Source organism: Rhamphochromis longiceps, linkage group LG7 (genome assembly GCF_057381845.1).
Source record: "Rhamphochromis longiceps isolate RC_006_pf linkage group LG7, R_longiceps_female_GT1.1, whole genome shotgun sequence".
Taxonomy (NCBI): Eukaryota; Metazoa; Chordata; class Actinopteri; order Cichliformes; family Cichlidae; genus Rhamphochromis; species Rhamphochromis longiceps.
Window position 1 is genome coordinate 53,947,180 of NC_140563.1, and position 66,552 is coordinate 54,013,731.

Consider the following 66,552-nt stretch of genomic DNA (forward strand, 5'->3'; position numbering starts at 1 on the left):
CGGGGTGGTGATGAGGTGGCCATTAGCAGAAGAAAACTGAGCAAATAAACACAAAAACATACTAAAAGATGAGAAGGAGCTGGCATTAGACATATGAATATTGTTCAGACATATTTTAAATCCAAGGCTAATTAACCTTTTTTGCCTTTGACTGTCAAAAGACAGGGGATCGATCCAAACTTTGTATCTATACAATCAAGGATTTTGGTATTGGATCGATATTAGCGTGATAGGATACTTTGTTTCTATCCTCTAAGTTCTGTATGTAGTCACCTGAATTGTGTTAAATTCATTATTTTTTTGTAAATAAAAAAATGTACCTCAGATATATATCCCAAACTTTGATTTTTATCATGTTATTACTGCCTCAGGCACAAATCCTGTAATTGGTAATCAGTTCAGGCATGAGACAAGTAAGAGTCGCAGTCAGAGTCATCTCATGAATTAAATCCAGAAGAAATTTGATCTTCTGTCCTACAGGTAGCTTAGGATTTCACTGGAAACAAAGCTTAATAATTATTGCATATTTTGTGGGTCATTCCACCTCTGAGTATACTTATTCCCCCCAGAAGCTGCGGTTTGCTCCATCTATGATTCATAACAGCAGCCATGAGTCATCTCTAAACCCACTTACTTGGTCAACTTCTCTGGTATTTCATTTCACAAACACAGTTTTCTCAGAAGAGTCAAAATTAAAGACGATGTCCACCCAACAGCTTTTATTTATTATTTTGTAAAAGGAAACAGAATAAACTATAACTGAAACAAAACTATAAAGTCCTTTTATATTTGAATTTATAAGCGACAGATACATACAACCCCTCATCTCCAGTGAGCTCTGACTGCGTGTACCAGTGTGGGGAGTCAGCAGGGATCTGTTGGTTCACTGCTGGCTCCACATGAGTGCTTTTGCCATCTACTTTTGGGAGATGAGTTTTCTGTGGTACTGCTGCGTGGAGTCAGAGATAGCCAAATGGTCTGGATGGTTGCCACAGCTGCAGTCATGGCGGGGAGAAAAAGACCTTATGAAATTGTCCAAAGATTACAAAGAGTGGCTGGAGCAACAGACGTTCCTTTGTCCTGCGGTGAAGGCATTCCTTACACTCATGCACTGCGGTATTCATTGTGCATGCTCACTAAAGTTTGTTTCCAAATGTCATTTTCCATAGTGGTGTGTGTGCATGATTATGAGTGTGTGTATGTGTGTGATTTAATGTGGGATCTAAAAGAGGACGATGACACTGGGAGAAGCTCCACAGTAACATTCCCTACAGTAAAAATGTCACCCTGCAGTCCAGCCGTGAGTGGCTCCGAGCCACTGTTGAGACCAAATTACAAGTCAAGGTGAGGAGGTCAGCGGAGGAATTTTGTTGTTGACCAGTTTTTTTGTTTTGATGTTTCTCTTTTTTTTTCTTACAGGTGGAAGGGATGTCTTTAAAGGCTGCTGTTGTCTCCGAAGCAAATCCACACAAAAAAAAAAAAAACACTTTTAGCAATGAGTGGAAATACTGAGCTCACAGGGAGAATAAGCTTTTCTACAGTCTACCAAAACCAGAAAAATCACAGCACATGAGCCTGTTTTTAATGCCTACATCAAAGTCTTGGTGTCTCTTTTAGTTTCCCTTCTGCTAGTATGATGCTTGCCATACCTTCCAAAGAACAAGCTTCTGTTAGCACAGTGCATTTCAGCAAAACACTTAAAATTTCAAGTCAAAGCAAATGCAGCAGTCCTGAGCTTGCTCATCTGGGCTGTTTTTGCTCAAGTTTTCCCACTTAGTGGCAGCATATTTTCCACCACTGCACCAAAGAATAAACGGGATCTGTTTTAATTTTGCCAGTGCCTGGAGCAAAAAGAAGAAGGAGGGGGGAAAAAAGAAATGAAATGAGGAGAAGGCTTCCATAGCAAGAGATTTTCTGCTCGATTGCGAGGTGTTTTATAGCGTTTGACCCACGCTTGCACGCCTTCGTCTCTAATTAGCAGCAGGTAATTGAAGAGCAGAGATGAGTGGGTAGTAGCAGTCAGGCTCGTTGCAGAAAGTGAAAAGTATCTGCTGACAACCTCCAACCCCACCCGCACCCCTCCAGGCTCAATGTAAACATATAGCTCACATCTGCTTTTACAAGTCTGGGTGTGATTGGGGAAAGTAGTGCATGCTGTGAATCAGTTGAAGAGGACGTTCACACCCAGCCTGCAGCTCTGAATGCTCTCTCTGTAAGATGTGCTCGGTGATGTTTGTCTGTTTGTCCATTTGTCAGCAGGATTATACATAATCTACCAGTTTCATCAACATTCATGGAGAGCAGTATCAAGGCCTGTGTGTTGGCAGGGGATTCACTCTCCGAATGCCATTTAAGGTTTTATGCTTTTTAAGACAGACCAGTAGAGTGCCCGTGGCTTCCAGCACAAAGTTGAGCCACCTTGAGCCAAGATTCAGCTCCAGTGATTCAGCAACTTTGGTTTTGGACAATTGAGATCAATAATACCAATATGAACGTTATATAATATAGGCTAATATTTATTTATTTTTAAATAGCTGATTTAAGAAATACACTAACCAGCCACTTCATTATAAGTACCTGTTCAACCGATCGTTAATGCAAATATCTAATCAGCCAATCACATGGTGTCATGGTCGGACGGTCCTTCCCGGGGCGACCTGCCTGTGTGTGTGTATGTGTGTTTCTCTCTCTCTCCTCCTCCACCCAATGGCTGACACACCTGCACCTAATTTGCCACCCAGCACTGATCATCCTTCGTTGTGGGCTGAGGTATTTAACTGTGTGTCCAGATGGCAGTTGATGCTGGATTGTACTTGCAGCTTGGTAGTGAAGAGTGTTTTGTGACTTGCAGCTTAGCTTTAGTTGGCTAGCCTCCTCACCTGTTGTTTTTGCTTGTTTGTAGGAGGAAGAGATACAGAGCTGGAGGTTGGAGAGAAGGAGCCTGCGGGATTAAGCTATTGGAGGAGAACACACACTTGGATAATCACTTTGGAAACTCACCTGTGCACCACTGGGAGTTTGGAGAAGATCACTGTTGGACTTTGCACTTCACTTTGTGTTTTGAAACTGTTTTTGGGCACTGTAAATAAACGCACTGTGTACTTTGCATCCAGAGCTCCGCGACTGAGTCCGTATTTTCCCACTACCTGTGACACATGGTAGCAACTCATTGCATTTAAGCATGTAGACATAGTCAAGGTGGCCTGATGAAGTTTAACGTGAGTATCAGGATGATGGAGAAAAGTGATGAAACACTAAAGGACTGATTGCGGCGTGGTTGTTGGTGCCAGGCTGGTCTGAGTGTTACAGAAACTGATGATCTACTGGGATTTCCCCACAAAACCATCTCTAGGTTTTTAACAGAGAATGGTCAGAGAAAGGGAAATTATGACCATGACTCCTTCAAGATGATACAAAGGCAACGGTAATCCAGATAACTAATTATTAAAACCAAGGTATGCAGAAGAGCATCTCTGAGCTCTTGAAGCTGATGCACTACAGCAGCAGAAGACCACACCACCTGCCATTACTGTCAGATGAAACGGGAAAGGTGTGGCTAGTTTTAATTAACACAAGCTCACTAAAACAGAAAAACATTTTCTGGTCTGCTGTGAAATTTGGTGAGCAGGTTTAGGATTGAACATTTAAAAAAACAAAACATGGATCCATCCTACCTCGTATCAAAGGTTCAGGCTGATGGTGGCGGTGTAATGATGTGAGGATATTTAATTGGCACACATTGGGCATCTTAGTACCAACTGATCATTATTGAAATGCTACAGCCTACCTGAGTATTATTACTGTTTACGTCCGTCATTTTATCATCATCAGTTTACCAATTACATCCATTGCACAATGCTTAATCATCTCAAACTGGTTTCCTGAACCTGACAATGAGATCAGGAAGCTCAAATTGTCTCCAGTCACTTATGAGTTTAACATGCCAAACCGTTCCAGTCGTTGCCTTGCTGCCCCCGTTGACACCATCGTAAACCTGTGATCAAAACACAGGTTACACATTGTGAATGTGTAGTCATAGGTAGTTCAGTTGAACAAAAAAAGGTTCTGAGAGAGTTTGTCATGTTTTCATAAGAAACAGTAAGCATGGAAGCTAGTTGTACTGTTTAGCGATTTAAAAAAAAAAACTTTTAGTGTGAAGCACTTTAGTTTAAATGTGCTATAGCAAAAAATGTACTTACTGATATGAAAGATTTTTTAAAGACTAACTTTCTTTTGCTGGAAAGTAAAAAAAGAAAGTCCAGGAGATTTCCACGGTGAAGTTGTGCCTCTACGTCGACACGACTTTGATTTTGAAACTATCTTTCAACCTTGACTAGATGTCCTGAAAAGACGGCCACCGACTATTCAACGCTGAAATACTTGCTGGGAAGCTGCTGATAAACAAAGGATGCTAACTGAGGCAGCCACTGCTAAACAGTCAAGCAGAAACATGACTTTTATTGGTTGCTTGCTTTGACATGGCCACTGCGGGGATGAAACAGAGTGCATCTAAAACATACAACTCAAGTTTCTGCATAGTTTGAGTTTAGAAGGAGCAGTCGGTAAATGTGCCTATTAGCGCGCGCGCGCACACACACACACACACACACACACACACACACACACACACACACACACACATATAAACACACAACACAGCCCATTGCATTGCTCTGGGGAGTTTGTCACTCACAAACAAGCATGCCTTGGACTGTAGTTGGAATCATGAGCACCTGGAGATAACGCCATGCAGGCACTGACGCTGGACCGCTCCATCAAACAGCAATACACCTGCCAGGTGGATAGGAGGAGGGCCCCTTCAGGGAGGTTTCCAACTGGAATGTCATTGCATTCATCCGCCGCGTGAATGTTGTAGCCACAGCAGCTCCCACACTCAGTCAGCTCCTTGAGTGCCCCCAGTTGCCTGTCTTACCTAACAGGAAACGGCTTCTGGCCAAAAGAGGACAGCTCAGCCAAATGACTGCACTTGAGTCCAAATGACAGACAAGCATAAATCAGAGATCTTTGCTCCGTAGTTAGATGTTTGTAAGCCATGTTGAGTGCTTATTGCCAAATGGCAGTGGCAAGAGGTTGTATTGTACAATGCTGACTTGACAGTCTTGGCTGTAATGTGCAAGATATTAAAAATACAGAAACCAAGCGCCACACTCCAAGTATTAGCTCAGCTCAGGACCCAGTCTGCTGACAGCATAGCTATTCCAGATGGAGGAACTAGCTTTCCTCTTTGTTACACTGGAGAAACATCTGCACTTTAATTTAGAGAAATGCCACTGCTGACGTCATTTTGTTTGTTTTTAAATTTTGAAGCACTGGCTATTAATGGCCTTTGTGTCTGCAAAGCTTGATATCCACCAAGTGGTCTGAGGTGGCCAAGCTTCTTTTGTTGACTGGTGGTTTGTGTCTTCCTTTCCCACATTTGTCATACCTTTGGGAAGGATTCAGCATATTTTGGCTTTGAGAAATTTGCCAAAGCTGAAGATGGTCCCAGTGAAAAAGACGGAGCAGCGGCAGGCCAGGAGCTGAGCGCTGTTCACAAATGAAAGCTGTTTACTCGTTTCAGGATTAATTTGATGTTGCTATTGCAAAACCTGTGAAAAGCCTTCCTCGTTGTGTGGACCTGCGCTGTATTAACGCTCAGCGTCATCAGAAGGACAGGAGAAAGAGGTCCACGAGGCCCGCAGGGCCTTTCGGCTGGCATCGCTTAAAGGACATGAAGAACATGTAGTAACATTAAATATTTTTTTGATCATATGTAGCAATCATAATTGTTCAGGAAGTTGAAATAGGTTGTGGTGACTTAACACATGAAAAATGCTCAAACAGCACTAAAATGAAAGGACCTTTTGAACTACAATGCCAAATTCGAAGTAAAAAAATACATGAATAAATGAATGAAACAAGCTGCAAAGGTAGCTTATGAGGTGACAGCCTTGATTCATTTCACAGATGGATGCCAGCCCCCACTGGCTGTTAATGATGGGACAGACTGGGCTGATCTCCAGAGGTGTGTTTTCCCCATCAGGCGGCTTGCTCTCACTCCAGGCAAGACAGGAACATAGCAGTAATGGAACAGAGCGAAAGCAGCAGGTAAAGCAGACTGTGGTAAGTGGCAAAAAGTCTCTTACAAACCTCCAAACAAGCTGCTGAATTTATACACCAGGTTTATTGATTCGCTGGAAAAAGCCTGACAGTGCAACAGTAGCATAGAGTGTTCAAGTCGACACCCTTTTTAAATTTGTGACGTATGAAGAGTTGGCCAGTTTGGGATTTTCAAGGATTTTGAATCTTTGAAGTCATCATGCCAAAGTCCAAGTCATGAGACCATCTTTTTCTGGAGGGGTTTTGTGGAGATCACTCTAAAATCATCAAATATATGGTTTTACTTAAGTTCATACTTCTGGCTACATAAGTAAAATTACAGAGGAGGTCTGAGTAAAGAATAACAGGGTCATTTAGATGTAAAATTATACTAAATCTAAATCTACACCTTTCAGAAAATAAAAACCAGCTACTGTAAGCATGCTATGCTTTTTGCTAAATGTTAATGTCAGCATGCTAACAAGCCAACAAAGATAAAAGAAAGAGATAACATGCTGATGTTCAGCAGGCGTTATCTTTTGCAAACAAAATAGATCTGAAAGTTGACGGGAATACTCTTAGTTGATGCTCCAACTTGTCACAATGCGTATTAACTTGGATATGACCTCTAGCAGATTTCATGGCAATTATTAACTAAAGAAAGCAAATGCCAACTTCTTTGTGCCATTACAGTAAAAGTATTATTCCCAGCTTCTGTGCCCCATTTATATTTGTACAGTGTTGTAAAGCCTGGAACAAACTAGTGGTCTGACAGACCCTTGAGCCATAGCATCAGCATCCACATTCAGTCCAATTTTTAGGACTGAATAGTCAGTTGATTGTGCAGAACAGAATCTTCTCCTGCCTTACTTTCATCCTGCTGCACTGCTGTGTTTCTTATTAGAGGGTGTTGGAACACTGAAGCAACTAACAGTTGTACTGTATGAACAAAGCCATGGAGTATTATAGGAGAGCACTGCATAGACAGTATAAATCTCAAAATGCCACATGCTCATTATCTAACATCCTTGGTCAATCACAAGTGAGCATAGCCTGAATAATCCTTATTTTCGACACTGAAAATGGCCAAAATTCATAAAACTGACTTTATTCATTTTATTCAATAAAACTCACCAAGAAAGTGTTTACTGAGGTCAGAGCCAAGGGTTGTTTTCCCATTGACAATCTAAAGAATTCAAAGTATTTTTGTTACTATGGGTATCGCCCCCTAGTGGAAGCTAGAAATAATGTGTAACGTAAATAACAACAATAAAAATGCCTCTTTAGAACCAGCCTTATAGAGTAAACACATATGTTATAAATGGTAAATGGATACCCAGAGTCATCAAAGCAAAAGCAACGTATCAGTTTGTGTGTAGCTAACAGCAAACCATTTTCACTTGTTGTTGGTTACAATAAAACGTACATGACTTCCTACAAAGGTGTGAGGATCCATCAGCGAGTGAGTGATACTAGCCCATAAATCTGTAAAGACTGTTCCCTGACTTATTTGGGCTCCAAGACAGATGGAAGATTAGTCTGAGGCAGCTTTAATCATCAATCCTTAAAGCTAGAAGCAGTGGCCCTATTTTAATGGTGTGATCATCTCCACAGAAAGCAAATGAAGTAAACCTGCCAACCAGGCGAATGAAAGAAATGAACATGTAACGCTTTGCTGCCATCTACTTATTTTCACCTTTAATGTAATAATTCAAAAGCTAGCTATTTTTGAATGACTTATGTGAGCTTAGCTGGTTACAGTTATGTCTTGTAATTCAATTTTCGTCTGTTCTCTTGTCATCTGTTTCACATGTACTGTGTGATGTTGCACTTTGAGGATGACACATGGCTGCAACATGCCTTCCTTCCTGCACTTGACTACAGATGAAAATGTTGCTATTGCAGGGCACCTCCTGCATGTGATATAAACTCGCTCCTGAATAAACCAATTAAAAAAAAAAAGCAAAGTGGAAGAAGCTCTGAATCGTGTTGACGACACAAACTTCCTTGCCTTGTAGGATCCACTGAAGCAATTAATTTTCTTTAGCCCTTTCAGGCTACTGGGGAGTTCTAGGGAGCAAAAGCCAATGAGGCTTTTTGAAAGTGTGGTGAAGTGTGGTGGAGGAAGTGAGTGCTGCATCTGCTACACAGCATGCACCTGCATACAGTGGGGCAGCTGGGATTTATCAGGCTGCAGCTTAGTGGTCCAGAATCAATATATGTGACTACTGCCAGTGTCTGACTGCCAGATGCAATCCAATAACAGTACAGTTAGTACGAACACCTTTTTAAAAAAGTACACTGGACATAAAATGCTACGAGACAGAGAGAGAGAGAGTTAAGTAAACACAACATGATCCAAACTGAGGTCTGTCCAGTGAGCACTAAACATAATTCAAGAACCATCTGCGTTTTATTTTTCAGCTCCATCCCTGAAAAATACTTCCTTTTTTTCCAGCACTGTTGCTGAAAAATAAGGCAATAAAAAGTGTAACACTCCCAACCATTCAAGTGACATTACCATAGCTGAGAATGGAGCACGACTACCCTCTGCTGGACGAGATGTGGGACTGCATCTGGAGCTAAAAAGGAAAGTTTTTGATATACAAAGCTTTGTGTAACCACAGTGCAGGGGGGCTTAGCAATGCAAGTGTGCTCAGGCTATGTTGCAGTTGTACATATTAGCACACAGATTCCAAACCGGGCTACACGTTGCCCAGTGGACCACTGCACAGTGGGGTCGGATATAGGGCCAAATGCTGAATGTTAAAGCCATGTATGAGTTGTAAAAACTGCTGTTACCACTACAGGTAAGCAAATCTGTGTTAGCATTAAAATTGCTTGCGAAGCTAAACAAATAAGCAGCAAAAATATTTGAAATTATGAATAGAAATATGGAATATTTTACCAAAGACGTGAATGACATGGCTATAGCCGTCTTGAAATATTAGCTTTATGTGAAGTGTGGATTACCATCAGTAATCACGGGTAAACAGCTGTCGTCAATAAACATAAAGAACTGTTTGAGCGCAACTAAAGTCACAAATTAATGGCAGCTTGCTAACCAGCAATGTCTGACTGTAGTAAATGGTAAACTGAAAGCAGTCCAGAGACCAGACTGAAAAATGAGTTCAGCGTTTGTTGAACACATGTGAACATGAGAGGAGGGGTGGATGAAAGGGTTTAAAGCTGACAGACCTCTGGGGGGCATGAGTAGCTTTGGGTACACCACTGCTGTAAAAGAGACTTGTAAAAGGTAGTGTTGCCTTTTCTGATAGTAGATGACTAAATCCAAATGTTGTGCCTTTAATCATAGGAATGGTTGATGTATTCATTAAAATGACTAATAATATAATAAATTATCCACATTTGTATGGTGAACAGCAGAGTAAGAAAAAGTCAGTTAACTGGTTTCACATTTGGATTGTTGTTCCAACAAAGAAGAAATATGAGCAAGTCATTCTTTGCCCTCACAACTTGTAATGCTTTTGTCATTTTTTATCCTTGCATCATTTTAATGGGCTAAATTATTAAAACATGAGTATAAAAATGACAAAAAGAATCTTTAGTTATAAAACAAAGTGTGTTACAAGTGGTCTGTGTTAAGAGTAATTAAATCATAAAGCCCTGCCATCACACTTTATCTGTCTCCATTCACATTGTGTTTTATGGTTCAAGTTGCTGATGCAGTTAATGGTGATTGATGTGACTTTTGTGGCTCATCGAGAGAAGAAAAACAAGCAGACAATACACCGTTTACTCTCCAGGCATATTTAATTGGCACAGTAAACACAATACAAAGTATTCAGTGCTCCAAAACACAAGCATGGCCTACCGAATGGAACACAAACGAAAAAGTGCAAAAACACACCATCTGGTAGACCTTACAAAGGAAAAGAAGTCTTACTTTGCAAAGCAGATAAAGTAATGGTAAGACTCTCCATAGTTAAAATAGATGTTTTCCTTTTTAAACTTTATTTATATACTCATATATATTTTCTCTAATTCCATCACGCCATTTCCACTGTACACGCAGGTTATTCTGGGGCATCGACAGAAAAGGTTTGTGGTGGTTTCGTGTCAGAGCAAAGCCTGCCCTAAAGCTACTGCTGCCTCATCGGATTTAATCATATCATTTGCCAGACATTGTTTGATCACCGTGATGTGTGAAGCGATGAGAGGGGCGAAAGCAAACGTGGTATTTGATTCAGCAGGGATTTGATCATTCCTTACATCGGCAGTCCAAATGATCAGTACGTCCATCATTCCTCCACACGGGGAGTGTTCATAAAATTCTGCATTAGACAAATATACGATGGCTTCATCCAAAACATAAAAACAATGTAACGGTTACTCATGTTTGCAGTTAAGGGATTTTAGTCCCATTCAGGTACAATAAGCAACAACATATCATTCCAGCTTTAAAAAAAGAAGAGAGGAAAAAAAAGGAAGAAAAAGAGAATCTTCACTCGTCATATATGAAACAAAAATGTTAAAAAATCACGTGCATTATGTGCCATTGAGCAGGGGGAATCAGTGGACATCATTTCTCTACCCTGACAGTTTCATGATTAGAAATTTGCCCCCTCGAGATAATCACATCTTCGTCTCCTCACCATACCACAGCGAACGTCAGCATCGTTCCTCCTCTCAGTGAAACCTGGTTAAGGCCCAAAACGGGTGATGATCGGCGTGTTGTCACATTTCAGTCAAAAACTCACAGGAAAACGATCACAGTATATTTTCATATACAGTAGACAGTAGGTGGAGCTTGTTACAAACATCGGGTGTAACTCATATCTTCATAGGTTTCATTTTTGGGTGCTGCTTGGACCAAGTGGAGCCACTTCCACAAGGTGATTAACTTTAAACTAACAACTTGCATTAGACGCTCTGATCAAAACATAGCAAACTAACACTTCTCATACGTACTGTACTTACAAAAAAACAAAACAACCTTGACCTATCTATGCATGAGATCATTCAGGAAAAAAGAAAAAAACAAAAAACATAATGACACTTTGGGTTCCTATCGTCCTTTTTTGTGATTAAACTACACAAATTTGAGATCACTTACTTTCTGTTAAAAACAGGGAAACATGCTTTCTGAACAGATGACTGAAAAAACATGTACGTAATTAAAAAAAAGAAGAAAAAAAAAGACCCACAGGCACCAAACCCAAACAATAGCATTCAGGTTAATTCAAACAGTATGACTAGGCAATGAGGGTTAACTGAACTTAAAGGCTGGAGGGAAGGGGCGTAAGCAGGCTTAACACCCCCACCGCCTCTTCCAACCCGCCAGCACAGGGGCGAGGAGGAAGACAGGGCAAGCATGCAGCACACCACAATGCTGAGGGACCCCCGCCCTGTTGCAAAAGAAAAGAAAAAACAAAAAAAGGCTTAAAGCAGCCAAGGGAGCTAGCCTGAGCCGCCATAGCCTGACGGAGGGGGGAAGGGCTGTGGAGGTGAGGAAGGGGGTGGGGTGTGGTCAGAGAGAGGAACAGGCACCAGTGACAGAACAAGAAATGGCTGGATGGTATGGATGGTGGATGACACCATCATCTAGAGTTCTGCCCCTTCAGCTGGTCCTGGATATGTGGAAGTGATCTTGGTGAGGAGGAAAGTGGAAACTGTGACACAAAAGACCAACGACCACTGAGATCAAACGAACGTACATGAGAAGCACAGGAGACAAAGACAGATGATTAGCACCTTCAGTTCTTCTGATTCCAGTTAAGTGAAACCTGCAAATACAGAGCTGATTTAAGTGGAAGGCGTGAGTATGAGCATCTTGTGGCGTCAGATGAAGCTGGGATGATTCTGTCTCGAGTCAGTGAGCGAGCGAGCGTTTCATCCACCTGCTTCTTCTGTCCGTCCGCTCCTGTCGGTCTCCGTCCTGTCTCTGACCACACCCTCCTTCATGTATGTGTGTGTGTTTGTGTGTCACAGGGCAAAGGGAAGGAAAAAAGAGAAGTGGCAGAGCCAGGGAAGCCAGCAGCCTCAGTCATGACCGCACATGGTGCGAGCAGTTAGTTTCATTAAAAAGCAAAGCGTTGCTGCAAACAACATAAAGCCGTTTGTGTACTGCGGCTGTGACTGCTGAATGGGGGTTAAAAATGGAGAAGTTATGAGCACTAAATTTTCGATGCGTTCTGTCTAAACTTTTTCTTTTTGTTTGTTTGTTTGGAAAATTCAGATGCGTTCTAATCGGCCGTCTCTCTTTCTTTTAGACTCAGGTCATCTTTCTCTCTGACTCTGTGAGCATGTGAGGAACGTGGTGGTTTCTCCGAGGCTGCTTGCCCTGCCATTCCTCAGCCAGCCTCACACTTTTAGGAATCTGTAATTCAAAAAGGAAAATACAAACAACAAAAAATAACAAAAAGAAGAGTTAGCTTTAAAAAGAAGTGAAGACCAACCCATATATTCAGATATGGAGAGGAGGTCATTGCATTAAATATGAGACTACATTAAACTGGTACTACTACTGTATCTCCAAGAAAGACGTGTGTTGTACGACCTGAATTAACACAAACATGCATCTGTTTAACTAAAACCACTGGGCTTGAATGCATGTTAGAATGAAATGGCTGTACTATCACAACACGCTGTAATCCTGTTACGATAAAACTCCCACAAACGCCACAGCACACACCAAATTTCACAATTTCTGTGTGTTAAACCTGATGTAGAGTTACACCTCGCACATACGGCCATGCTATGGCTGTAACAAATCTTCAAAACTGATACAAGGGACCCTCCAACTCCCAAAATCATACTATATCTGGCCTGTAGTACTATTTTTAGATCTGTGGTGTCAAACATAAGACCAAGGGTCCAGAATCGGCCTGGCAAAGACTCCTAACCAGGCCCACTGGACAGCTTTGGAAATTTCTTTATAAGTTTTCCAGCTTAATCTTTAATGATAAAAAACAGCCTATAACTATTCACACTACACTAAAGTAATTCGGTTATAGAAAAAAAAAATGAAATGACAGAAACGTTTTGTTTTGTTTTTTTTAAATGTGTATACAGTAAAAAAAAAAAAAAAAAAAAGGTATTTTCTGTGAATTAACAAAAGAAAAATGCTATTAATTACAGGGCAGCCAATGTGCTACACCTAAAACTTTTTCTGTAATTTGTTTCTTACCATTTAAGCCCAAAGAGTCATTCTAACAGATTTCTGTCATTTACTACAGCAGCTTTTCTTTATTATGTACAAAAAACTGAGATGTCCCGTTGAAATTGCACCTTATTTTAAAAAATTATATTAAGATATCTCAAAGTTTAAATGTTTAATTTGACTTTTTTTACACTTACAGAAAGAGGAGTAGAATGGGTATGCAGCTATATGTGGTCCACAGTGTGAAATGCTTTTGTCATCCCTGATCTAGACTGTTTTGGTGCGAGCAGATTTATGTAAAACCCGTTTACCTAAACTGTCTCACTGGGCATTCATAGCAGAGTGACAGCATGTACGATCGTGGCTCAGGAGTTAGTAGTTCGTCTTGTAATCGGAAGGTTGCCGGTTCGAGCTCGGACAGTCTCGGTCGTTGTGTTCTTAGGCAAGACACTTCACCCTACTGGTGGTGGTCAGAGGGCACGGTGGCGCCAGTGACTGGCAGCCTCGCCTCTGTCAGTGCAGCTGTGGCTGTAGCTACAATGTAGCTTGCCATCACCAGTGTGTGAATGGGTGGATGACTGAATGTGGGGTAAAGCGCTATACAAATACAGGCCATTTACCATTTACATCAATGGTGCCCCCCTCTGCTAATGTTAGCTAGCTGCATGGTTTTTACAGTTAGTGGATGTAGTTGCACAGTAAGAAAATAGCACTAGAGGCCAGAGGAAAAATGTGTAAATTCTATTTTGAGGTGAGTTGTGTCTTTAAAAGAGTGAGAGTGATTTTTGAGAGAGCCCTGATCTTGGAAAAGAGTAACAGAGCACTGAAACGACCTAGAGGCTACACACACACCATGCTTTTAGTGTAAACACTTCAGAGACCGATGCAAACAAACCACAAAGCTTTAGAGTCATGACCAGCTCCATATCCCAGCTCAGCCTCACCATACATAGTTTACTTCAGCTAATACTTCAGTCCTTTATTCTTTTACCACTGGCCTGCAAAAAAGGACCAGAACAGCCCAACACTGTCATTATCAAAAGGTGAATTTAGAAAAAGGAAACATTATAAGGCGGCTATTAATGTTATTAAACTGGACAATATTTTAAAAAATGACCCCTTACAGGGGAAAATAACTTGTTCTTGTTGTAACAACACTGTAATTTATCTAGAGCATGCAACACTTGAGAGGCAGCAGCATGATTTTTAATCTAGTTTAACCTACAAAAATATCTCTTGATATGTCTTCATACTGTACAGCTGATTTAAATTACATTTGCTTGATTGCACATTGAGCATTCTTTCTTTTTAGGTACGTCAAGTGACCAAAACACAATAACGTCTAAAAATGTAACTTTGAGTTGATGGTCACTGCCTCTTCACATGGTGCTTACATTCACTCAGCTGATTTATCACCACACAGATTCAGCTTTGGCCACAGTTCTGGCTCAAAGTCTTAATTAACAGTGTTTTTATTTGGGTAGAATATTGTTATTCAACATTTTAAAACCTAAAAGAAAATCAAATACTGAATGTCTCAAATATACAGGTGATCACTGTTAGGTGCTGATTTGCGCCATCATGAGCTTTGAGTGTGCCATGTTTTATTTTCAATGACCACTAGGTGGCACTGCCGTGAATAAGAGAGGCTTCACCTCAAACACTTCTTAGACATGATATCTGATTGGCACAGCTCACGCTACCAGAAACAACTTTTCCAACTGTTATGAGGCACAATGGACAAATCCGATTGCTCCTTCTTTGTGGAGCGGCGTGAAGTGTCTGTGTGTGTGTGTGTGTCTGAACTAGCATCTATAATCTCTGTAACTTGCCCCATTCGTTCAGCACGTGAATGGAATACAGAGTAACAAAAACTGTCATAGCAAGAACTTGCTGAGTTAAATGTATGTCATAGCACCTTTGGCATTCGTTTCCAAAAACACTTCAACGTAGGATGTGGGCACGTATCCTTCCTCATCCTCGTTCCTCCGCACGCGTGTCCAGCCATCTCCTTTGTCTTCTTCTATGACGTACAACAGCTCACCCTCAGCCACGGAGATGGTGCCCTCATTGTGACCTGCAGGAGAGAACAGCCGCAAACCAACAGAAGATAAGAACGCTGGCTTTGTATATTAATAGGAACCATGTTGATTAGTAGCGCACTTTGAAAATCAGAGATGCAAGAAAAGAGGAAGCAAAACCAGATGCTGTACAGCAGGGATATAGTCAGAGACTACTTGTAGAAACTCCACAGGCACTTTAACATGTCCTGAGTCAACATATATGAATAAGCACAGGTAGTTTTAACAATTAGTAGTGCTTCATGTGATCCACCCATTTTAACAGAAATTCTAAATTTAATCTATTTCTGAAAAGTAAACATTTATGGATACATTAGTTAGGAAAGTGTTACTCAGTGTAAGCCCCTCTTATTCAGTTTTGGAGCTGGGGGGCTGGGGTTGGGGAGCCAAGATGTTTGAGGCCCTACAAAAAACCATAACCAGATAATTAAGGGAATACAACTCCAAGATGAACGTTATTGTGTTACAGTTTATTTGTTTTTTGTGATGTCGTTATGTGGTTAAACTTTGCTGCTTTGTTAAATGTTGTGCTTTGCTCAAGTAGATCTCAATAGACCAGATTCCAGTAAGTTTAATCTTTTACGCTGTACTTGCGTAACACAATTATGTGGAAACCTTATCTGTAATCAAATTGCTTTTTTGAGAGTACACTCCTTTTTTACTTTTGAACAAATGTTTGAGTATGAAGGTTTTATGCCAAAACACAAGGTATACAGGGCGGTGAGCTCTCTGGAAATATGTGTAACTGTAATTCATTTACGTGACTGTAATCTGCAACAGTAGGGACTGGGGTTATTCCTGGGACTTTTCTCTCATTTCTTGTTGCCAGTAGGGCGGGTAGCATTTGGTTATGTAGCCTTGCTGAAAGAAAAACCCTCCAGAATGACTGAATGACTGCAGTATTACAGAATTACTTTATTACTGCTATTCTAATATTCATGATTATGACTCATCAAAGGTCTGAAAAACTGAAAAACAACTGAAAAACTAGTTTAACCTATACAATGAACCACAATTTCACCGTTAACCCAGCAATCGCTACAGCTAAAGTAAGATAGATCTTTACCGCCTCTTTATATGCACTGAGCTTTATGTTTAGCAGCTTTGAATAATTTTCCAAATTTGATTTTGAAATAGTGCAACTGAGAAATGAGTGTATTTTTATTCATACTCCTCCACACATTTGAACACAAAGATCGCATCCCTACTCCTCCTCCTCATTCAGAGGAAACAAACTCCTCCACCCGTTTTCCATCAGACTCAGGTTCAGCTTATTTCCAGAAATAACGGGACCTCAGCAGCAGCCACCAGCCAACGAGCAGGCTTCATACTTACATTGACCGTTTTTATTTTAAACCAATGTGGCTGCAGTTACCTTCGAAGGGATACAAGGCTTTGCAGGTGCCGATGGTAGGCAAGACCTCCTCATCATCAAACTCGTCATCGAACTCCGTCGTGGTGGTTGGGGTGGGGATGGGTTGGGCTTTGACCTGAACCTCTGAATTCTGCTCCTCTGTGTAGCTGCCATCCGGGCTGCTCAGGGGCCAACACACACACAGTAAATATACTGTGAAAACACACATCGATTTCTTCCCAAAAAGTCATGTGTGTTACAAACTCTGGGTTCTGTGGCTGCTTTTTGCCAAAGTATACCATACCTCTCTCTGTCCTGTGCACAGTTGTTGCTCACTGTTGTGCTATTCTGGGTCTCATAGAGTCCGCTTTTCCGGTGTGAATCACTCTTAGACGGCATCCTCTCCTCCACCTCTGCTAACCAGCCCTGAAACACACGCAATCATTATTTGCCTCTAGCTTTTCATTTTTATTACATGACAACTTGGACGAATGACAACTTGAGGAATTCTTTTTATCTGTGATAACTTTACATTCGGCAAGGACCTAGCACAGAACGAACACCTCATCCTTGCATTCCCCCATTTATTTACACGGTTAAACCAGGCCATTGTTCTGGGACTTCTCTCTCTGCACAGAGAACATGGAACATGCAGCCAATCCCTGCAGCTGCCTTGCATCTTCTCCTAATATGGATAAGCGACAGTCTTCTTTGGAATTACCCCAGCTGGAGATGTGTGTCTGAGCTCCTCATTATTTACTGTTTCAGATAAACCAAACAACACAGCCTTGCCAACATTAACACTCAAAAAGGAATAGGGGCTCAGACAGACACTGAACTTACCTCAAATTTCTGTACTTCAGACTGGAGCTTCTCAATGTTTTGACCTATTTCTGTTAGCCGGGGGTCCACACTGGCCGGGTCTCCCATCTGAGGGTTCTTTATATACACGTCTTTCATCTTAGTCAAAGCATCTCTGGAAGAGCAAGTATTTGTAAGTCTTTGAGGCTTCAGAACAGAATGGAAAGATTTATAACGCTAGATTAAAACCCCTCTGAATACCTCTGGTCCATTTCTTTTTGTATGTCTTTACTCAGCTCATCGATCTTGCCCTGCAGCTTCTTCCTCCTCTGCTCTGGCGGCAGGTGACTGAAGTCCTCCGGTACAGAACCCTGAAAAAAAAAATCACACCATGGAAACTTTTTTAAATACTCAAAGAAAATAACCAACTTCAGTAATCCTTTTTGTGCCTTAGCAGGAATCAGTTTTTGATAGGTGCAGTATCTCTCTCTGTTTTTGGGGTTTTTTCTATTTTTATTTTTTAACCCTGTGAAACAAGACTCAGGGATAAATGGGTATCAGGGTAAATAAATGGAGCTCCTGTTAGGCTTTAACTGAATCACTGAAGGAGATACTGCAGCCGCTCTCTAACACACTCTGTGATATTTAGGATGTTTAGCTCTGTAGACTTGAGGCCTTTCACCTATTCAGTCGCCACACCTAATTTAGAGCTCTGTAAATGCAACGGAAATGTAATAACGTTTTGGCCACATCCTTTCATTGCATATAGTGTTTCAGGGTCAGCTAGCTAATGGATCTGTTCTCTGACAGGAACGGCTCTTTCTTAAAATGAAGGTTATATGAGCTGCAAGAGGTTGGCTTGACAGGAGTCATGTTTCCTGCTGAGACTGTAATACTGAATAGAATGAGTCATGCTGCTCCGCTGCCTCTCAGTCTTTCTGTAAACATCTGTAAACAAAGCATCAAAACTAATAAATAAATTGATCAGTAAGGATAAGGTAATTAACTAGCTGCTTCTGTAAGTCTTGGAATAACTCAGAAATGTTGGTACTGCAGTACAGCTTACTTGATACATGGTTTAATTTTTTGGACCCTATATATATATATACTGCGTTCAAGCTACTATTGTTGTTTAAAAACAATTGACTATCCATAGGTTTTAATGATAGGATTTCGCAATAAGATGCAATGAGGCCTTTGTTTTATATTGTTACTCCATTTGGGGCAGCATTGTGGTTCAGTGAGTTTATGATTAGCTGGAAAAAAAGAACGAAAATAGTGACATATCGGCAGAAAATCTTTGAACTGTGTGGACTGAAGAGGTCAAGGCCTGTGATTGGATCTCATTGAGATGGGTCACAGTGGCACCACAGGAAATAAATGCTGGATCTACAGCCTGGAGGTCAGGATTCACATCACATGAGCCAGATAGTTACCACGGCAACCTTACCCCTTCTCCCCGTATCAGCATGCAACACTTAAAGGCATGCAACACAACAAAGATCTGTCAGTCAGCATGCAGGCATGTCATGCTCTCGTATCAGTGAAACATCACAGTACAGAAATGACTCATTAGTGTTTACGTATCCACGTATCCTCAGACTAGTGAGGCACTACGATCTAAATGTAAATTTATTCTACGTGATTAAATTTAATCAATAAACAAACTAAAACTATATGCAGGCATTTAGTAACTTGATGTTGTAGTCAATAAAGTTGATGGACTGTTAGAAAAGGTTCAAACTGATCAGTCTTATTTGACTCAGGCACTGACGTACAAAAACAAACCAAGCATATGCTGTAAAATGTCAACATTTTAAAAAATTTTTTTAAACTGTTTAAAATTTGCGAAAATGCACTTGTTGACTTTCTTTTCAGAAAAGAAACTCATGTCTGTACAAATATGCTTAACATAAAGACTGGAAGGACAGGGAAACGGCTGTCCAGAGGGGAAGATCTCCTCCTTTCTGCCTTGCATGAAGGGCGATACTCTGATGTTATGTTACATCAACTACTTCTTCTTTGAAGCTATGCACCATCCCATCAACACTCCCCCTGTGCAAAGCAACTTACAAATCAACATGGAGAGACACGACTCGGACTCATGTGGATTTTTGAAAATGAATTTTGCTTAATTATCCACTTAAAGCTTTTTAGTTTTGTTTGCCGGAAACACAAAGAGATTCTCTCTGATCCGCTTTGATACTAAAGGCGAGTCACAGGCAAAGCAGGCAGGCCATTTCTCCAACTGGGATATACCAGTTAGCCCTAAAAACAGATATGAGTTTCTCGTCTTATTGCCAATACCTAATTAGTCCATTTTGGGGGTTTTTTTTTCACATATTTAAACAGGTAAAACAGATAAAGTACTGTTAGAGAACTTTTAGGTTTTTCTGCATAAAGCCAGGACAGCTGTTTCCCAGTACTTCCAGTGTGTATCACTATTATCCCTTAACACACCATAAAGTGAATGTTTCAAAATATGAAAAGGATTCCCAAAAGTATTAAACAATTTCACTAATCCTTATGTTTTGAGGAAATCCTCGCTAGTGTTAGATTTACAAACCACACACAAAAATATCAATAAATCAATAAATGGAACCGAAGTGGCATGCAGTGTAAGGACAGGAGCTCGCTTTCTACAGATCGGCAATTAGTATATGTTACAGGGACATACAATCAGCTGAGACAAGAAGGACTACGAGACAGACTAAAGGACAGACAAATAAAACACAGAGTAAATCTGATCACCTCAATGAGATTCCGGACGTGGGAATTGAGTGTGATCTGCATCACAGAGACCACAGACACATTTTGGGAGAGACAAAACGGGAACACAATCACAACATAAAAACAAACAAACAAACATAACACAAAAATGAGACAGCGACGTGAGTCTCAGGTCCATTGTTGTGTTACAGCAAAACTTAATTAATAATTAAATTAGATCCAAAACAAATAAAATGAGGAAAAAAAGAGCACACCAAAAACATATCAGCGTACAGAACGTTATTGAGACTGTGTTACTGGGACGACGTCACATGCGTGCTATGGTCATGCCGCTACGGTCGTGCAGTTATACGGTCATGCTTACCAGCTTGAGAGAAAGCTTCATGGGGGGAGAAGAGAGAAAAATGGCGAAGAGCAGGAGAGAGAAACAGACAACAGATAAAAGTCAACATGAGGAGAATATTACGGCCATTTGTTTTATTTTCCTTTCAACAAAAATAGTTTCCGTGATTTTTATAATAATGTTTTACTCTGCCAGACTTCACCATAAAAGGAAAAGAGGGTAAAGTAGTTAAAACTTCAAGAATCTGATTTATATACTAGCTGTGTAATTACAAAAAAAGCTCTATCAGAAACGATTTTAGCTACTAAGACCCCGCTCTTTTTTTTCATGTGGTGAAGTTTAACATTTCTAACATGATGAATTCATGAGAAATGGGAAGAAAAGTTGGCTAACAGGCCAACCTACTGCAAAAGCATGAAGTCACTGAGAAAAATTAAGGGAAGACAGATGCAAATTAAGAAGTAGAGGGAGAATGACAACGACGACAGAGGACAATGTACCCTTTACTTCTTGATCCCGCTCTGCTGCCTACACAATGACACACAGGGCACAGCAGAGGGCGCCAAAAGCATGTTACCACATTAGCAGGTCCATATGTTGACATGGAGGCAGATACTGTACACAGACAAACTGGAGAGATGCTTTCAGAAACCAAATATTCACACTCGTGAAGAACAGCTTAGAAATAGACGGGTCTCTAAATTTTGCAAACTCAAGTGGCTCAGTGAAAGCCAAAAATTAAAACAGCGATAGAATTTGGCGAGGGACTTTGGAGAGGATATGGTTCTGAATACAAAGAACAGAGCAGGTTAACAACAACAACTGGTTGGTAGAGCCAGAGCAGATGACTTGTAATCCTGTTAAAAGGTCACATGCTGGTGCACCGAGGAGCTCTACTCACTTAGATCCACTAATCAAGTCATCCACCTGTGAATGGCCTTTTATGGTCATTGCTATGTGATCCCCCCCCCCCCCCCCCCCCCCCCACACACACACACACACACACACACCTTCACATGTATAAAAACTACTTTGTAGAAGTGCAGGCAAAGACACAGGCCTTTGCTTCTGTCACCGGTGGGTCATATATGGACTTTGTATCCGGAAATGAAAAAGAGAAATTTTTGTCTGAAAGTTGATAAAAACTGAAGTGAAAGAATCAAGTAAAGCTGGTCCAAAAGATCCTTTCATATTCTTTCTCACAATTTAAATAAAAGCTATGTTTGATGTTTTTGTGAAATTAAAATGTTTATAGAATAATTAGCTAAAAAGTCTAAGCTGGTCTGCTTCTGTACGACACATTATACTCCAATTTTATGCTCCCTTTCTAACAACAGGCCAGAAAAAAATGTGAAAATTAGCCTTTTAAGCTAGCTTCGACTTTTGCATTCATCATTGCATTGAGGACTTGTTTTCCTTTGAACAAAACTGTTTGCACTCATCAGCCTGGCTTTCAGGATTTCTCAGCGCTACCTGACGAGCAGCATAACTTCTTTTCTGCTGTCGGTTGCTTTCGGTTTTGTTTACAGTGGGTTTCCTATAAATTAGCAGCTTGAGTCAATAACTGCTGTTCATTTTTACATTTATGTCTCTAGCTGTTTGTTTTATTACTAAGTTTATGTGTGATTTATCATGGGACCACTTAAAAGCTGCAGCTTTCCGTAAAGAGCGTTTTAGATTTGTTCTTGAGACAGACACAGATCAACAGTTATATTACAGACAGATAACACTGCTGCACTATGGCACACCAGCACAAAGAAAGCCCCAGAGGGGTAAATTCTGGGTACTGTAAGCTGGACCCAGACCCAAAGTGTAACCAGCACCTCGTGTCATACAGCCACATGAGGTTTAATAAGTAAAGAGCGGTAATTCCTCAGTATCATAAATAGCGTCCTTATAACTCTCACATCCTCAGGTGCTTGTGACACTTTGTGAATTGACCCCTTGTAGATGCTCAGTGGGGAAGCCCTGAAACAGCTGCGAGACACAGCAGACCCCAAGCTGGCACATGTGATGAGGGATGAAGTCATCATTTTCTAAAATCATTCTTCCGACTCTGCACATGTCACAACCATGTGATCAATACTGAGCCAAACACAGACACTAGCCTCCTTTGTGAGCATGTTTTGCTTCATTAATGGTGAAAATTTCCTCAGACAATTATTAATGAGGCTACTGCCTGTGTTATACATGGCTTTTACTAATCACACACATCCACAACTATTCAATGTTTATACACGCCAAATACACACCTGTTGTCTCTCTCTCTCACACACACACACACACACACACACACACACACACACACACACACACACACACACACACACACACACACACACACACACATATCTGGTGTGGTGCTCACTGAAGCCGAACACACACACACACACACACACGCACGCACGCACGCACGCACGCACGCACACACACACACACACACACACACACACTTACAACATATTGCCTTGCTTCAAAAGCATACGTGGGTCTGCCCAGGGTCCTCTTCATTAGCTCTTTGTGATAAATGAGAGAGCGCGGAGATTGTTGCTGTGTGGTCATCAGAGAGAATAAAGCTTTGTCAATAAGAACTTGGGAAACAACACTGATGTGCTTGAGCTCTTATACTGTATGCTGCCTTAATTTGACTCTCAAGACACAGACGCATTTTCTTTTTTCTCAGAAGCAACACACGTGCACGCACACATACAGTGACTGGGGATGAATTAGACATCTCATATGCAGTGCACACAAGCTCTCCTGCAGGTGTAGACATCCTGCCATTGCACGGAGACACAACACCCCACCCCCACAGACACGACTACAGCAACACTTGTGTATTTTATTTGTTTTCCTACAGTTGTAATGACAGAATGTGACTGTAAGAGATTTTATTGGTGGATTTTCAAACAGGGATTATGCTGGAGTTACATTTGAGTCTTTTCAAGACAATAACCAAGGGAAAGTAATTATTTAGTATATTATATTACTTTTTAGGTTAAACATTTTCTGAATCAAATTAAATGCTGTGTACCCATATACGCAACACAAAAAGGATGGATGGATTAAGCAATGATAAATGGTTTTTATCATGTAGGGCTTTAGGCAAATTACCTTTTCCCATTATGACATGGTGAGCTCCCTACTCTAGCTCTCCAAAGCCTTCTGCACATGCACTGTCTTCTGTCACGATACCACTTTTTGATTCAGTGAGTAACATCGCTGAGAGGTCACAGGCACGTACAAAACCACATCTTAACATTACCACATACGTTAGTCCAATATATTTAGACTTCCTACAGACTTATGATGATGACCCTAGTTTGAAAAGACAGTAGAAGAAAAAGGAAGAGAAAATAAGCCTTTTACCTCCAAATGGTGATAAAGTGCTTGTTACCATGGTTACCTACATTTTTGATGTTTTATTAGATTTATTCCAAAAAGAAAGCAATATTTTAACACGGTAATCTACATCAACCAGCATCTAAACACAGAAAATAAACTTCCACTAGATGTAAAAACACCTACAGATCAATTCAATGCACCCTCGTTAGGAATGGAAAGCAGTACTGATGAATTTAAAGATCTCCACAAGGCTTTCCGGTCTGATAAAGCTTTTAACCTTTAAACCTTTATTCAGCCTTTCTTATACCATGAAATGTTAGAATAAGGTCAAACTTCAGTTTAATCTGTGCATAGTTGAAAACAATGCATCTGATTTAACTCTTTTTATCAGTCTTCTCATGAGCTGTTGCAACACATCCGCTTTTAGAAACATGCACTTCCTGATAGACCTGCTCGAAAAAAATACGCACTTCCCTCTGCACTGCCTCATTTTAATCATTTCCTCTTCGATACTCACACACTGCACTACTGCAACACATTGTTCTTTTGCCTTTTCAGACGTCATGTTAGCACCAATTCAAACCAATGTTTTTACTCTGAACTGCTCCCATTTCAAATTATGAGCATAAACAAAAAAACGATATTTGTGGAGTCCGGAAGGAACATTGGGAGTTACAGCCCATTCCTGAGGTCACGGACAACTGGAGAGTGAAGTAAGAAAGGACAGGAAAGCATGCTGTGACCTTCCCCAGCAACTGTCGCCTGTATCTCTACAAAACACGCACTGGACTTTAGAGCAGAAATTGTGATGACACACACAAGGGCACTGGAGAGGTGCTGATAAAACCATCCCTCAGGAAGTTGTCTAAACTTACTCTCCCACCATACCAATCGCTTGATTCATACTTGAAGGTTTAACCTTCTTCTTGGTTCCTAGCACGTGCAAAACCCAAAACAATCTGCCTCCAGCATAGACTGCAGAGAAGAGCACAGGGAGCAAGTGCAGTCTTCATGCTACTGCCAACACTGCTTAGGCTCCTTAGTTTCTGTCAGAAGGGGAAGGTGGTAGAGAGGGACTGTCATTGTGAGCACAGTTAATCTGAAGAATGAAGGGACAAGATGAAGAGGCTGTTGGTGAGTAGGACACATACCATGGAGTCAATAGGTAATGGTAATGCTCTACAGAAGCATGCTAGAGAAGCACAAAAGCTGAGCACTGTATGAGTGAAGGTGGGACACTTGTTGGAGGTCGGGTTGCTTACACTTGATTGGTTACTGGCAACAGAAGTAATAATGATGCTGTAGCCATCATGACCATCCAAGAAAGCTCAGCACGTCTTTGGATTATTCACTCATACAGTGTAGCAGCCACACAGCTCAGGTACAGGTGTACAGACACACAAACACAGGCACAAAGCTGGCTTGGACACACACACACTTACCCCTCGCCTCAGGCTCCGGAGGCAGTGCATTTTGGGTTTGGAGGCCATGAAGTCGTTGAGGCGGTGGGAGAGGGGCTCCTTGTGCTGCTTGGGAGACTGGGGGTCGTTGGGAACAGCAGAGGGTGAGGGTGGGGATGAGGCTGGGGGGGCAGGTGGGGGCTGGTGGGGGGACGTTAACAGGGACATAAGCTACCAATAAGAGAGGGAGCCGTGACGGAGAGGAAGAGGAAAAACGTGGAAGAAGAAGAAGAAGAAGAAGAAGAAGAAGGGGTCGAGAATCCAACGAAAAAAGACAAAGGAGGAAAAGGAGGAGGGAACACAAAACAAAATAAATAAGCCTCCTACAAATATTAAAAAATAAACACACGCAACAGAAAACCCAAAGGAACATAAAAGACAACCAAAGGGATGTCAAACCCAGAGTAGCAGTTATGTTGTGGGAAAAAATAAACTGTTCAACACATAAAACAAAAAAATTAAAGAATTAAAAAGAACAAAATGACCAGAGTGAGTAGAAAGCGCACAAACGTGTTAAAGCAAGCAGATGCACAAAGCAAACAGCGAAGAGTTTCAAAGCGCATGCCGGCTTCCATTTTAGAAACCTCCGTTTGAGTTTTGTTTTTTTACTTTCCCAACCTCGTCAACATGCCAGCTAAGACGAGTAATTCACCACATCCCCGAGGATAACAGCTGCTGAATTTGAGGCCATCATCAGCCTAATCTAATTGCTTATTGCGGCTCTAAAACATCTGACTGCATAATTCATCAACCAGCAGTTAAGGAGAGAGAGTGAAGCAGTGATGAGTTTTAGGATACCACATGATGCACATTGCACATGCACTGGTGCGCGATTAAGAAATCTTTTTTTTTATTCTGTAAACCAATATTGTTTTTGTGTTTCTGTTGGCATGCATGTGTCCTTGTGTGCATGTACAGTGTAAATACCTCTCTGTACACTATGCTCCCCAATTCTGCCTTTACAAGTTTGCCTTAATTTTGGGAGGTTGCACCATTTTCTGCACACCAGGGTTTCTCATGTAGCATTGCACAAACTCGCTTTCTCCCTCACCCACACAGACGTGCACACACACACACGCGCACACACTCACAAACGATTGCTCAATCACACTCTGTTCTAATTCAATACCAACAGTGCCACCAGCCCATAAGACAGCCAGAGATCAGTCTTGATGTTTAGACACAGGAAGCTAAAGGAAGCTACTCAAGGATGATCAGTCAGTGGAAAAGTACTGAGGGAAGACTGTTACATCAGATCCAAGAGGAAGTTAATATCTGCCACTTGAGTCCGTTCATAGAGTGAAAAGTAGAAATATATTAGTGTGTGTTATGAAAGGGAGGCTCCAAAATCGGTGAGGGTGATTGCCAGGGGAGGAAACGGGTGGCAAATAATAACAACAAAAATGGCAATAATAACAGAGAACTAGCAATAAATTTCTGAAGTTAACATAGTGAACAAAAGTCAAAAAAATCTATTAAAAATATATAAATTTAATACAGAATCAACACCAAGACTGTAATACACACTACAAACACTGAACACATATATTTCTACAGCCACTAAATAAAAAGTCATAAGAACAAACATAATGGGACCTGTAATATCCCTCCACCCCAGCCCATATAAATCTCCTGAAAGTGCAAAGTGAGCTCCAGGCGAGGAAACTGCACCACAACTAGTGATGTTTTGCAATACGTTCGGGTGTAGCAGTGATTTTTGAGTAAGGTGTTCATTCATTGTTACCTTGTTCTTGTTCTTAATGAAAGGCCACAGTTTGCTTTTGGCCTTGACACCAGGCTTCTCTTTGCTCTCTTTGGTGTTGGACAGGCTGGTTTCAGATACTGTCCTCTTCATGGCCTGGCCATAGTCCTCAAACTCTACATCTCCTGGGGGCTCGAAACCGGACTTGAAGGACTCCACCACCTGCTTAGAGTCCTAGTGAGAGACAACAGTTGCAGCAGTTAGCAGAACCCTTAATCCTGGAACCTCTTTAATTGCGTCAACGACTTTTTCAAAGTAGCTTTTCAGATACCAAACAATAACTAAAGGGAGGGTCTTTGTTGTTTGAGAATGTCTCGAGCATCATAGGTCTGGTGATTATACGCAACACAAATGTGGCCCGGTGACTCAGTTGTTTATATCACTTTCTCTCTGATAACAATTCAAGAGTGTGTCAAGAAAGAAGAGAAGCTGGAATTACTCAGTTTGTGGCCTACAGAAGAAAGAGGAAAAGGCCTAAATCTGTCAGGCAGGAGTTATGAGCAAACACTGAGGTCGGGGATACAGCCAGGCTTCTCAGACACAGGAAGACGCACATTCATCAGTTGCAGTGCACACCAGCCTTTCTGAACTGATAATAGCAAAGGGTCTGGTTGGAGTTAGGATCAGGGGGTCAGAGATCTGCTCTTGTGTCCTCCATATGTGAGAGAAGAAGAAAAGAGGAAGAGTATCTGCCAGAGGAAAAGTAGCATGTGATGTGTTATTCCCTGCCGTTGTTTACTCCAGCACAGAATCATCTTCCTGGAGCCTAGCCAAGGACACACACATACACAGCTACACATACACAAACTATGTGATCCCTGCGGATGGTTTCGGGGTTTTTTGTCATACAGCAGGCAGCCAACATGTGACAGCTCAATATATCACACTTTTAAACACAGGCAAATGCTGCTCTCCTTTTACCTATTTAAATAATAAATAACTATAAGCAATGAGACACAACCTTAATCCTTGGTTTACGTTTTCTTTAAGGAATTGTCTGACATATTAGAAACTGCCTTGTTCTCTTTCCAGGAGAGATAAATGACAAGACTGATAAACCTCTCACATCTGCCTATGAAATATGAAGCCGCAGCAGCTGGCCAGCTTTCTAAACTTAGCATAAAGACTAGAAACGGGGCAAGATTTAACACATTAATGTGTGCGCTTTACAGCTACTCATAGCTAGCCTTTGTTACCATTTACCAGAGTTAGGCTACCTAACTCTGTGTTACTCTGTTCAACTAAAAACCATGTCTGTTAACCGGCATTCATCATCTTTAAGGTAAAAAATAACGGTGTTGAAGTTTGCATTTTATTCAGATCCACTTTAAACATATTTGAATAAAAAAGAGTAGCCAAAAAGGAAGCACTAAATGCCTAATTCTCTGTGACTTTTCGTAATATATTCTCAAAAACGCCTTCACTTGATAAATGCTCCTAAATATACGTGTCTTTCAGATTTCACATCCCCAGTGTGCAGCTCTGTCAGAAATGGTAATCCTACAGCCAAAATGGATATAATCCTAATGACACAATCACTCTTACTATTTCAGTCTTTATAAGTTTCCTTCCAAAACCACACATATTACACAATTGCTTTCACCAGGTGTGAAGTACATCTGTTGAGGGATTAATGGAATTTTCTGTCTAATATCAGGGTAATACCCCTTTAAGGAGGAGTATTTTTAACACAGAAAGCTAAAGAATTAGTGACATACAAGCTAAAGAAATGTATGTCACTAATTTTCCTTACTGTAAGAGGGGACTATAGTAATTGAATAAGCTTGTACAGCTTTTCTATTTACGACAAGGTCCTCCCACTTTGTTTGGAGAGGCGAGGTGTTTTCACCTTTTAACAAGTCCCCCAAGACTTCAACTACTTGTTGTTTAAGTGAAAGCATAATTGGGATTGTGTGGGTTGTCAGTGATAGACTGGCTGATTGAGTAATAACCCCCATACAGTGATGGGTTAACCAAGACCTGGTTAAGAGGTACATGTATATAGTATACATATATAGCTGGCAAGACACTAGGTGCAGACTGTGCAGAGGTGCTCCTGAGACAATCCAACATATAATAGTAGGGGTTCAAGATGCTAACAGGCAGGGCGTATATGGAATGCCATAACCAATTTTCTGGCATAGTATACAGGAACATCTCTGCTGAGTATAGCCTGGAAGTCTCAAGATGAAAATGGGATAACCCCCCCCAGGCCCCCAGAGTACGCTAAAACTCTGTGGGACTTCCAGATACAGACAGACAAACTGGTGATGGCTAACCAACTGGACATAGCAGTGGTGGACAAGCAGAGAGGACGACTGTAGTGACAGATACAGCTATACCGAGTGATAGCAACATCTGGAAGAAGGAACACAGCAAGCTCAAGAAGTAACAAAGGCTGAGAGAGGAGCTAGAGAAGATGTGCAGGATGAAGGTAAGAGTGGTCTCCATGGTAATGGAGCAGTAACCCCCAAGCTGGACCCAAGTTTGAAGGATAAAGACCACCCAGATATTATAATATATACAGAGAGAGGCTGTAGAGCAGCTGTATATGCTGTATATGCTTCTTCCACATGCTACCGAGGCCCTGTTTGTTAAATGAAGAAATTGTTTAATTGCCAGTATGTTTTGTTTCTTTAGACTTCAGTCATCCAAAAGATCTTCCAAGTTTTTCATTAGCAAAACCCACATTCTCCGATACTCAACCCACAAATGCATTTTCCTTACTATTGTGGCACCATTTAAGGGGAAATACACAGGCTTTTCAAGGTTATAGGATTTATTGCCAATTAGTATTGTTACCACAAGGAAATAATTGACTAAATGGATAAATAGACAGATACTCACAGCCTTGGGCTCAATGGACTCGGCAGCATTTGTCATGCCATCTAAACATTTTCCCACAATGGGCAGCACCTGGCGATCCACGTCTGCAAATGTCTTCATGCACACTGATATCCTCTCAATTCTTTTCTCCTCCATGTCTTGAAGTTTCTACAGTTCGATACAAGCATATTTATACATAAACAAAAGTGTGGGTAGAGTTTGACTGGAAAAAATCAAAAACCCTTTAATCTATCTCAAAGTTCTGTCTTTTGATGCTGTCTTTGATGGTCAGACCAAACAACACTGGAAATGGGAGCGCTCAAAAATCATGAACTTTACAAAACAGTGAATTCAAAGTCACAAACTTTGTAAATGTAAGATGAAGATAAGACAAAAATAACTGCACTTAAAATAAGGACTGCTTGCTTCTGTCAGTGTTTCCTGCATGACAAAAATGTAATTTTAGCAACAGACCTGCAGGGGGGGTTGAGTGTAGCGAGTTGCAAACAGCTTTGAATTCACAAGATAAAAGTGCATTACTGTGCAATCATTGGTTACGTGAGAAAAAACAGAAAAAACAGAAAAAAATGCAATAATTTTGGAGGTGTTAATATTCTCACGTGGGAAGAGTAAATAATTTCTATTTAATGGTGACACTGATGAACCAAAACCAGCTTTATGACAAATCGGCTGAGGTAAATCATACACTGCAGAGCTGTTGTATGTACCTGGAATATGTTGGGAATAATTGTATAGTAATGTTCATTCTGTTCCTTGTTGAACTTCTCCAGGTAGGCGGCGTATTCGCTCTTACTGTCACTAGCCATCTGGTGCCTCATCTGAGCTTGCTGTCGTGCCTGAAGAAAAAACACACACACAAGCACATATATCACAACCACATTCTCTTCATTAACCTCGTGTCCCCTGATGAAAACAGACCACAGACACAGCCAGAGCATAAAAACCTAAATGAGTCAACTATTTGTGTATATGAGCACTCATGCATATGTACACACATATTCACAGAGAGCTTGTGAATGCATATCTAAAGGTGCAATTCAGAGTTGTGAAGCAGCAACAGCCTTTGGCATTAGATTATATGTAGGGCAGAACAAACAAATAAAGAAGACGACAACAGCCTGCACAGGCTGCAGAATGGAGGGATTTGGATTTTCTCTGTCCGCCCCGTCTGGCCTGCCTCTGCTGTCGATAATGTTGATTATTTTAAGCTAGTCTAAGGGAAGGAAGGAAGGCAGTCAGAAATGCTGCAGGAGAGGCCTATTACGAATCTAAGCAGATGGAGATGAGATTATCTCAGCTAGACAGCCTGTGCGGGTTGTGTGTATGTGCGTTAGTGTTGCGTGCAGCTAAGTACTCCTATCTGTTTCCTCTTTCCATCAGACCTAAGGCCGTCCTCACATAAATACTGATTTCAATGGGTCATCTGTAACAAAGAGTTACCTCATGAACCTGTGATTGTGATCAGCATTTAATCTGCTGAAGGCTACACAGAAAAAAGAGCAGCTGTATAACTGTATGAGCCAGCCAAGGAAACATAACCCTGATCTCTCATAGTGAAGAGGAAACATTTAAAGGACTTCATCCAGTTTTCACCTACACACCGAACTAAGAGCAAGAGCAGAGTATCTCTAACTCACTGACTCATTTACACACACACACACACACACACACACACACACACACACACACACACACACACACACACACACACACACACAGAGTACATCGAGACACACGTCAGATACAAAGGTACATTATTTCCAGCACATGAGGGATGACAAATGATACCTCAGTGGAAAATGATTGGCTGTGAGTCACACAGCCTACGAAAGACAAGGAACGTGAAATCTAGAGAAAAGCTAAAAAGTACATGGAGAAGTCCAGCTGTTTAAATTCTAAACGCCAGCATGTGAGCATGCATTTAGCGTATGTGCTTTGCAAGTGTAGGTGCATGCAAAGTGTACTGAATGTGTTTAGAAATAATGAGGGTACGCGCTATCACCATGGTAACTTTGCCAGTGCTTCAAAACGAGTTGCTGTGCCTGCAGCCACATCACATCCTGTTGTCATTTTCTGGAAATTACCTGTTTTGCTAGCTGTCACTAATGGGTATAAATACATATTTACACATTTCAAGTTATTTATCTAGCTGTCAAATGTGGATTTTAAAGAAGAGTTTGATGAAATAATGAGGATGTGGAACACAAACTGCATGAATGTTTATAAAGGTTTGACTTAGCATAATCAGCCTTTCTCTCATATTTCTTACACATAAAAATCAAGAGTGGGAAAGTGTACAGCAGCAGACAGCGCGATAAGCCACAGTCAGACAGGACAGGGCGTGGTAACAGACCTGGTTGAGGCTATGTGTCAGACTCTACAGGAGACCGTGTGTATATCGAGACACAAGTCGAGACAGTGTGTGTTCCGACAGATACGGGTTCTCTGCTCGCTGGACCTACCTTATGGAAACTTCGCTTCAAGGCATGGCATAAAATAAATTTACAAACACACACATACACACAAAAGAATTATTAGCTGTTTCTAGCTAAACAAGAAGTTGCTATAGATGCACTTCCTGCACCACCTCGAGAATCATCGCTAAAAAAGGAAGCTGGTATCAGAATAAACAAACACGATCACCACTAAAGTAGTGGGATTTTAAGCTGCTGTTCTCCGCTACTGGTAGAGGCTGAACAGTTGAGAGGAAGGCAATATGTTGTGTCCCTATACTTTATGACGGAGAATCCACAACAGGGAAGTCTGTCAGTGTGTGTGAGGGCCGGGGGTCCCTCAAAGAACCGTAACTGTGTTTGTGGATATCTGGGCTGCAAATCCAAACCCCTAATTAAGGGATTTGTTTGCCAGAGGTGGAGAGAGAACACTTAGAGGTTTGCTCCAGCTGTGCTTAAAACCACAAAACTCCAGCTCGACAAACAGCAGCTCTTTTGCATTAAGGGCACTGCATGACCGACAAAAGCATCTAGTTGAAGTGAACTTTCAAAATACATCTCTGTTAAATATTTAGCCAACTTAGCTGGAAAATACTGATTTGGACAGGTCAAAATATACATGACTCTTTCTCTGCTTTTCCTACCACCATGCCACCACCTATCTGTTCACCCCAAACCTCCTCATGGAGCAACATTTTTCACTATGACTAAAATGCAAACTAAGCTGTGGTTGTGACATTTCATCTGGGTACCTTTAAACTGTGCATGTATTTTGCAGCAAATGTAATAACGCAAGTGTCTAAGTGGCTATACTCTATATCTTAATAAGAACACTAAGCTCTGCTTTTTTGTACTTTTTGGAAGAAAAGTACCTGTTATAGAAAGACGCTGACAAGATCATCTTTCAGGTTTTCCTGAAAGATGAGTAAGTAAAAAAGCAAGCCAAGTTCACCCAAATGATCCAAAGGAGAAGGACTAGGAGAGGACTAAAGCACAATTAAATGATATGTAATGTGAGAGATGTATTTAAATAAAAGGGCAATATCAGTGGTTTTAATGGGCTTGTCAAGTTAACTACGGTTCATACACTGTTCATGAACATTGCTTGCATATGTACCTATAATGTAAGATTAAGACTATTTTGTGAAGAATCTGGCATACTATGACACAGTTTATGTCCCCACTTTACAAACAGGCTGAACTCAAATAAAGTGAAAATCAAATGATCGTTTCATTTGCTGATATCATGTGCAATTTATGAATGTTGTGTGATAATAAACATAACTCTGATATGAGTACAGCAACTCCTGCTTCAACAATAGATTCTTGAGCTGCTGTCTTTCCAGCTGAGTTCAGTGCTCTCTTAAGATGACTGTAGTTCTCTGGCTGCATGTCCAGAGTGTAGAAAGGCTCTTTATTCCAGCCTATATTTGCATAATAATCAGGTCTGAACTGTGTCAACTGTGAGCCTCAGCTCTGCTCCAACAGCTGATGAGCAGCAGGAACATGCGCTGCTGACCCATGATGCCTTGCGGGCGTGGGAGCTGTGTGGGTCTGAGATTTTGAGGGCTCTTTTAATTGGTCATGACAACAGGAAATGACATCAGCTACGGGCCCAGGAGACTGTGGGCTGCAAGTTCTGAGAATCGGATGATTGCTCCTTGTGATGATTTATTGAACAGGACATATAATCTCTAAAACAGCACACTACTTATTTAGTTTTTCACAGTCAAAAAGTAAAAACAAACCTACATGTATAAACCGAAAGACACATAAGAGAACCAAACCTTTTTATACTAAACAAAGATGTTTGGTGGCTGTTCTACATAGATAATCCAGACTTGTTGCTGCTATCAGCTTTGTTTAGCAGCAGATCACTGTGCTGCTGGGACAATGCCAGCTTCTTCGCACAGTTCCTGGCATCAAGAACGTCATCAGTCAGTCTTTGCTGTCTTTTAGGCTCATTGGAACGAGGACTCAGGATCGGGGCATAAAAGGGGGAATACGTGGAAAAGAAAATCGTGACAAAAAGGTTGCTAGGTGGGAGGGTGAGAAGCCCAGGCAGTCGTGTTAAGCATGAAGGGTACAGGGCAAGCTCATTGGATATGAGGTGACACAACACATACCTTTTCCACGTCAGCCTTAGTCACGTTAATGTCAGCATCCATCTTCTCAAAGTACTGCTGTGCTCTTTCTGCCTCTTTACACTCCCTCTCAAACCGTTTTTTACTCTGAAATAAGAGGGTTTAATGATTTAATGAGATCACACACATTACATCAGTCAATTCCTGCCACAAGCTATAGCAGAACGCTATATTACTTGACTTTTAAATAAGCACAGTAATGGACGTCATAATGTGTACGTGTACGTCAAATACATTTAAGGCCTGGCGTTGTGTGCAGCAGAGGTCAGTTTATGTCAACTGACACAGGAACAGGGTTTGTTAAAGTCTGCAGTCTGCAGATTAAACAAATGTTCATAGTGGTCATTTGTGTACAGAAAAACAAGCATTCATCCAACCCTCTTTCGACCCCTCTAACTGAACAATCAGTGTTTGTTGGGCTAGTGTGCACTCTGAACTATGCCTATCTGCCTCACATACAATGGTATCCATTGAGTGCACAGAGAAGTTTGAGAAGGACAAGGCATCTCTCTCACACGCTTTCTCTCCCCCGTCAAAGGGGCCAGCCAGAGATAAGAAGTAGTGTTCTGTGCAATTTCTCTTCGAGCTTCTTTACTACAAATACAAACAGAAATCCTGGACCTGCACTTTTTCAGCACGAGAAACAATGTACTTAAAATCTTGCCAGCAGCTGATATTTACATTATACTTCAGTGTTTCAGTCTTCAGTACTAGGTGCACCTCAGGCAGTGTGTGTATCAATCAATTCATCTGATGTCATTATTATTATTTACAGTGTGTGACTTCTGTCCCCCTCACTGCATGTAAAAGAAAATGTACACTGAGATTTTAGGACATAACAGGAGGTTTTTCTGTACAAGGACCTCTGCTGATTTACATTTTTCCCACTAACACCTCATGTCTGGCAGTTTTTGATAATGATGTGCTTTATATATTTTACTTTATTACTGCTGACTGGTAGCAACTCTTCACCTGGGAAATAACTCGAATGATCTAAAATGCCTGGAGCAAATCCTTCATAAAGAAACAGATATTTGTTTGTTCAAAGAAGTATTGCTTTTGTTTGTTTGTTTTTTTCACCTTGTATTACACTCATTTCTAGGTTGGGTTAGGCTGCCACGAAAATCTGAAGTGCCTCTGGCTCCCAAGCCAAGAGAAACTGACAAGCGATCCAGAAAAAATGGTTTATTTTAGTCATTTATAATTTCATAATGTTATAGTTGCAAATGATGCAAGCTCAGTATGTATTTGTTGCAACTAGTGCACAACTGTGGAACTGCACGTAAATAGGTTCACTTACCGCTTCCAGCTGTTTCCACGAGCTTTCAATGTGCTGCTGTGCCTTACGCCCATCATGGAAGTGCTGCAAGAGAAAACAGAAAAAGTACAGAATTGTTAATTTCTCTCATATTATTTATGAGCTCAAGGGATTTAAAATCAGATGAACATGTCTTTGATATAGTAGGGTTTACAAATTAGATGAGGTAATCATTAACCACTATGAATAGTTCCTACACTGTGACAGTGAAGTATTAGTGTCAACTGTGCAAATTCAAATAGACACTGTATTGTACATACTCTAAAAATTACGACCATAGAACCCACGAGCTTAGTGCTCAGAGATATATTCAAGCTTGAGCAGGAGGCTAAAAGTCTGTTTGATGAAAGATTAACCACAGGCTCACCACAGGGGTACCAACACAGCTCCAGAGAAAGTGTGTAACAGTGACAAAAACAGGTTAACAGTAAAATCATTAAAACCAGTCAAAGATACTGTACACAGAGTTGTCTTCACAAAGCACCATGCTCATAGCAGAGCTGTGCACCAAAGGTTTCTGTTTTTAAAAAGCAGTCCTCTCTGCTCTCTGTTGAGGGTCATGCAAATACAGAATGCATATTATTTGATAAAACTTACTAAATCCTACTTTTTTCTTACCAGAAATAGTTAAAAAAATATATCCATAAGACCAAGAAGTTATAAACAGCTTATTAGAAAGCGTGTTGAAAGAAACTACTAAAAGCATGAATCTACTGTTGGATGAGGGAAGTTCTGTTGGTCAAACACTGCAATACTGTGACCTACAAACAATATTAATGATTAGTCTGATGATCCCCCTTTTCTCTGTGTGACAGCTCTGATGTCTGACTAAGCAGTAATCATGTTGGTATTCCCCTAACTGTTTTAGAGCCATTACCAGGTAAAGTTTGTACTTTCCCAAAAAAAAAACTGTATTAATAAACATGATAGTAACAGCCAGAGCAAAGTGGGCAGAATAAGAAACAGATAAAGGCTAACTGATGAAGTTCTATAATAGCAGCTGAAGCAACATAAAATTGAAATTTACAGAGAACAAGGCATGAATTAAATGATAGAAACTATTTAGAGGCAAACACACAATGAAGGATTTTGGCAATGTCAACTGTAGCATATTGGAGAGGACTAGGTGGCAGCTGCTAGTCTAAACTTGTACAGCAAATACGCTGTGCTTTTTGTACATGGCCTCGCTTAGCCTACTAACGTGCACTTGGCCCGACGACAGAGCACATCCCTCTACAGCTCTCTGTGTGGATCACAGCCAAATCCCCTGGAACTGCAAACACACGGGTACAATCTAAACTTTTTCTTTTTTAATAGATTGCGATTAGCTATAAAGCATGCAAATACTTCTTTAACTGCTGACAGAAAGATTAATCTGCACAGGACTTCAAAAAGAATCAAATGAAAATGAAAATGGCACAGGGACTTGACTATTAATGCGGTATCCCATAGTAACGCAGACTGCGGAAGCTGGGACCAGTAGCTGAGTTGAATATCGATGCTGCTATTCAATAACGGACCCAGGCTATTGTAAAGAACAGAAAGCTGCTGTTTGTACGCTGCTGGTATTTCAGTGCTTGGGAAGCACAAGGAAGTTGGTATTCTGATTAAATAAGCAAGAGATGTGAAATTACAAATGATGCAGGAGGCTTAAAAGTTCATCTTACTTGAATGACATGAGAGTAGTAAGTGAGAATGCAACCTGGTGTACCTCAGGCATTCACACTTCCCATTTCCCAAAGTTTCGAGGGAAGCTGAGTAAAATAAGGAAGTGTTCCAGTGTTTCAGAGGAAGTATTTGAGCGTTACAAAAAGAAAAAACAGGACACTGTGGAACTGCTAAAGTCAGCTCTCAACAATGCAACATTTAACTAGCCAAAAAAAAAAAAAAATCTGCTAACCAGGACCTGCAGGTGACTGTTTAATAACACCAACTTTTCAATGATGTACTCTGAAAGTAATTCTTGGTAATTGATAAGTGAATGTGAAGCCTCTCCACACAACACAAGCTCACAGACCGTATGACATCACTGTTACTATGGAGAATTCGTTCAACCAAATATTTACCTCTATAACCACATTTATAAAAAAGAAATCTGCACATCATCTAGTTTAAAAAAAAAACAAATATCTATGGAGATAAACAAACTGCGATAAACAGCTCCATCAGGTTTACAAGATCTGCTGGAGGATGAAGATTTACTGACTACAGGGACAAATGAGGCAGTTTTACTTTCAAACACAATAAAAAGAGCCATCAGCCACCTGGGACGGCACATATACAGCGATCAGAGCAGATGCTCTGCCGTACTGGTTTCTCAGTGTTTAAATTAACAGACCCTGGTGATACAAATATCCCTCGTAGCCCATTCAGAACTCAATGAGCATGTCATCTTTTTTCCATTCATGCTAATCAATAAGAGCATGTGACTGCAGTGACATTTGAGAGCAGTTCAGTGACCTCAAGCCATTTCCATTACCAGAACAAGTGAGAGAAAAAGGCCTAAAAAATTCTTGACCCAGAATTCATCCTTTTGCTGCATTCATATTTAACCTCCTAGGACCTGGAGTCCACATATGTGAACATCACATTTTTGGTTGTCTAGACCAAAATACTAAATTTTGCTCTACAAGGGCCTGATATTCACTTACGAGGACAGTATACTGCCACTGTTCTATAAAATTTTAAAATAAACGTCCTCATATGTGGATCTCATTTCTTTCAGTAACAAAAATCTGGTAAAAATTAAAATAAAATCTGGTAATTCTTGGTTTTTACATTCATCAGGTCCCAATCAGCCCAAATAGCAAAGAGAAATTAAAAATGCATGACATGAAAGAGTTCGGGTCTTAGGAGGTTAAAGTTTAATAAAAGTGGGATTAGATAATAATAATATGAAATCAAAGATCAAAGTTGAATATTCACTTAATAATGGAAAGTAGGCATGCTTTTTCATGACTGTGACACATCCTTCATAAATAAAGGAATTCCTCATGCTGCGACACAGACTCTCTAATACCATCCAGGTACCATAGCACATGACAAAGATACGAGGCATCTAAGGACAGAGATTTGGGTTTTCACAACCATGATCCTTACATGCCTCTTTTTACTGGCATCCTTTTCCAGGCTGAGCTGAGTGTGATGTGCACTCACAAGCTGCCTTATCCACTGTAAAAATCTGTATTCTCTGACACGTAAAAGAGAAAACCTCTTTACTGCTTAGCATGTGCATCTTTAAGCTCACTTGAGTCAAGATGTGCACGTGCACATCTGTGCATATGCAGCAGTTAACTGATATATTACTCATTCATTGACTTGACTTGGGTCATAGGAATGTGAACCTGCAGCCTCATACAGCTGTCAGCATGCATATAATCATTAGGTACTGGAAATAGCCACAGGTTGTGTGGACTTCTAGAGACGACAGAGATGATTAAACCCTATGAAAGCTCCACTGGGACGTTTCTCCTCATGTCGAATCCATTAGGCAACAGTTCAAACCTAGTGGTACTGCAGCGTTTGTTTATACTGAAGTCATTCTGGATTGATATATGCATGCAGAGACTACTGGAAGATCCAACGATCAATTCTCCCTCTCACCTTCCTATTTGCTTTTCCACTCAACACAAGAAGGCATTTGAGGACAGCCCAGAGTGATGCACTGTTTTTACCATGGTTTCTCTTTCTTGCCTGCCTCAACGAGAACAACAAGGATGTCTTTCTTTTTTTAAATTTTCTACCTGGCTGAATATGTCACATACTTATATAAAAAAGGGAACCTATGATGAGTTATAGGAAGTCTTGCACAGTCTAAGGGTCTTCGGCAGTCTTCATTAGAGAGGCCAGTTAAGCCTTGTGGTCAGAGACCCGGTAAGGACAGCAGTATGCTGACTGAACACCTTATTATGATTCCTCAGCACAAACAGTCCAGTGAGACTTAAAGAGCCTTCATCCCATATTAACCCTGCCCCCTCTTCAACATTTCATATTACACTTTAAGACATTAAGCAATGCAAAAACAAGAAAGTATGTTGTCACAACTGTGAAATATTTAAAATATTTCTTACTGTGCTTACAACAGCTTTAGTCCAGCATATAAAATGTGATTCTACCTTTGTAAAAACACCTAGATTTGCTATGTTAAACCTTTTAGGAGAACACTGCTGGCCACCTCTTATGCCACCCCGAGCTGAGTTTAGCAAGCGATTCACTCAAGAAGACAGCAAAGGGGAAGTGTAGAAAGTTACAAAACAAGTCCATATGAGAACTTAATGAGGTTTTTTTTTTTCATTTACGGGTTTGTAATGTGGCTTTTACCTGCGCAATAAGCTTCCTATAAACCCTGGAGGGGCCAGCTTCAGCCTCTAATCCCACTGTCTGGGTCTGCCTACACGGCTTTGTCTAACACAAACAAAATGCTGCAGAGGGGACACTGAGTAGTGCTTAGAAATAAGGGGGGAAAAGTGGATGATAGGAAGCTGGGGGCTTTACAAACAACACCCAATATATCACTTTCTCTGGTAGTGCTATGTTTTTCTATAGCTGGAAATTTGCTTTTGTCAGCAGGCTTTTCAACACTTAAAATAAGCCAAAGTCACACCCCAGTACTCAGGAGTTGTATGAATGTGCTTTTGAATCTCAATGCAAAATCATTTAAATGACTGAAAGCTTAACAGGTTAAATTTACTCCACAAGGACACTGTACAAAACATGAGAAACCCAATGAATTTAGATGAAATGATCCTCTGTACAGAACAAGCTATCTGATCTGGACAGGGGATATAGCATAGCCATAAAACTTGTTTTATGGCTATGCTATAACATAGCATAGCCATAAAATGTTAGACTAAATGTTAGACTAAACTTGTTTTATGGCTATGCTATGAAGGGGAACCCCCAGTACTAGCTAACTGAAGATATACTGCTTTAGGCTTCTTTAGTCAAGACACATGACTAAAGAAAAGAATGGGTAAAAAGGATGAGAAAGGGTCAAAAAGGGACAAACAGATATATTTAAGAATTAAATAGAGTAGAAAAAGAGGAACTGTGCAGAGAAATGAGAAGGAACAGTGGGGTCAAAGTGACATTCTGCAGCCTGCGAGCAGCAGGAGTCTCTCTAATCAACCTTTACAACAAGAGACAAATCTGAAGTCTGTATGTGATCTTTGCTGTATGAAGCAGGCTAAACCAAAGTAAAAAATGAATTGGGGGTGTGTGATTTCTCTTTGCAAATATGGGAAATTCCCGTTTTTTTCTGTAGCATCTCCATCTAAAACTTAGCTTAAAATTCATTATGATCACTAATGATGTGGTCCATAGACTAAATGTAAATGGCCTGCATTAGACTAAATGTAGGAGCCTTGATGTCTGTGCCTGTGCGAATGAAAACGCAATCTAAAAAAAGGTCACTGAGCCTTTGAGCAGCACTCTGGTTTTGGGTTTCCACTCCAGTTCCCCCAGCAGGACTTCCAAGACAAAAGAGCTCATGAAAGATTTTCAGAACACTTTCCCAGGTGGCTAGGTCTCATCCTCTCTCTCGCTTTCTGCTCTTCCACCACTCTTTGATTTCTATGCATCACACAATGCAAGTGCACCACTCTTTCTAATCACTTTATAATGGTAATGATAAAAGTGATTTAAATGTTTAAGAATAGCATGTGGTGTACCGATATTTAGTTGGTTTAAAAGAAGGAATAAGTGTGTAATGACAGAGAGACGAAGACTGTGTTCCATAAAAAGGACTCACTCAGTCACGTTTTGCTCTTCTGGTGAGCCTTTGGGTGTATCTATATTTACTCTGGGATGACCTCGGTTCATGGAGAACAGAACATGCAAAGGGGAAGCACTGTTAAAAAGCCCATTGTGTCTGTTTTCCTTAAACATATCCTATTGTCTGAAGTCAAAGTTTGTTTTTTATGGCATAGGAACAGAGGAATAGAAGAAACAGAAATCAAATACCGAGAAAAAGAAAATAACCAAAGATCTGATATCAAAAGCTCTCACCGATTTTCTCTCAGTCTTGAGTTCTTGTAGGTAGCGCGCAAGTTCGGTGATGATAAGAGATGTCAGGTTCTCAGAAATAACTTCGTGTTGACCTGCGTAATCATTTAACTCGTTCAGTGTTGTTAGGAAGGCTCGACAGAAGGTGTACCTAGTGGGCCACAGGAAATGAAGTCAGAGGAAAGACATGGCTACCAAAAACATGGCTCATTTTTGAAAGAAAACGACCTCTGTGAGAACAAGTAAAGGAATAGTTAAATGTTTTTAAATACAGAGATAATGAGAGGATACCACTCTCATATCTGCCAATTATATACAAGACTACAGCAAAAACATAACAAATCCCCATTTAAATGATGCTTTATGACTTTATATATTTCTATTAAATGTTTCCAGTGATTTCTACTCATTAAAAAATTGCTGGCTCTTCTCTCCACCTCAAAATTTCACAGCATTCCTTTTACCTCGTATGCAGCATCATTTAACTTACTTGCTCTCTTCTTCTTCTTTGGAGTTCTTCTTGGGCTGATATTTCTTTGATAGATTCCTGTAAAGAAAAAGATTCCAGTCAGATATTCCTTACTGGAACTCTTACAAAGAGCCCTATCTTCAGACCAGTAGTGCACCCCTGCCATTATATTTCCCTGACACTGCCCTTATGGACCTGCCAAAGGATCATTCAAGTACACCATTCAATCCAGCTTTCTGCTCCTGCTGCTATGGTCTCTCTCTTCATGTCATAAATCATTGCCCTTAAGGAGCATGCATGCAGAGCCAGTCACCAGAATAAAGCTGTTCTAAAGCAGCCATTACCCTTGTTTTGACTCTGGCTGTATGTTAGCAGTACGTGACTAGAGCAGGGCCGAGAGGGGGAGGGAAAATGAGACATATAGTGAACAGGGATGTGTAAAGATGAAATAAAACATGGTTGTAACTATAGATGCATGGTTAGTTTTGTGTGTGGAACACAAATAACAACCTTTAATGTCATTACAGCAGCATTTATCACTGTCTTTCATGCAGCCCAGCAACGTGATGCATTGCAGGCTACAGTACATCATGTCACTCGTTTCATAAAGACACTGTGCCAGACTCATTATCAGCCAACTGGGACTCTGTCACCAAATCATAATAACATACTCAATGTTCTGAAAGATTTGAGCACACTGTGTGCTTGCACTTTAGGATCCTTTGTCTAATTTAGAGGAACTGTTGTCAAATTAAAAATGCATATCCAAGCTGTGGACTAACAAAAAAAAGACATACCAAAATGAAAAAGCCACAAATTTGTTAACTCATACAGAGAAAAGACATGAAAAGGAGAAAGTGAAATTTTCCAGTCTAATGTCATGAACCTTTGGTGGCATTATTGTCCAAATTATTACACCATGTCAATGTAAACTGATGCAAAGAGCTGATTACAGTCATTGGTGACTGTGTTTGATCTGGGATTCCAGCAGTTTGTTCAGTGATGGGACCTAAATGCCTCAGCTTGCACAAGAGCTTGCTTAATTCATGCCGAAATAAATAATAAATGTATTAAGAAAGATATAATGTGGGTCTGCATGAACTCCATCCAGCTCCCTCATACCCACATCCCCCACACGACTTTCCAGTGGTGTTTGCACTGTTACTAGGCAGATCTATGTGCCTATCTCTCTCTCCTTTTCACCCAACCTCTAATTATAGCCCTAGCTCCCACTCACTCATTCATTCACTCACAGCCAGAAGCCACGTGTCAGACTGTATGTGTCCCACTCAACTCAGCAACATATTTAGCAAATGTGTTGAAACTAGGGTAACAACTAGCTTTAAATGAGGATGGTTAAATGGGGTTTGGGGCAACTTAAGAGGATATGTCTCCATATTTTTCTGTACAGTTACTGAGGCAAAATCTCTGAAGCAGTTGATAACATTTTCTCCCTCTACCAGTGTGTTTTCAGCAAGATTTTATTCCCACTTTGATTTGGATTACTCCAGACTGGACTCTAGGGGAGAGGAGGGTGGGGCATTAATGCACTGCCCCTGCAATGACTACACTGAAGCATTGTGCATGTTTACACCAATTCAGGGAAAGAGGATTATTCATGGATTAGTGCAGTGTGGTTGGTATGGTGATGAAATGGTGTAAAGTAGATTTATAGTCATACATGGCATTCAGTTCTTTAGAAAAGCAAAGTATTTCATATGTTTCACGAAGCATTTGTTGCAACTGTGTTAAAACTGTGGCCTCACTTATTGATGATTCCTCCCCCATAATTGGCCCATTTCTGCAGGCTTATTGATCTGACAAACATTTTCTCTCTTAATCCTTTGGCCTAGAGGAATATAAAATGTGAGTCTTTGTTCACCCAGATATAACATCTGGGTGAACAAAGAATTATTTGAATTATTTTTTTTTAAATTAAAAAACGGATTCATGTCTTTAAATACACCTGTGCATTTCCTGTTGTGACTTATCAAGTTGTCTACTGTGATGAAAGACGTTACCTCTGAGCCTGAAAAATCTGCCCAGCAACACAGCTGAGAGAAAGGAGGACTAGATCAAAGGATTAGTTCCATTAGTTTATTAGATTTAAGAGCTCTGCATTTTTTTTAGCATGAGTGTGCCCAATAGATTATACCTGATGTCACAAATCAAGTTGATTACAGAGGGTAATTAGTCCTGAGGTATGGCCAAGTAGCACCACAACAAAGAACCAGTGTGTTGAAAACAATAGAAAACTCAATGAGTCGCAAAACCTCTGTCTTAATGTCCTAACTATCTCATTTTAGCTTTTCTGTCAAGCATGTCGATATGCACATATATCTGTGTGTATATGTGTATGCTAGATAACAGTAAGCCCTGAAAACATTCGGACCATCTGGAGAGCCTCCAGGTCAATAAACCTACTATAGCTAGATGAGCGGAACACACAGTGACAGATGCTAGTAACTAACAGAATTATTGGATATCTATATTTGTTTACATACAAGCCCACCTTAGGTCCACCTTATTTTACTAATGCGGTGCTTTAATTTAACTAATTTTATTTAACTGAGGCAATGTATTTTACATGCCATTAAAATAGGGCTGCTCAATTAATCGAATTTTAATCACGATTACGATCTGGGCTTTCAACGATCATTAAAAATGACTGAGCCAATTATTAGCCCCTCCCTCATTTATCCGCGACACCTTAAAGGCCGGTCCGTGAAAATATTGTCGGGCATAAACCGGTCCGTGGCGCAAAAAAGGTTGGAGACCGCTGATTAAGAGGACCCGAGGGAAGCTCGGAAAGCTAAGCAGAAGTTATTTGGTGACTGCCGTTGGTTGAAAAGAGAGTTTAAAAAAAAAAACTTCAGTGGTGTTGCACACTATTTTATATTATTTTTTTTAAAGTCATTGTTAACCCTTTAAAGCCGGTCAGAGCTGCATGCTCCGTTTTGCGTAACTATTGTTAAATCCCTGTAGAACCTGAACCGTGTAAGCTAGCGCAATAATTTGTTTTGCATATGAAACCGGAGGAGTTGTACTTACATCTGATGCCATCAGCTTGTCCTCGGTCACGGTTTCGTTCCACATATAGCTTTGCAAAAATTGCATAAAAAGCGCTTGCAGGAACAAAAACATAATATTCCAGAAACACGTTTTGCCGTTCCTATCAGCTGTTCGTAACACTTCCCACAGTGAAATGATGCACATGCTGTTTTCTTTGCAAATTTGCATCATAGGATTGTTTTTTGTTTTTCCTGCAGTATATAAAAATTGCTGTATCTCCAAAATAAAACTATGAAGACACTCAAAATAAATTTCCTGTTGTTGTAAACTATTTTTTGCAACTTTATTGTATTTAAAGTTTTGAGGGATAAACCTCTTAAATTTCTCCAAGTAGAAATATATGTAAACAAAACAAAAGCGATTTTCAATTTTTTTTGTAGTTTATTGCACTTTTTTGCAATTTATGTAATTACTATGGACTTAATGCATACATATTATTAAAATATGGGCTATAACAGTTGTATTGATGTATAGCAACTTGAAATGCTCCCACAAATGGCACTACAGCATGTAAAAAAAATAATATAAGCTCTGGTGGACTTGGTTCTATAGTAGGTCTTAAAGGGTTAAATAAATATCGTCAAATAATCGTGATCTCAATTTCAGTGAAAATAATCGTGATTATCATTTTTGCCATAATCGAGCAGCCCTACATTAAAATGATCCAGACAATAAAAGAGGACCTTAAATACTTAAAGTTCAACATTATTACTTAGCAGATTTGCAGAAAGAAAAGAACAGAACAAAATTAATAGTTAGGAAAACTATATGCACCAATTAAAAAAACACCTCTGTTTGCATGTGTCCGTATTTAGGTCTGAAAAGTTAGTGAATACAGAGATATGTAGGTAATGCATGCATATAAACACAGACAGATAGTCCTATTATCTCAAGCTGACTTAATTATCAAGAAACAGGCATGGCAAGGTCTGCATACAGGATCACAGGGCGTGTTACAGAGGCCTTCATTGTGAATACTGGAATGGTAGTGGCTAGATTCTGTGAAACTGGGGGTTGGGGGTCAATACTTAAAGCATTAGCCATATTGCCTGGCCTCTTTAAATAGGAGGATTGTGGATTTGGGGGGTATCTCCCACTGTGCATGGATGCAAGAGGTCTTGTGAAGCGCATCCTGTCAATGCAGGACCGAATACACTCCCACTACTTCCCCTGAAAAAAATAAGTGACTGCAGCAAAACACAGTGGAGGGGGCGGGACCAACACTTGTGATTGGAGGGGGGAAAAAATCTGGGTCAGACCTGGGGTTGATAATGCTGATACCTAGTAATCTCTATGGAAACACAAGCTTCACCCCCTTCCCCCACAACCTGACTTCCTCTTGCCTGAAACTGAAGCTAGCAACACAATCAGACAGCACGCAGGAGAGAGTGCAAAGCAGCAGACAGACTCTTCACAGACAAAAAGGATGGAGGGGAATAGACAACCTCTTCCGCTTGCATGTTTGGTTCTGCAGTTACATAAGGTAATTCTGCTTCCTTGCAGGCAAACAACAACACTGCTGTGAAAATAAGAGAATTTCTTGATAACTTGTATTCCAATGCACGGTTTCCCACATGGGATTGTTCATTTAGTCTCCTCTTCCTATGGGAAGCCAGAGGTCAAGGTCAGCTTCAAAATGTGGTGTTTAAGATTCAGTCTCAAGGGCACTTCGGTAGGTCAAATCCTGCTGTAGTGTCTGTTTCTGTGTGTGTCTTTTTTATCTATGTCATCAAGAGGAAAACATTCACCATTATTACAACTGCTTCTGCAACCCACAATGTGATTCTGAGTAAACTTAAATACTCACCTAATCTGTTTTGCATAGTTGGTTTCAATTTCTGATCTCTCCTTGACAAATTTGGTGTACTTTTCCACAAACTCGATCCCCCACTGTGTATGCTTTTCCAAGTTGTCAAACTGATCCTGCAGAAAAGAAGAAGATGGTGATTACATTATTCAAGAAGGAAAATAAAGCACTCTGTAATGCCATTTACATTGTAATAAGAAAGTTAAGCATTACAAACGATTCAATCAGTTCAATGACGGCACTGCAAGGGACCTACTGTCGATCTTTTGCTCACTTACTCTGGCCCACTTGCATTTTTACCTTTGCAGTTGAGCACTGCTCATACTAATCATTAAGTTTATTAAAATTTAACTTCTGTTTGTAGACTACTGCTCATCTGGCTTCCCACAGGCCACGCATTGGTTTGTTCTCAGTAATTGATCTCAAACAACCTAAATTGTGATTTAAACTCTTCAAAGGACGTGTTTCCTGGAATAAGCCTGCAACTTTCCTCCTGACACCGAGTCATTTTCCAGCAAGTTTCCCCTTGCTACTCTTAATTTAATTTCAAATTGTGGTCTGTCACAGAGAAAAAGTAGAGCTCATAGTAAAAACAAGCAGCAGCAGCAGCAGCAGCAATCCTCACTACTGATAACCAAACACAGCTGTTCAGACTGAACTCATTCTTCATGATTCGTTCATGACTTGTGAGGAAAAAATGAGCCTTTAGTTGGCTGAGGTCACGTCTTGAAATTCATCACTTCAAAAAAGAAAAGCCTTCATCTGGAATATCGATTTACATACGTGCAAAGTTTCACTAACAATCGTATGCTTAATTCCAAGAGAATTACAAAATAATTCCAAAGGTGAACAACAAAGAAGACACGGACAACCTTAGTGCGGCTCCAACAATCTCCCATCCTCTCTTCTAACATGTCGGTAGTCTTCCTGAGTGCAGATAATTGCTCTTAAGCACAGTGCAAAAAGTTCTTTCTAATTCTCAACGCAAACCATGCAGGGCACTTTAGAACATCCTCCACAAAGTGCGCTTTCTTACCCTAGACACAGGAAGTGGTTGTGGTGATGAAAAGTTTAAGAGGTTTAGTGTAGCCTATGAGAAGGTGTGTTAAACTGGCTTATTTGTTAGAAGTGCAAAATATTCAAACACTTCAGGAAAATATATTTCTAGCTTTACTGAAGCCACAAAATGTTGTCTAGAGGGTGATCAAAATTTCTTGCACACCTTTGAACAAGCCTTCACACAATTAACTGCTACTCAAGCAAAAACAATGGAGTGAGAAGGATGAGGGTGAGGGGTAGCGGTGCACTCTGCATTGTTAGTCAGTTTCAATGAGCAATCACTCCTCATCAACGAGCCACTCAGCAGAAGATGAAATCAACAGATTTACACATTTTTACTGAAATTAAACTCTGCCTCATCAATCCTAAAGTCTAAACTTTCAGACACCCATCCACTGCTTGTTGTTATCACCCAAGCACATGCTCACTCTGAGACGCCATGTTCCAATTAAAGCAATTAACAATATTTACTTCATGATGAAAATTATTACAGACATCCAGCATTCAGGGCACAAAACAGAAAACAATAAGCACGCATAGCTGCACCCACATCATGCACACAAAACCCTCCTCTCCTCCTCTGCACACATAACTCAGATTACCCTTTTTTGTAGGGGCACCATCTTATCCACTGTGTCTCGTCGTGGAATCATTCAAAAATATCCAAATCCAGAAAATGTCCATCCGATGTCCTCCAAATTAGAGCACCAAAAAGCTGTGGTTAATTTGGAGAGGGCATCCACAAGACCATGCTCTAGATATCCACAGTTAAAGGGGTAACGTTATGGGGAACAATGAACCCCCACTTCTACACAATAACAACAGAAACTGGCCAGTTCTGATTATCCAGAAACAGCAAGAATGTGAAAGCCCAGGGGAGGAACTCGCGCAGCAGTGGCTCACTCAAGTGCACGCTCTGAATCTGAAGCTATGGCTGCCCACAGCATTCAGGCTTAATGCTCCATCAGCCGTAAGGTGGAATAAGTGGGATGAGAGAGGACAGTGAGAGAGAGCGGAAAAAAAGAGGGAGGGGTCATGAAAAGAATGGAAATGGCAGAAGAGGCGGGATTATATGCGAGGGGATTAAAATTACAAGAGGGACTAGCCCACATTGCTGGGGTCTTGTAAACATTGTCACCTTGTTCACTTTACCATTTATCTAATTTAAAAAAATAAAAAAATAAATAAAAAAATGGATCCATGATAATGATGAGTCATTCTGAGATCACGAATCAAGAGACACTTCCTGAAGTAAAATGGAAAAGCCATCAACCAAGCAATTTGCAGGCTACAAGAGAAAAAGTGTATTAATAAATTATGAATTAGAAGAGAGTGCGATCAAAGAAAGAAATGCATTATGTGAAAGTAAGACACAAGCATATACTCATACTTTATCATTAGGTCACACCACATTTTCAATCCTGTATTGTAATGCCATGATCTCAACAACAGGAGCATCTCAAGCTGGTTTTATTGATAAACTGGAGTTACTGACTTCCCAAACGTATCAGGTGGGGCAGACTTAAACCTTTCTGCTGGGAGGTTTTGACCCCACATATTTCAAAGTAAGTACCTCTACTTGACAGGCATCAAATAAAAGGTCAGGTATTTTGAAGGCTCTATTTATATGAATGTAGACTCAGGCATAACTTTCATTTCAATGGATAGAGGAACATAAAACATGCATATATAGAACTGCTCAATTAAAAACTTTAAAACTTCCACTATGCATGTGCATTCACAAGATGATGGCTCAAACCACAATGTCAACGTGATGAGCAGAGATGCTAATCCCATGAGACCATTGAAGACGCTGATTCAATTTAAAGAACTAGTAAGCCACAAAAAAGTTTTTAAAGCATACACTTATGCTACATTATGAATGTGTTTGATATTAAGGGAGAGAAACATCCAAACCTATATAGCCCTGTGTGAAAAAGTGTGACATTAGACCTTTTGTTTACATTTGTGTTATCTTATTTAATTTGTTTGATGATCTAAAACATTTAATTGTGACAAACATACAAAAATAATAGTAAACCAGTATGGAGCAAAGACTTTTTCACAACACTGTTTATTACAATAACAAGAAACAGGCCTGTCACTGCACAGCTGAAGCTGAACCTCCACATGACTGACTTATGTATCTTGGTGCTGGCTCTTTTTGGGCAAGGTCTCCACATGTCTGATTTAGGAATCACAAAATAGATGTGACCCAACAGATTCAAATTGCTCACCATCTCTGATTAAATGTCATGCTACTTGCCAAAAGACCGACACCAGTCAACTAAGCCAATATTAGCCAATATAATACATACATTTGCTCTGCAGAATTGTGAAAACGTAACTAGTTTTTGACACGGAACACACTAAATGAATGACTGCCAAAATTCAATCAAGTGTAATTAGTCGTAGCCCTAAAAAACACGAGAAAAATTCAAGTAGAAATACGGAATATGATAACAAAAGTGGTTTGAATACAAACAAAACCTCTAACAGACATTAAATTTGAAACAATCCATTCCATTAATCCTCCTACTGCCCCTTGTACTAATACCTTATGACAACCATCCTTTCATCTGCTGCCTCGGACACCTGACTTTATTGCTATCAAAGCCAATATGCTGGAATCCCTTCAGGAGATGACCCAGGTCCACTGCACTTATTTTTTCAGGATACCGTCCCAGTCAGTGAGCCACATGTACTAGTGTGGTCGTATGTAAAAGAAAATAAATATAACTGTGTGACTAAATGTTTTTTATTATTCAGGAAATGGAAAACAGATTCAAACTGAGAACAAAGGGAACATTAGCAGTTACTAAATTTACGTAGGTGGTCCATGGGCTGTAAGAAAACTAATGCATATCTGTATAAGGGTCAGCCTCATAAACTCTAGTTATTCTTGAGCGTTTTAGGAAGATTGCAGTGCAGGTATCAGACTGCCACTTAATCTGAACTAATACATACTATTGAACAACAACTTTTGCAATCCCACAAATAATAAAGGCCCAGGCCATTGCCTTGCTCCCCATTTAAAGACAGGCTTTCTCAACACATCAACTCATCTGAGGCAAAGATGAGCCAGTTTCACTGGAATGGTTACAAATTCCTGTTGGATTAAATTCACAGAAATATTTCACTTTGTAAACAATATATGATATTATGTGGTTGGAACTTCTCCCTCTATGCAAAATCTAATGGAAAAAAAGGGCACAAGTTATATATGAACAGTGACTAGTATTAAAAAAAAAAAAATTCAAACACCAACATTCAGGCCCTTAAAATATCACTCCAACCTCTCTGATAATAGCAGAGCTTTTGAAAACCAGTGTAATTAAATCAAACCTCACGAAGACCTCAGGCTAAATTTCACAATTGCTATGAATTTAGTGGTATTTAAAGTCAAAACTAATCTTTTGACCCAATCTGGGTCTCAGTAGCTTTAAAATAAAAATTTCCAGGTCATTTCATTGCTTCCATGATGTATACCTTACACTTCTTCCTTCAACTGAAAGAAGGGGCTTCTTTTCTTATCGTAACAACATTAGCAATAAGAGCTATTTGAAGGGATTTGGAGTAATCCATTCAGGGTTTTTTGTTATCTTTGATGTTACGCGTTTTTGGATGTAACAGTGGCCTAATCTATGAAGATTTTATTATCTATCCTATGGGAAACAATAAAATAGTCTTATCCTAATAATCAGTTCCTAACCACTGAATGATTTTGAATAACAAATGCACCTTTTAAGCAGTATATATTTCTTTAACTGTCAAAAGAAATGCAGTAAAGTCATATACAAATAGTATTGAAGCAGAAAAATTATTTTCTGGCCTACTGTCTGTTCTCCTTTCTTCAGCAGCAGACAGTAGAGAGTATCAGCACGCTTACATTCAGATATTTAGTAAGCTTAGAATCAACAATTAAAATAATTAGCCTAAAATAAAAATTATGTTTAAAGAACAAGGCATCAGATCAATCATCTTTAGCACCCTGCTCCCCAGGTTTTGTTAAAGATTGAGATATTTGCTTTTGATTACTACCAAAGCTGCTAAGCGAAATGTGAGTATTTAGGACAGCCCTAGACTTTTCACTTCATGAAGGAATGCAGGGAGCACCAAAAGGAAACCGTTTAGCATAGTTATCTCTCCTTTTGTACAGCCAGGATAATGAGATCATGGAAAAAGCACCCGAAACAGGCCCTGTGTTACATCAGCAAACTTCTGGGCACACTTCTTATATTACTGGACTCATACCAACCCTGAAGAGGTCAGTTTGCTGCTCTGCTGAGCACAGTAAAAATCAATATGCCATTAAAGCACAAGAATAAAGAAAAAGGGGCGAGGGGGGGCTATTTCACTTGTCAACTCAGAGGAAAGAACATGAAAAGGAATTACAGACTAATAACTTTAAAAAATGAAAGTATGAATTATGTTTGGCTTTGTTTTGTTAGTAAAGAGTTTGTATAATGTGCTTCATTTATTTCTCTCTGCAACGTAATCAATTCTACAGTAAATGAAAAATAAATTAAAAATAACAATAAGTCCCCACTGGGAAATGTTTTACTGAAATTATTTTGATGCATCGCTTTTTATTTTTTTTATTTATGCAATTGCAAAATTCCAATTAAGCCTTTAATCGGATTTCAACTTTAAACATAAGGAGTCTAACCACCCACTGAAAGGCTTTGAATGAAAAGAAAGAACAGAAAGTGATGAGGTCACACGAGCACAGAGGGTAACCCGGAGAGGTCGAGGAGACAGATGCTCACCTAGAGAGGGAGCAGTGCAAAAGTCCATGGATGCTTTTGCCTTTATTTTGAAGGGTCAATGCGTTGACTGAAGAGCAAGAACAGCAGGCCTGTGCTGTCAAAGGAGGAGCTCTTTCTTTTCTACTTGTCTAGACTTTTGCTGGTGGAAGTGAATCATGCAAGGTATATAATGACGGGGATTCCTACACAGACCACTGACTGACTGAGTTGCAGAGGTTTTTGTTTTGTTTCACACCAAACTAGTGTTATGGGTATCAGAACAGCTTTAAACTCTAATCACGGGAAATATGAGCAAACTATTTTGAGTCTCATTAGCTGACAAACCCCGTCCCGAATGAGAAGAATCTGCTTTCACTGAGAACTGGTCATTAAATTGTGAGGGTCACACCAAAGAAAGAAAGAAAAAAAAACAAATAGCCCAATTGTTCTACCAAATGTAGCCTCAACTTTAAAAAAAACAAAGTTGCACAAAATGTCCTGGTCTGGTTTATTAAGTGGTTATTCAGAACGTTACATACAGCTTTTTACTGACCAGACAAAAGCACCACCCTCAGAGATGGAGTGAAAACTGATGTCCCCCTGAGTGGGTCAATGCAGCGTTTTCTTGTGCCTCCTCACGACAGTGGGCGTTCAGCTGCAAGAACAAATATTTGGTGGAGATGCCAAACCCTCTCTCTGACACACATCAGGCTTTGTCCAATAAAGTGGGGTGGAACAATGCCTCCATAGCTCGGTATGACCCCCTAGTCCAGGAGGAGAAATTGGTCACGATTGATTTAAACTAAAGAGCTACATCTTTAAATCCAAGGTGTTTTCACAACTGTGGTAAACAAATCCCCCCAAACCAAATGGCTTAATTAGTAAAATTACTGAAAGTTTACTTTTAGTCAGCTGAAAACTACCTGACACCAGGTCACAGATGTGTTGCTTCATTTTGTTAAAATAAGCAGTCGAGTGTAAATTTTGCATTTGTTTGCATACTACAGCTCAAAACAAAATTATTTTCATCTGCAGCACGAGCTGTAGGTACTCGTCACTCGTCTCCAACTAGGGCTGCCACAAACAATTATTTTGATAGTCGACTAGTCACCGATTATTTTTGCGATTAGTCGACTAATCAGATCATCATCCATTGGACGTACAGCGTACAGCTTATTGCACCAGCAGCATCTGGTCTTATATAACTATCATTAGCTTACAGCTTGAAGTGTTTGTGCTAACTAAAAATAAAGACAATATGGTAGTTTATTAATTTTTAATGAAATTTGCAGATTGTTTCGGTGAAGTTTAATAAACTCCTTGCTTTCTAAAATATAACAGGACACCGGAGTATATTCTCCAGCGTCTCACACTTCTGATAATCAGCTGTCTGCTTGACAGTTTTAGCTGTGCAAAAACTATAACTTTAATCTCAGCCAAACCGATTTACTCAGGAACAAATAAAATACTAAAGAAAGCCAAACAATAACATTTTTAAGTTATCTAAGTGACTTATGTATGTTTAACCTGACTAGCGAAAGACGGCAGTGGGTTTGAAAACGATTTGCCGGGAGTCCGGTGTTCTCACGGCTCTAGTTAGCCTTGCCCCCGCCTAGCTAACGAGCTAGTGGGTAACAGACGTCTCCGAAAACGTCGGAGCGCTTTTGAAAATATGTGGTGTCTTGATAAACTGAGCAGATATTTGAGGTTTACACAGCTACATTCTCGCCTGAAAATATGTTAAACGTTTATTTTGTGACCAAGAAAGAATAATAAGAGTAAAGTTAAAACTAACTAGCTGCCGCCATTGTTGACAACTGCGCTATGAATTCTGGGACACAGCTTCTTCTTCTTCGGAGTTTAACGGCAGCTGGCATCCTTGTACATGCAGTGCTGCCATCTTCTGTTTCAGTCCGTTATTACACTCTTAAATCCTACTACTCATTCCTGCGTCCTTTGTGATCTTACAAAGCTTCAAACGATGCGTCGACTATTAAATTAGTCGTCGACGATTTTAATAGTCGACGTAATCGTGACTAGTCGACTAATCGTGGCAGCCCTATCTCCAACTATGAACAAAATCATTATCAAACACCATCTAAAAGCCGGTCTGTGTTAGGATGTTACACTAACTTTAATGTTAAATGTTTAAGGCTTTGAGTGTGAAATTATGATGATTACTTCAAAGTAGGTTTGGTCTAATAATAGTTTTGTAAATGGTACACGTATTCAATCACAGCTCCACCAGCTGCAGCGTGGAGTATTTAAATAGCACAAATAAATAGCACAAAATTCAGTGAGTTATAAAAGTCAATAAGTAGCCTACCTGCAAACTTACGGGCAATGGCAACTTTAAAGAAAGAAAGTACACTCAGAGGCATCATAACTTGGGTTAAAAGGACTTATTATGGTGTAAGCACTAAATTTACCTATGTCCTCATAATGAATTAAAGCAAAAAAAGACTAGCAGGTAGAACACTCTTCAAATACAGTGCCCCCCTGCCTCAGCCTTACCAACAACAGCAAAACTGATGATGATATGAAAACAATTTTTATTATCACTTTTTAGGATCAGCTATCAACTGTCTCATGTTAGGTAATATGAAAATAACTGTGAAAGTACAAGGCACACGTGTCCAGGGCAAATGCACATGTGCAGCAACCATACATGCAAAACTTCCTGTAAAATATGAACAGCTGTTTGAGGCGGTGGATGACCTTACGTAAAACAACTCTTGTTTGCATGCACTGCAGGTATTTATAGAAATAACTCCTCTGATGGTCTGAAAATTTAAGGATGGAAGTTGATTCATGCACATGTGCATAATGCACTCTTGCTTTAAGCTATAGTTTTTTTTTTTACTGTGCTATCTTGTTATTTACTTCTGTCTTGTAACACTGGTAAGAAGTATGAGCTCTCATAGGTTTGCTCCTTTAATAAGAAGAGCTTCGTGTGGCATTTATGTAACAGGACATTTCTGCATGTCAGTTGTTAGTCATAGCCAACTCAAGAAGGAAAGTTTGGACATCAAATGGAAAGTTCTGCTGCAGCTCGGCGTCTCTTCTTTCACTCAGACAGTATATCAGAACCCTTTATGACTGTTACCCATACCTTTGACTAATCCTGCTGTTTGTCTGAACTAAACGAATCACTGTGCAAATATGACTGAAGTCAGAAATACTTGACTTACAGCACTGGTCGTTTTCATCTGCAGTAGCACCTGTAGATACTCGTCACTAGGGCTCAGCGGTGGCTCTTCTTTCTGTTCCTCTTTTTGTGTAATCACAGAAAGAGCACTGTCCAGAAAAACAAAAAACTCACTTCTTCTCCGCAACATGGTCACTGTTTTCATGAAGCAACAGGATAGGAAAATAAGTCGCAAATTAATCCGTCTCACTGGGATAAAAGAGAAAAGAAAAACCTGTCCTGGAATAATAATTGAGTGCTGATAGTTTGAAGATCCAGAATACAGTGGTGCAAAGACTCCTGATAATACCTAATACGCAAACATTTTCATTTCACAGGGGCCAGTGTAAACTCCGAGAATGCACCAAGAATAAGAAGCATAATGAGAAGGAACTAGCACAGAACTTGATTAAACCATGAAGTCATTAATCTGATTACTACACCCCCTTCTACCTTTACTACCCAATAGGCTGCTTTGTGGCTAATCCTGCAAACACACATTAGCCATTGTTCCTGCTGAGCTGTTTTTCTTCTTTTTGGAGGATAAAGCTCTTTAATTCTTTATATAACACGGTCTGTGGAATGAAGGAAACTTTGAACTTTGGAAAATGCCCAATTTGAATGAACTGTAATGAATTTATATTTTAGTCTGTCAGTTGATAATCATCTCTCATTTCTTCAAGCTGAATGTTATCTACATTTAACTGTGATAGATTCCCTGTCCATAAGCTTCATAAGATTATATAAATGGATCACTAAAGCAAGAGGTGTACTGACTGTCCATTACATATAGGCTGATCTATACTTTACCTAAATCTGGCACTCTAATTTGCAAACAACTTGCAATTGAATCAACCTGTAACAGCATTTTCTGATATTAGCTTATTGCAGATATATGCTATTATAGCACATAGGAAAGATCCTCTGTGAACTTACCTGAACTACTGTTTTAAAGATTTCAGCCATAATTACTATTGCTACTTTTTGTTTTGTTTTATTTTTTAACAGCTAAATTATGAGAGGATTGCTAAGTGCTAATGGCAGTGCTAAGTTATCACCAGTTTGACCAGCTCAAGGCATCCATAGCTAAGGGTGTATTACACAAACACAATCCCTCTCGTCATTGCTAAAATTCATCCCCTATAAATAAATAAGCTATGAAAAGACTTCTTGCAGTGTCTGTCAGTCTAGTGTCAGATAATGTAAAATAATGAGCTTAAAAAAAGCTCCAACATGCACCAAAACAGTCTCAGCACCCACCTTGCATTAAAAGCAACCATGTCTCAAACATCAATAACTTTTAAGTGTGAAGACACTTTAAGTGAGAGTGGTAACTGCACAGCTGCAGATTGCTCATCTTTGGAACCAGCCTCACTAGGCCATTTAAGGAAATGCACCTTTGGCACTTGGACATTGGCTTCATTTTTACAAGCCCAGAGGTTGCTGCTTGGTAAATAAATACAGACACATGCCAAAGCAGTGAGTTAATAGTGACTTCAGGTTCTAAATGACACCCCTGCTCAGCTGTCCCTAATAGTATAGATGCCGGGTTTCAAGGCAGTCATGCTACATGTTGCCATGACATGCCCGATTTAAATACTTTCCACTGAATAACATACTAACAACATGTTCCTTTGCAGTGGCTCAAACTATACTGTCTGAGATTACTGCACATCTTTGTCAACAAGTCTTAAAATCAAATTATGGCTGCCATGGGACTTATGTAATTTAAAGAAAAATAACACAAACAAACTGCACTACCTTATAATTAAGTCTGCTGGCAAACATTGTGGTTGTAAATGAGAGACTAGATTAAGCATGTTTGCATCTTATGTATTTTACACTTTGACCCAACTGTCTTGCTAGAGACTTTCTTCAGAAGTGACACGGAACATTTATTGCAAATGCTTCCAACTCACTCCAGCTTAGCTTCAGATAACAAGGGTCAAACCACTTTCTTTAAGGTGAAGGCGCACATCAGCAAGAAGTCATTTATACTTGAGTGGCATAACACAATTTAAAAGTGAAGTCATACAACTACTGCTAGCGCAGTCAGGGAGCAGTGTTGCTAATACAACAGAGAGCGCTGTTTTTCACTAGTGTACTTGTTGTTTTTTTTGTTTTTCACTAGTGTACTTGTTGTTTTTTTGTTTTTCACTAGTGTACTTGTTGTTTTTTTTGTTTTTCACTAGTGTACTTGTTTTTTTTGGTTTTTTTTCACTAGTGTACTTGTTAAACCAACACAGCTGAACAAAAGCCAGTAATCTGCTAACAGGCCACACAAACTGTGGGACCATAACTGGATTTTATAAATCCATTCATTTCTCTCTCTTTTACGCTCATGTTAATATGTGTACTACTTCTCCACAAGGTAAAGGCCTTAGGGAACATGGAGTACTTTCACTTATCTAAATGAGCTGAGATATGTGCTACAGTTTCCCAGGCAATCTCTAAATTATGTGGCAGTCGTTTCGCTCCACCCTAACATGCCTCATCTCAGGATATGAGTAAAGATGCCTCTTTTTAGGGGCTGCCTGACAAGACAGGCAGATTACTCATCATGGAGGCACTTACACAAAAAAAAAATGTTGACAAAGTTCTATGCAGTGTTTTCTATTTTAATGTACAGTATATGGAGGGCAACACCTATTCAGGGAGAAATGTGAGGGACATAGCTGTTACTGAATGGGAATCAGGGTTAAAGATTTAAATGGCATTTACTGTTAAAGTTATTTTACACTACAATCAGTGCTCTCTGTCCTCTCTGTCTGGCATCATTAACTATTAATTATTAATGTAAGTGCACACAATTTACCTTCTACCTTATTCAAAATACCAGTCTAGCTGAGACAAAATAGGTTTAATGCAGAATCCTGCAAAAGCAGAATCCATTACAACACTGTAGTTTTCCAAGGAAGCCTCAAAAAAGCTCACACAGTCACTTATTAACCATAAAATATGAAGTCAGTTCTTATTCTTATTCTAACTGTAAAGGAAGGAATATCACAGATATAATCAAAACTGAAGGGACTGAGGCTGAAGAACCAATGCCTGTTTAAGAAGTTGGTGCATCCCCCCCAAAAAACTACAACGCATAAATGCTGTATTGACATGGTCAAAGCAAACAAACAGTATTTTAAAGCTGTTTCCAAACGAGTGAACATGAAAAGAGTGTAAGAGACAAGAGCTACTGAGCAATATTAAAGAAAGGTATGAGTGGGCTAGAGTAATTGGTAGAAATGGAGTCCCGCAGTTAAAAAAGTGGGAGACAAACATGTAGTAACTGGATGTCTGCATGGTCCAGTTTTTATTACCACTAAATAACTAAATTTGACATGAATCAAGTCCTGAAGTAACTGATAATATGGTCTGACCACATCTTGAATAAAAATGAACAGATTTCCAGAAGGCAAAGTATCAGGAAGTGCATTCACAACAACCACTAAACCCATGTTTTCAGCACGTTCTCACACACACACACACACACACACACACACACACACACACACACACACACACACACACACACACACACACACACACTCTGATGCTTCCTAGATGGTTATATGTAACATCTGTGCTGTCACATACAATTTGTCTTTGGGGATAACCAAAATGTAAAAGCCGCAAAAATAACAGACAATAAATACACTACCATCACTACAAGTCACACTTACAGTATGCAGTACAATATAACAGCAATTAGGATAATACAGACAGCTACAAGGTTCAGGTGACAACATGTCAACTTGGAGTGACTGCAGTTCAACAGCTGTATATTTGCCACTGTCACAGCAATGATTAGAGTCTGGCTTTACAAATAACAAAAGAGGTGGTGACTAAAGATTAGAGGTTACAGTTACACTCTGTGGTGGGAGGAAATGAGTCACATTTCCATGGACAACATGACAAAACAGCCTAAACCGCTCCCATTGTGGAGGAAGTCACGTGTCATCTGAAAAGCACCAAATTTTCACATTTAAGAAACCAGCAAATGAGAATCAAATCAAATTCTACTCTAAATGGTCTAGCTAATTTTAAAAAAAATGCTGTGAGCCAATTCTGTATGAATACCACTTTCTTCTGCTCTTCACTCCTTAAGAGCCTTTAGAACAAATCCAGATTCATTCATCTTTGTTTTAGCATCACAAGAGCTTAAAGGAGGAGGAGAAGAGAAAATGGACTGGAAGTGGTATCACTGAGTCAGCAGGTGGGTGGTGACGGGTACAAGATTTAATGGTGAGAGCAATGGTGGTTGTAGTCTGCCAAGGGTTTCAGGCTCTGACCCCCACTGACTCCAACACACTGATAGAAAGAAACAAGCTAGCTCAGGTTTCAGTCCTGGAAGTGCCCTGAATATCAAGAGAACACCAGGAGGGATGAGGCTAGACCCCAGGGGAGCTTGAATCAAGATGAAATGGAACAGCAGAAAACACTGGGGAAATATCTGCCTAACACTAGACTCCAAAAACACCACCAGGAAAAGAGCCCTGAATACTTCACTGCTGCAAATGCAAGACTAAAACCATCAGGTGTTGACTTAAAATTTCCAATTAAAAATATAAGAGAAAGCAAGCAAGTTTACAAATCCTCTCCAAACCGTACAACTTTCCCTTTTGATGGCCAATACACAGATCCATGTCTTGGGTGAAACTGTCAATACAATACAATGCACAATCAAAGAAACTGGGAAAGTTCACTTCACTTCTGTGGGATATTGTGTCCTCATTCATAAATCCAGAGATGCTTCTGTAAAGCTCAACTCACCTTAAGCTGCTGCTCTCTGAGTAGAGTTTCAGCCTTGTCCATGTTGCCTCATCAATTAGTTATGTCACAGGAAAAGACACTTTTACATCCTACAGGCAGTGCAGACTTAGTGGACTCCAACATAACTGTGAGAAAAGCAGCTTCTGTCCAGTTCCCAAATTATCCACACGAGAGAAGTGAAACATTCAAGGTGTGTCATAATGGAAAGCTCTATAGTCACATTGTAAAGCCAGAAGGTGAGGTTAACTTCTTTTTTCAGTTTTCACAGCTATGCAACTTTGGTTTTTGAGAATATTATGTGCATCTTCTTCTTTCATTGATCTTCATATAGTAGCACCTCTGCAGCTTAAAGCACCAGCTCTACACTGTGCATCTGAGCAACATCTCAGAGGAAATGCTGCGGTCTTGCTTTCTTCAATACTTCAATCTGACTTGATTTAGATTTTTTTTTTTAATTAAAGGTGACAAGACCTCTATAGTTAGGAACAAAATTGTAATTTTTTTCTGACACCAGGTCCACATTGAAACAGTCACAAGTTAGACCACATTTGACTTCCTTCTTGTTTCGTTCCATTCGGTCACATTTGTACATAATGCTTATTCCCTTTTGTGCATGCATGTGATTCTAATTGTTTTACTCAATTCTCTGCTTTCACAAAAAGAAAGCCAGTTATTTCCTAACAATCTTGCAAAGACTTTGATGCCAACTTACTTTTTATAGCATTTTGTCAGAATGTAATGATGTTTAATATCCTGGTTAGGTTGTATTGTCAGTGGCAAATGCTGTTTAGAAATAATGTTGCAAACCATAGCTAGGCTCTTCTGACACACTGTTTCTGTAACACTGATCTAACTGGTACTGTGACAAGGACATGAGTGTGATGGCATGCCAGTAAACATTCTCAAAACCTTTCTTTAAGAACACAGTGAATGCTATTATCGGTGCTGTGATGTTGCACCAAAGGTATTCAACATTTTGGAGTTGACTGGTTGGTGCTTTACTCATTGTGAGTAATGCAGTTCAAACAATAAAGACCCACCACAAGTCAAGTTCATTTATTTACCCTGTTAGTCTGTCTAACGCTCACATTTGCAAGCCACAAAAGTAATTTGATACAGTTCTGCTAACACTTTATTCTCTATTGTGATAAAGTTTCAGTTATACTCTACTGTCTCCACAAAGCAGCAAAGGGAGAAATATCGCCATAAGATCTGTTTGCACTACCTCACCATGTGGCTAAGAGTTTAGAAACTGTGCTCTACTTTTACTTCACTTCCTGAAATATCATACACTTTCCTGTTCAAAGCGAGAAACAACAGGATGAGCTTGTTGAAAAAGTCCAGTGCATGTCGTGACTCAACCTTCATCTGTCACGCTGCATGCTCCTTTTAAGGCTAATGTCCAGTAATTTGTGTTGTGCCAGGATAATAACTACAGCTGCAATGATTAAGCAATGGATGGTTTACGCAAGCAGAATTTTTGATATTTCATCCATTCATGTTCAGCTATGCTGTTCTCTCTAGATTTATAGCAAATGGATAGCGTTGCATTAAGTGAGTGCAACATTACACTCGAGCCTTGTGACAGCTAATGCTGAAACCGTGCACTCATCTTAAAACAGTTATTATGATAACAATTTTATTGTGAAAACTTTTCTGCCTATAGCTCTTCAAATGTGAGGGATGTCTACTTATATTTGTTTAATAAACATAAAAGTAACTGGATTGTACATAATAAAGATCGTGCATAGATGCAGGGCACAACTATGCAATCTAACCAACAACATACTGGTTAGTTACATCCTTGTTCTACTTAAAAGTGTGGGTGCTGCCACAATAGCATAGCTGAGGTTGCTGTGTTGGGACGACAGCCCAATTAGCTGTGTGCATTGTCCACCTGCAGAGCACTGCTCAAATCAACCTGCATGTTGAAGAATCAAGTGTCTGGACTCTATTCAGCCTGCTAAGAAAAAAAAGCAAGCATCTGGTTGTAATACATTATTCTCTGCAAAAAAAACTTGTAAATGCTTTCCAGACCAAAAGGTACACATGAAAGTCTGTAAAGTACCTCAAGGGTATTTTGGCTATGCATGACTACCTAGGCAATAGCATTTGTCAGCCAAGCATTGTGGTACAAAAATGAAAATACACAGAGAGCACAGAAAAACTGCAACAAAATGTGGAGTGCCATTGGTTTTCTTTGTGAACTTTGGACCAGGTAAATTACTGGAGAATTCAGTGAGTGGCTCCCCCTCCATTTTTTTTTAAATGAAAAAACATCCCTACGTTAACTATCTCCAGACCACTTGATGTCTACTAGAAGAAAAAAAATCAAACTTATAACATTGACTTTAGACTGCTGTTTGTGTCAGGGCAAAAAGGGCTCCAAGCTGCAATCCTAAAGAGACTGTAATGTGATATATTGCACACAGGTAAAAACCAAGCAAATACATTTCTCAAGCTGAACACCTCATATTAAAAGAAGCTGTGTTTGCTATAAATATTTGCATGAAAAACGGTGCAACGTGAGTTTATGTAAATACACTCTGACCCTCCTGACGGGTTCAAATCTATACTCCGTGCTTGGCTTCATGCATGTCTGTGCCAAAGCACAAACTAGCACATGTGCTATATTTAAAACGTGCAATTAATTGTGAAACAGCCAACAAGCAAGCACCTCTGGGGGGGAGAAGATTCACTCTTTCACACTTGCAGCAACTACCTATTATCGAGTCATAAAAAAAAGAGTGCTGTAATGTTCATTACTGCTTTGCTTTTTCCTTTTTCTTTACATGGTTGCCTTACAAGTGTGAGCATGTGTCTGAATACAAATTAGGAAATGCCAGCTAGCTTGATGAGGGCTACTTCCAGGTTGTAAGAAGTTCAACACTGCCTGAAAGTCAATTTCAAAGAGGAATAGGCTTAAAAGTGACATCATGGTAGAGGAATTTATTGTAGTCGGGTCACCGGGCTTCTACTTTGTCTTCTGCTGCTGCTCATAAAGGTCTTGGTGACTCCAGGAACCATATTATTGTCTTTTCAGACAGGCCTATGTAGTATGCGGTTTCTTTTTTTTTCACAGCAACTATCTTGACATGAAATAAGAGGTGTTACTAATCACATTAATTACACCTCTGATCCTTCGCTAATGTGATTAGCAACACCTGCGTTAACCTACTATTTCGAAACAGCTACTATGGCAAAACTTTTTATTTCAAAATCTATCTGAAATCTCTCTGTAGATGCAAATACTTTTTAGAGAATGCAAACAACTACACAGGTGGGGGGCTTAAAAGTAGCGACTGTAATAAATCCATAAGTAGTGAAATGAGTGTAACCTGCTACTTAGTGGAAGAACGAGTTCAACATTTGCCTCTGGTTTTAGTAACCTCAGGATCAGAGATGCACAACTAGGGGAACTTAACCTTATCTACTTCCTCTGCTTGCTTTGATAATGCAGCCTGTGAGATGTGCGCATTTATCTGCGGGTTAGCCATGCATTCATTACACGGTAACAAGCAAAGAGAAAAAAAGGCAACCGTCGCCGCAAAGAGAACAAACAGCCACAACGATTTGTCTGCGCTGGGAAACGGGAATTGCCGTGTTATATTGCGAGGGGGTGTGTGCAAAAGCGTGGTTTGAAAGGCTCAAATGTAAACTAAAATGGATGGCGAGCTAACGCTAGCTGCCCATATTTATGCACCATTCCCTTCTTGCTAACAACACCATGCCACCTCGTAGTAATAAAACACACAATCTCACGCAATAACTGCTACAAATTAGCCCCCCTTTAGCTTGTGTCATCGAACACTAACACGCATAAAGACGTGCTCACTAGACATCGTTTTTAGCGGAAAAAAGCGGGGTACTGCGCATTGTCACACGCGTGTTTATTCTGAGAACCGTTATACGCACGCACGCACTCAATGATAAAGCGAGAGCAAACGTTACAAGTGCACCAGGACTCACCCATAGCTCTGTCCCCCAGCTCATGGTTTCAGTGTGATGTCCTAGGAATAATCCACAGCTCGTACGAGGTCTTTCCAACACACACAGCGCCGATAGCAGACGTGATTTTTGCCTCTGTGGTATTCGCCTGTCAACGTTGAGAAGAAAAAAAACGCTCCTCTCCTTGTAGGTGTTTTTTTCACACTCTCATCCTGTCTGACACAAGATGGCCAAGAGCTGCAGCATAATCTTCAAACAGGGTAGTCTCGCTAAATGCAGCGCGCGGGCACAAGCACCAATGACAGCTGCTCCTGCGCGCGCACAGCCGAGAAGAAAAAAAAGCCTGGTGGGGGGTGTCACTGCGGGGTTGTCCAATAAAGCCTTTACCGATATCTCTGCTCGCTCACTCTCCTCGCTGTGTCATTGCACTGGTGAAAAGCCCGTTTAGAAATGCTATATGAACGCAGGGGAGTGGTGTGAAAGGGGTCGCCACCCTTGGCAGATGTTGCATTGAATAGTCCCAGAGGGTTTCGGAGTAACTTCTGGCCAACAAACCCTACTTTCTCTCTCGTCTTTTGTCAGGGTCCCCCCCCCCCACTCCTTGTCTGATGAGCCATGGCGATCACGCATGACGCCGACAACGCCTTTAATGTAAACATGTACCTCACAAGATCCACAATGTGTTACATACTTATAGGTTTGATGTATATTTTCTATCTACTTAAAACTTTGCGTAGCGACAGGTGGCCGTTGTTTGCGTCATCTAGCGCAATTATACATAAAACTACTTAGGGTAGCTAAACTAGTTTAGTTCTCAAATAAAAAGCACCTTATACTTGCTCCCTCTTGTTCCAAATGATATTTTTATGTTCCCTACAATATACGCTAATTAAGTGTAAATATAACTATATGTTACAAATAGGGAATTATTTTCATATTCAACATATCATCCAGGCGTAAACATTGGTCTAATCAGACACCTGTAATGGCCATCACATTTATTGTGATGATTTATGTCGATCGTCTTTATTAGAAAACATTTCAGTCACGCACTATGCTTTCCTCCGTTACTATAGCAACACCCCCATCTGTTGGCAGAAAATAGAGACACACCAGTCCAACCAGTGTGCGTATCAGCACAGCTTAAAGAAAACAGAAAAGCACTACAAAAAGAGAACAGGGATCGTGTTTGTGATGCCTGGATTAAAATACTCATAAGGATCAGATGATTTTGAAGTAGTTTTTAATTGTGCACGGTTTTTGGGGACTTTGAATGAAACAAGCCGTGTCTCATTTGTTACCTTTGCGCTTGTTAAAGTGGAAATGTTACCTCTTGTCAAGCTCCATATTTATATTCTTGGACTATATCACTGTACATCAACATATAATAACAGTTCTCCAGAGCACAACACAAAATAATTTCGATCAAAACATTTTATTATTTTAGATCAGGGGTCACCAACATGGTGCCCACGGCCACAAGGACCACGAGTCACCAGCGGCCTGTTCTAAAAATAGCTCACCATAGCGCCACTTAGCAGTGAGCAGCATCTAAGATTTTTGTTGCTATTCTTTTTTTTTTTTTAAATCACACTTGCATTGGTCTAAATTAGATTGTTTTATTTTTTTTAA

At 40.0% G+C, this 66,552-nt stretch overlaps 1 protein-coding gene across 8 annotated transcripts; it reads right to left on the reverse strand.

Annotated features, from left to right (window-relative positions):
- Positions 1–14,226: 14,226 nt before the first annotated feature.
- fnbp1b (formin binding protein 1b) lies at positions 14,227–56,741 on the reverse strand. 8 transcript variants are annotated; one of them, XM_085414311.1, is made up of 17 exons: positions 56,210–56,741; positions 47,212–47,327; positions 42,354–42,410; positions 41,867–42,014; positions 35,843–35,905; positions 34,525–34,629; positions 30,653–30,781; positions 29,946–30,092; positions 27,081–27,272; positions 25,319–25,507; positions 20,553–20,567; positions 20,210–20,245; positions 17,720–17,829; positions 17,501–17,633; positions 16,962–17,083; positions 16,679–16,836; positions 14,227–15,299 (listed from the first exon to the last, which is right to left on the reverse strand). In XM_085414311.1, the coding sequence occupies exons 1-17, from the start codon at positions 56,369–56,371 to the stop codon at positions 15,121–15,123; spliced, it is 2,061 nt and encodes a 686-aa protein (XP_085270437.1). In that variant the 5' UTR covers positions 56,372–56,741; the 3' UTR covers positions 14,227–15,120. The 8 variants fall into 8 exon arrangements, with proteins under 8 accessions (XP_085270437.1, XP_085270430.1, XP_085270433.1 ...); XM_085414304.1 differs by lacking the exon at positions 56,210–56,741 and adding an exon at positions 48,873–49,247; XM_085414307.1 differs by lacking the exons at positions 20,210–20,245; positions 56,210–56,741 and adding an exon at positions 48,873–49,247 and having other exon boundaries at positions 25,319–25,414.
- Between the last annotated feature and the right edge of the window lie 9,811 nt (positions 56,742–66,552).

Coding starts and splice junctions, on each gene's coding strand:
- fnbp1b (XM_085414311.1), bottom strand. CDS start 56,371: ATGAAAACAGTGACCATGTTGCGGAGAAGAAGTGAGTTTTTTGTTTTT. Junction 27,273..29,945: donor AGTCCATTGAGCCCAAGGCT/GTGAGTATCTGT, acceptor GTCTCTCACTAG/GACTCTAAGCAGGTGGTGGA. Junction 17,084..17,500: donor CTGAAGTACAGAAATTTGAG/GTAAGTTCAGTG, acceptor CGTGTGTTTCAG/GGCTGGTTAGCAGAGGTGGA.